This window comes from Squalius cephalus, assembly GCF_949319135.1.
Source record: "Squalius cephalus genome assembly, chromosome: 12".
Classification (NCBI taxonomy): Eukaryota; Metazoa; Chordata; class Actinopteri; order Cypriniformes; family Leuciscidae; genus Squalius; species Squalius cephalus.
In genome coordinates this window covers 33,889,058-33,961,146 of record NC_137133.1, presented here as the reverse complement: position 1 = coordinate 33,961,146, position 72,089 = coordinate 33,889,058, and the positions used below count along the sequence as shown (strand labels likewise).

General features: G+C 37.0%; 3 protein-coding genes across 3 annotated transcripts in view; 1 reads left to right on the top strand and 2 right to left on the bottom strand.

Annotated features, from left to right (window-relative positions):
• Positions 1-12,372: 12,372 nt before the first annotated feature.
• Positions 12,373-32,849, bottom strand: lin28b (lin-28 homolog B (C. elegans)). The gene is made up of 4 exons (XM_079889413.1): positions 32,585-32,849; positions 31,738-31,913; positions 19,929-20,116; positions 12,373-15,591 (listed from the first exon to the last, which is right to left on the bottom strand). Exons 1-4 carry the CDS (start codon positions 32,592-32,594, stop codon positions 15,318-15,320), a joined length of 648 nt encoding a protein of 215 aa, XP_079745539.1. The 5' UTR covers positions 32,595-32,849; the 3' UTR covers positions 12,373-15,317.
• Positions 32,850-44,453: 11,604 nt separating this feature from the next.
• rab10 (RAB10, member RAS oncogene family) lies at positions 44,454-61,970 on the bottom strand. The gene is made up of 6 exons (XM_079887968.1): positions 61,366-61,970; positions 50,412-50,472; positions 49,250-49,388; positions 48,138-48,227; positions 47,616-47,717; positions 44,454-45,234 (listed from the first exon to the last, which is right to left on the bottom strand). Exons 1-6 carry the CDS (start codon positions 61,490-61,492, stop codon positions 45,148-45,150), a joined length of 606 nt encoding a protein of 201 aa, XP_079744094.1. The 5' UTR covers positions 61,493-61,970; the 3' UTR covers positions 44,454-45,147.
• Positions 61,971-66,699: 4,729 nt separating this feature from the next.
• The window catches only part of kif3ca (kinesin family member 3Ca), a 19,953-nt gene continuing 14,563 nt past the window's right edge, over positions 66,700-72,089 (top strand). The window contains exon 1 of the mRNA XM_079888530.1: positions 66,700-68,440. Coding sequence (XP_079744656.1) covers positions 67,013-68,440 — 1,428 coding nt within the window. The 5' untranslated portion in view covers positions 66,700-67,012. The remainder of the gene's footprint in view (positions 68,441-72,089) is intronic.

The window sequence follows — 72,089 nt, the reverse complement described above, 5'->3', positions numbered from 1 at the left end:
GGTCAGCTTTTATATGTCTAATGTGACACAAGTCTTTTTTTAAGACTCTGCAAGTACGCATTAAATTGATCAAAAGTGACCATTTATAATGTTACAAAAGATTCCTGTTTCAAATAAATGCTTTTTTTCTTACTTTCTATTCATCAAATAATCCTGGAGGGAAAAAAAGCATCACAGTTTCCATAAAAATATGAAGGAGCGGAACTGTTTTCAACATTGATAATAATAGTAAATGTTCCTTGATTTTACAGTTTTGCCATTTTTTGTGAGTGTAGTGTACTGTAACATGCTTTTCATTTACAGGTTTCTTTGACCTTTTGCAGCTGGACTATTGCATTTTTACAGTATGCAAGTGCTGACTATACAGACTATATCAATACTATACAATATTTAATACAATACTACTTGCAGTACATAGAGTATACAATATTTTCATTTTACTAAGTTGGTAAGTAACGAACTTACTAAAAGTACTGATTGATCTGTAATGTTCATGGGCCTGTCCATATACCCACACTTGCTGTCTTTGCTCTTGACCACTTATCTACTTGCATGACGTATTTTCTGTGTTTGGCCCAAGTGTTCAAGTGGGCGTGAAGACCACAAGTGTGTGTAGAACTTTTGATTACCCGATGGGAAACACTTGTAGTGTTGCAAAAATCAAGTGTTTACAGAGCTTTCTTTACAGTAAGGACTACCCGATCAGGCCAGTGCTGCATCACAAAAGTTTATCATTTGCACATGTTTTTAAGCCTCTTAAAAGCCTCTATGTTTTTAAGAAACTCAGATTTATTCACACAGAATTACATCAAAAACTGCCGGTCTTGGCGAGTATCCTGGAAAACAGTCTGTTACATCTTAAGTGAACATAAACAGTTGAGAAATATAACGCATGTGTAACAGTATATTGGATCTGTGCTGCTCTTAAAGTGACAGCAGCCTAATAAACTTACTGCTCTCTTTTTATTTTAATGTTAATTAAACAACAGTGGACAAAGAAAAAAAATCACTTTCTGCTCTTGACTGAATAACTTTTGTAACTTTAATAAGGACTAATCTATATTTAATTTAAACAGTGAAGACTATGCAGTGTTATTTTACATTTGATTATTCATTTTCTCTACCTGAAAATTACTGTTAGACTTACCAGAAAAACATGAAAAGCACTGTTAGTTTTATTTTTATGTTTGTTCTATTGTATTTGTGCTATTGCTCGTAATTTGATTGTTTTATTTCTTATTTTATGACTGAGAGTTTACTTGTCTTTAACAATATTTGAAATTGATGAGTTAGGCTAGTAGTTTTTGGTGTCACAACCTTATTTATTAAGGTTATGGGTCAAAAACAATGAAGTCAATAGAAAAGGCCTATTTTTATTCATTTTTTGTGGTGCAGGGGCCAGTAGAAAAAAAATCCCTAACATTGTGGGTTGCAAATTATATGTAATATCTAATTAATTTTTCCTCAACCTCGACATCTCGCAATTTTGGGGCAAGTGAGTTCCCGAACATGATGCATGATGGGATACGCTTAGCTCCAAAGCGGTATTCGAGATAGTGTGTGTTTGTGTTTAGGGCACTTTAAGACATGGGACAGTCTTGTGTTCTTACTTCCTGTCGCGTACACGTGTTCACAAGTGTGTGTGTTTGGACAAGCCCAATGACTGGCTGTGTTTATGATCTGAAAGCATTGTTTGATTTTGAGTACAGGTGAAGGTTTTGATTTTTCCAGAAGAGTAAGGGGATTTGTGAATGTAGTTTGTGTTTAATGTTGTGAGAAAAAGGGTGAAGGTTTCAGGAAATGTGTCTTAGCAATTGTGAAAAACATATTAAAATAGAAATCAGTTGTTTTAAATTGTAATAATCATATTTCACAATATTACTGTTTTTATTGTATTTTTTTAATCAAATAAATACAGCCTCGGTGAGCACAAGAGACTTCCTAAAACAATTTTTTTTTTTATATTACCAACCTCACATTTTTGAACAGTATGTGTATGTTAAGTATAAGTATGTGTGCATAATACTAGTTTATTTATTCATCAGTTCATCCTTTGAAAATGTCCCCAAAGGAAGATTTGATCACATATAGCTCATTTTTGAGGACAGTTTTGTTTTTCAAAGGACTGCTAAGCACACAAACACACTAATGCTCAAAGCTGCCTCTCTGACATCATTTATTCTAACAATAACTGACAAGAAGAATTAATATCTCATCATAACATGACTCTAACATTAATAATCCATCAGTAGTCAGTGAATAATCCAGTCGTGCAGGAGCTGAAATTGAAAATCTCTCAGGATCTCCTCTGGCTAATATTTACAAGCTCTGACGGCAAGAGGAAAAACATCCCTGATTTATGAAAACTTAAGTCAGTGTCAAAGCCAAATTTGTAAAAGTTGTATCATTCAAAATATTTCTGTACGGAGGCTTAATAACCAAGCTTGTCTAACTGTTTAATAATAAAACAGTAAATTCCAAACTATGAAAAATGTTCTGCTAATAAAAAAGCCATAAATCTCTAAAGGCAAAAGCACAGGAAATTGTGTCACTTTTTCTCAGCGAGGCCTCGTTGAGCTTTTAAAGTGGAACGGCTGCCCGTCTTATGGAGAACTAATAAACTTTTTTCAGACGATCACCCTGGATCATGGGATCACAGGAAGTCAAATGAACTGCAATATTACACAGGAAAGACAAACAAGACGGTGCTGATGGCAAGACTGCAGTATTATGAGAGTTTGTAGGATCCCAATTCACATATATCTAATACGCAGGCTAATGATGGTGAAAATAAATACTAAATATGGTTTAAAAAGTACCAACTTGAGCATTAAGACAGTGTGGTGTAATTGGGACATAATATAACATTATACAAGTTTCTCTTGATATGGCAGACCGCTTTTACATGTTGACTCATTTACATTTATGCATTTGACAGACACGTTTATCAAAAGCAATTTATAGTGTGCTTGAACGATACATTTTAAGCTTATGTGCAAAAAATAAATAAAACCTGTGACTTTACTAAAGCTGGTTGAGCTACAGGAACACAATAAAACCATAACAATGCATTATGATTAACATTCAACATTCCTGTGGTTGCACTGGCTCTGCAAACCTTAAAAAGTCAAAGGTGAATACTCACAAACTACCTCTTCTGTAGCACAAGGGATTGTGGGCAATATTAGTGCAAACAGCATGAGAGAAAATTCACTGGAAAGTGTAAGCTATATACATTCGAGTGCTCAGATTTGTGATGCACTGATGCTAATTTTTATTAAGGATAATTAATTTTATTTATAATTTAGAAGCGATTGTGTGAACTGGGATGCAGCCATATTCCGACTTGACTCCAGGGTTCAGAGGTTGGGCATTTCTCGGTTTGCGCCATAGTCGGCACTGACATCTAGTGGTGGAGAAGAGCAGCTCGAGCTGTGCAGGCCAAAGGTCTGAGACCACACTGAATATCGGTTTACACCTGGTAATAAACAAAGTATTAAGATTTTGGAACAAAATGCTACATTAAGAAGAAATCGTTCAGATTAATTTCTAGGGGACTGATGAAATATAAATCATTGATCATGTGACTCTTTGTACAGACACACTGAAGCTCAAGATGCTCTTTGGAACAAAATCATGAATCATCAGGTTTTGTTCTTGTCAGCTCCAGTGTTGCTGCATTCATACAAAACAGAGTCACCACAAATGGTTTATTACATTTTTTTCACTCAAATTGTAATGCTTATAATCAGGGCAAAAAAATGTTTTTAAATATATTTTTTTTAATTAAAAAAACAACACAAAATTGATAAACCTTTAATTAAAAAACAGAAAATATAAACTAAAATCTAAATAATATTAACAAAAACTATTAAAGATATATCTATTACCAAAATAACACTGCTTAATATACATATATATATATGTATATGTGTGTGTGTGTGCTATATTATTGGCTATATACAGTATATACACACATACATATGTTATGGATTTGACAGCACTAATATGTATATAGTGCTGCCAAATTAATTGTGATTAATCGCATTTAAAATAAAAGTTTAGACATGTGTGTGTGTGTGAATATAGGCTATATATATATGTGTGTGTGTGTGTATAAACTTTTATTTTAGATTAAATGAATTGCGATTAATCAATTTGACAGCACTATATATAGCACTAATATATATGTATATTAAATACATGCAAAATAGAAGCGTTTTCCTTGCAATCTCAGACTTTCGGACACAAAAGGAGACGTTTAGTGAAATGTCCAAGCTGCTCTCCTCCAGATAATGCAAGTGAATTACGATCTGGGCTTTAATGTACGGTCGTAATAAAAGATAACAGACTGTACATTTTTTGGAGGAAACTGTTTCGCTGTTACGCTTTCAGAGTGAACATTTTTCTTTCTGACACCTTGCCCAGTATTGTAAGATGACTTTATCAGTGTGAATGATTTTCCTCCATGCAGAGAGAGTCAGGAGACAGACATCTTTCATGTGCATTTCAGGAGCACATATATTCAGCGTCTGAATCTGTGTGTGTGTGTGTGTTCCAGGTAAAGAGTGTTTCTCAGGTGAGATGTGCTCTGCTTAACTTTCCCTGCAGTTGTGTTCCCTCGGCCGCCCGCGGCTCATCCCGCTAAAGAGAGTAATTTGGCTTATCTTATCACGTAGACCTCACAGCTGCCTTTTGATTCCTCTCCCTCCTTCTCCTCTTTTCTCTTTTTTTGGGCTCTTCTCTTTTTCTCATTTAGTCCAACAAAGATTGTCCTCGGAGATTGACCTTGCGTTTGCCCGCGGGCCGAAGCCCTCATGCTAGTAACTAGATAACACACTCTATCAGCGAGAGTGAAATCGTTGGGAGAACACACTGCTGATAGTAGCATCAATCCAGGCCTGACACCGCCCGGGTCAACCATTTATCTCCCATAATGCCCCGGGCCATGCACTCGCCATCTTGCTTTGCTACATCCTTTTTTTAATAACCTTGGCCACGTTGCGTTTCCACATTGCTCTTCCTTTCTAATCTGCTATAAAGTCTGTGTGTGTGTGTGTGTGTGTGTGTGTGTGTGTGTTTGATTTGCACAGGAGTTGTGAAGGTGAACGAATTTACTCGGATATCTCTGATTTCTGTCTCCGGTGATTTGTAAAACACACACACACACACACACACACACACACACACACACACACACACACACACACACACACACACACACACACACACACACACACACACACACACACACACACACACACACACACACACACCGGTGATTTGTAAAACACACACACACACACACACACACACACACACACACACACACACACACACACACACACACACACACACACACACACTTCTGCTGTTTTTACATCAAACTAATTAGAATTATCAAACTAACCCAAACCCTATCCCTATACAGTGTGTGTATATATATATATACATACAATCACCTAAAGGATTATTAGGAACACCTGTTCAATTTCTCATTAATGCAATTATCTAATCAACCAATCACATGGCAGTTGCTTCAATGCATTTAGGGGTGTGGTCCTGGTCAAGACAATCTCCTGAACTCCAAACTGAATGTCAGAATGGGAAAGAAAGGTGATTTAAGCAATTTTGAGCGTGGCATGGTTGTTGGTGCCAGACGGGCCGGTCTGAGTATTTCACAATCTGCTCGGTTACTGGGATTTTCACGCACAACCATTTCTAGGGTTTACAAAGAATGGTGTGAAAAGGGAAAAACATCCAGTATGCGGCAGTCCTGTGGGCGAAAATGCCTTGTTGATGCTAGAGGTCAGAGGAGAATGGGCCGACTGATTCAAGCTGATAGAAGAGCAACTTTGACTGAAATAACCACTCGTTACAACCGAGGTATGCAGCAAAGCATTTGTGAAGCCACAACACGCACAACCTTGAGGCGGATGGGCTACAACTGCAGAAGACCCCACCGGGTACCACTCATCTCCACTACAAATAGGAAAAAGAGGCTACAATTTGCACGAGCTCACCAAAATTGGACAGTTGAAGACTGGAAAAATGTTGCCTGGTCTGATGAGTCTCGATTTCTGTTTAGACATTCAGATGGTAGAGTCAGAATTTGGCGTAAACAGAATGAGAACATGGATCCATCATGCCTTGTTACCATTGTGCAGGCTGGTGGTGGTGGTGTAATGGTGTGGGGGATGTTTTCTTGGCACACTTTAGGCCCCTTAGTGCCAATTGGGCATCGTTTAAATGCCACGGCCTACCTGAGCATTGTTTCTGACCATGTCCATCCCTTTATGACCACCATGTACCCATCCTCTGATGGCTACTTCCAGCAGGATAATGCACCATGTCACAAAGCTCGAATCATTTCAAATTGGTTTCTTGAACATGACAATGAGTTCACTGTACTAAAATGGCCCCCACAGTCACCAGATCTCAACCCAATAGAGCATCTTTGGGATGTGGTGGAACGGGAGCTTCGTGCCCTGGATGTGCATCCCAAATCTCCATCAACTGCAAGATGCTATCCTATCAATATGGGCCAACATTTCTAAAGAATGCTTTCAGCACCTTGTTGAATCAATGCCACGTAGAATTAAGGCAGTTCTGAAGGCGAAAGGGGGTCAAACACAGTATTAGTATGGTGTTCCTAATAATCCTTTAGGTGAGTGTATATATATAGTGAGATTTTGTAATATTTTTGACAAAAAGTATTTTATGCTCATCAAGGCTGCATTTATTCGATCAAAAATACAGTAATATCATTAATATTGGGAAATATTATTACAATTTAAAATAACTGTTTTCTATTTGAATAAATTTTAAATATAATTTATTCCTGTGATCAAGCTGAATTTTCAGCATCATTACTCCAGTCTTCAGAGTCAACATGATCCTTCAGAAATCATTCTAATATGCATTCTAAAATTGTTATGCTTTTTTTCTGGATTCTTTGATTAATAGAAAGTTCAAAAGAACAGCATTTATTTGAAATATAAATCTTTTGTAACATTATAAATGTCTTTACTGTTTGATCAATTCAATGTGTCCTTGTTATTGTCTGAAATACATATATATATATATATCATAAAAATAGGTTTTGTCAAATTGAATGGACAAAGTTTTGATGCGGGTGCAAAAACAGCATCGATTCTTTTCATATTTCAAGTGTAAGATTAAAAAAACTATGAGGCTTCAAGATTTTACTGCTAAGATCTATCTATCTATCTGTCGGTCTGTTCATCTATCTATCTATTTATGTCTATCTATCTATCTATCTATCTATCTATCTGTCTGTCTCTCTGTCTGTTGATCTATCTATCTATCTCTCTGTCTGTTGATCTATCTATCTATCTATCTGCCTCTCTGTCTGTTGATCTATTTATCTATCTGACTGTCTGTTCATCTAGCCTATCTATCTATCTATCTATCTATCTATCTATCTATCTATCTATCTATCTATCTATCTATCTATCTATCTATCTATCTATCTATCTATCTATCTATCTATCTGTATATGTGTGTGTGTGTGTGTGTGTGTGTGTGTGTGTGTGTGTGTGTGTGTGTGTGTCTGTCTGTCTGTCTGTCTGTTCATCTATCTATCTATACACTTTTAATAACTATTCAAATCTCTTTAGTCATACCCTTGATTCACCTCCAAGTAATCATAACATTACGAAAAGCGATGACATGATACTGAATGACTGTTAATACAAATGGATTATTGTAATTGTCTCGCTGTCTGTCATTCGCTGGTGATTGAATTCTGACATCTCATTGGCCAAGAGAAATAACCCCAATAGTCTGTTAGCGTGAGTGTCTGTAACAGAGCTTTTGATTGGCTGTTAGGATAACAGACACTCCATCACTGTCTGTCGTTGCTATAGTGAGGAGCTCAGACTCAGAGTGGTGGAGGATGAACGCTGGAGGGAGAGAGGGAGAGAAAGAAGAGAAGAGGTTAAATGGTGTCTCATCAATCTTAATGAAATGCAATTATTTCTACCCGTATTAATCATTTTTGCGAGTTTGCTGCTGGCCACTTCGGTTAGCCATCCATCTCTCTCTCGCTCGTTCTGTCTTTCTCCGGATAATTCTGTTTCTTCTGCTGCAGTTGTTTGTTTACTTGGGGTCGTTTTTAACTTGTGCAGTCCTATCAGTTCCCATTAATTTGGTGTGTGTGTGTGTGTGTGTGTGTGTGTGTGTGTGTGTGTGTGTGTGTGTGTGTGTGTGTGTGTAGTTAAATTGATGGGAAGTTGTGTTTGTGAGTGAGTGAGTGTGTGTGTGAGAGAGAGAGCAACGATCATGACATTCATTTTGGATTTATGTCTATGTCTAATATGTTGCTTGTGTATGTAACGATGTTTATGTTAGAATGTCGCTGAAGATCATAATATACAAAGTTTATCCCTTCTTTCTTTTCTCTAGTCAAGTAAAACCCGCCGAAGTTCTGACAGAATTCCTCGTGAACGCGCAGTACGGCTGATTGTATAGCGACCTCTGCTGACAGAGTAAAGTAAGTACAATCGATTGGATTAAACAATTACTCTTAAACTATTAATAATTTATTAATCCCTTCTGAATATTTTAGTATAAAAATAAGCATTTAATGCGAGTTTAAGGGATACTATACTTATAAAATATATATAGCCATCAGGGAGATTTTTTTTTAAAGAAATGTATATTTTGTTCAGCAATTACACATTCATTTGATTAATAGTGACAGTAAAGATATTTAGAATGGTACAAAAGATTTATATTTCAAATAAATGCTGTTCTTTTTAACTTTCTATTATTTAAAAAAAATTATATACAGTAAAGGTCAAAAGGTTGGAAACATTTTTAATGTTATTGAAATAAATATTTTATGCTCATCAAGACTGCATTTATTAGATAAAAAAATACAGTAATATTGTGAAATATTATTACAATTTAAAATAATGTTTTTCTATTTTAATATACTTTAAAATATAATTTATTTTTGTGATGCAAAGCTGAATTTATCACTTAAGATCTACTTAAGGTTTTTTTATAACCTATATACATCCTACTTTTTTCAGGATTCTTTGATGAATAAAAAGTTTAAAAAAGAGAGCATTTATTTAAAATAGAAATATTTGTAACAATATATACCATGGTTCAAAAGTTTGGGGTCAGAATTTTTTTTTTTCTGAAAGAAATTAATACTTTTCTTCAGCAAGGATGTGTTAAATTGATAAAAAGTGATAGTAAAGATTTATATTGTTAGAAAATATTTATATTTTGAGTAAATGCTGTTCTTTTGAACTTTTTATTCATCAATGAATCCTGAAAAGAGTATCACAGGTTCCAAAAAATATTAAGCAGCACAACTGTTTCCAACATTGATAACAATGAGTATCAAATCATCATATTAGAATGATTTCTGAAGGATCATGTGACACTGAAGACTGGAGTAATGATGCTCTTTCACAGTAATTAATTACATTAAATCATATATCTGTTACCCATTCTGACAGCCTTCATTTTTTTATTTGAACTTTTCAACATGTTTATTGACTAAAAAAATAGCACCCAAGAAAAGAAAAATCTCACAAATCAAAAGTTAAAACTGTATTTAGACAACTCACATTCAATATAATTTGAGCCTGATAAACATTTTATGAAGGTTAATCATCTATTTTCACTGATATATGACGACTTCGATTGAGAACTTGTAACTTTTATTTTTCATAATAGGTTTAATATCAATCAAGTAGAACAGTTAAACATACTCAAAAGTCCTAAATTCACAGACAAAAAGGCAAAATGCATATAAACGTGGTTACAATGAGTGATATGTTCTTCAAATAATATCATAAGAGGCAATCAGTGCTTCGATGAAGTTAAAAACAGAAATGACCGCCGATCTGAATACACTTCGACAGCAGAACTGAGAAATGCACTGGGACTTAAAAGCATGACATTGTTAAAATGAGGGTTAATATACCAAAGAGCCGTACTCTGATTTACGTCAACGTTTAAATACACAGGGCATCAAATAATCCCACAGATATAAAAATCTCTGAGAGACACAGTTATTTAAAGTTCAGCAGCCATATGGCAACAGAGGTACTTGTCAAAATAAAAATGTGACTCATAAGAACATGATTTGATTGATTATTAAGACTGCAGTGATTAATTAGGCATTACAATAACAATCAAGACTTGCCAACCAACAGTTGTTATTTTCATTAGTCCTGGGCTTTGGTCAGTTTCATACATTCAGTGCTAAAAGTGAGGCAAAATAAACCGCACAATGATCTGATTTCAAACAGAGAACAAAAAAAATAATAAAAGGTCTGCTCAGAAATCACTTCTATATGATGTCAAACATTCTGGCACTCGTGATGCAAACAGCATTAAATCAGTAGTTATAACATCATATTCCATTTTACATTGCATTTATATATATATATATATATTTAATACTGCTGCCGATGTATTAAAGTCCTTCTCTAGATTTGATGTTAAAAATAAACACAACTGGAATGATATTTATAGCAACTAATGCCCCAAAATAATAGTATACTGTCTGCCTCTCGATTAAAGTCTAGCCATAAAGCAATAAAAATAAAGGCACAAAAGCTAAACAATCTTTGCACTGAGCTGTCATGGAGAACATTACGGAGTCTGTGTTAGATCATGCTGAACCGTTACACATCCAGAAACTGGTTTGCTTGAACAGAGAGTCTCTAGAGTTATTCTAAAACAGAGAGAAATACAACAACAACAACAAAATTCTATGTTCAGATAAAAACAGCCTAGAGTTTAACTGGAGATGAAAAGAGAGAAAAATGAGGTAGACTTCTGTGTAAACACAAAGCAAATTATTACTGAAGGCTAATAAAACAAAACTACAAGGACCTAACACTGTTAATCTTTAGGAAAATAAACGGAACGGAAGAAGTACGACTGTGTGTAACTGAAGGAGGTAGTTCTAACGTACGAGAACACGAGTCGGTGAGTTTGATGAGCAAACAGTCAATAGATTCAGTTAATGGTCAATGCTTCCCTACAGAATAACATCAAATACACTTATTTGGTTCGTTCCCTGAGAGAAGTTCATCCTGAGAAGAATTGTGGGTAGAAATGTACAAAAATACACTGTATAAATCTGTAGTCACTGTATGAGGTTTGGGATCTGAGTCTGTGCTATGTCTGTCATTTGGTCAGTTTCTTTCTCTCAGATTGTTGTTCTAGGTCTGTGCACTTGATTAAATATGATGCGCGCACACACACACACACACATTCATAGGGCTGTTTCACAACATGAGCGTCGAACTTCACGCCATCACACTTCTAATGCCTTCAACCGCAGCCGGTCTTTGGTATAAACATCTATACCAAAACGCACACGGTTAGTTTACGCCCTCCAGTGTGCGACACGCCGTTTGATTTGTCAACACACACTGTGCGATCGTCAGAGCCGACGGCTGGGAACAGTCATGTGAGGCTGCTTTGAATCTTTTACACATTCAGTATCGTCAGAGAGCGTCGTCTTGTCTTTATGGACCTCAAGTGGAGGATGAGCGTCGGTTCAAGCCATAATGTGAGGCGGCACTCGGGTCTGTTTTCAGAAATCTCTGCCTGAGCGCACACACACACACACGTGTTTCACTGCTCATTATGAAGATAAAGAAACTTAGGACTGTTCAAAGCTTCAAATCTATTAAAAACAACGTTTGATTTGTTCCCTGCTGAATCTCACAGAAACAGGTAAAAGTCATATTTTACCCTAAAGTCAAAAGAAAAATTCAGATTTTAAGCATTATTGTCATGAAAATTCAGCACGTTTTCACCCTAAATTGTCACTACTGTAATTGCCTTTTTTTTTATTATTGTCATTCTTCTCAATGATGATTCTTACTGCATTCATAATTCATTGAAAGTCTTTTTTTTTACAGCAAAATTTCAAATTACTGTAATAAAATAATTTTTTAAATCAAACTATTACGGAGTATAAACTCTTCAGAAATGAACTATTATTTCTTAATTATTCTTACATTACAGCAGGGTTCACCAATCTCGGTCCTGGAGGGCCGCTGTCCTGCAGAGTTTAGCTCCAACCCCAATTAAACACACCTGAACCAGCTAATCAAGGTCTCACTAGGCATACTAGAAACTTTCAAACAGGTGTGTTGGAGCTGGTTGGAGCTAAACTCTGTAGGACAGCGGCCCTCCAGGACCGAGATTGGTGAACCCTGCATTACAGTAATGAGAATGAGATTAAATGGCATTAGAATGAAAAGTGCTCAATGGTAAAGAAAATAATGTCTTAAAATGATAAAATAGGATTTAATTTTCTCTAAAAAAAATTATTTTTAATTAATTTCTTTTGATTTTGAGGTAAAATATGTCTCTTTGACATGTCCTTAAACGGTTTCATGAGATTCATTCCCTCCAGATCAGGACAAAATGAGAAATGCTGAGGCGAAACTTTTCCTCATCATCAGCGCATCAGAAGCCAAACGCTGCCGTGGCGCTCTATGAATCCTTTTGTGTTGCTGGAAATCTTTTGTTGGATTTCTAAAGCTCATCAGTATTTAAGGTCCACAGAATGAAAAGGGTCTGAAATTATTGCTGACAGTCACTGGGTCGTTCACTGACATTAAGACATTGCACCGCAAAACCTCCACGGCATGGCATTGTGGGTAAACGATGCTTACTTTGTTCAAGTGCACTTTTGTTCAGTTTTTCATTGTGCAATGGATGATTGTAGCAGATTTGCTCTTGACTTTCAGATCATTCACATCTCCGCCAGCAGCTTTAAATGATGAGATCTGTCTCTCTAAGGCTTCAGTTCATCTACATTCATTAGCTAAATGGGGGGGGGGGGGGGGGGTGTATACTTCGAGTCACGCGTCTGATGCATATGGCACAATTAACTAAAAACACTTTGAAGTGGTCATCTGATTGGTTGAATTCTACAGGATGTCCAGAAGATGTGCGTGTCGTTGTGATGCCAAACCCCCTCATGGATATCCCCTCAATGAGCGCATATCAGGATCAACTAAACGCGGGATTTTATCAAAAGTATGTAAAGTTCGCGGCATAGACTTTTTAGATTACATCCAAGAGTTTAACACACCGGTCTGTTATTGTAGAAACATCGACGTTACATTTTCACGCCCCTAAACATGACGCAGAACAAAACTAACTGCGATTGGTTGCTTTACATGTCAGTCAGACGGCTTCTGGGCGGGCCTTAGCCAATGAAAGCCTCGATGGAGACAGTTTGAAGCTCTGGCTACACGAGACTAGCCTAAACTTGAAATAAACTGTAAACTTGTCCCTCAAATCTGATTGGTTGATTAGAATGTTGATCCAGGATCAGATCCAGGTTGTACTTGGTGAAATCAGTCACCTGCGCTGTACACATGCGAACATGTTTTCACCAAGTACATGTTCCTGGATCATTTATGTCAAGTTTAGGCTTACAACCAGGGTTAGGTGCTTCTACATCACCTATCATTTCTCTCTCTAAACTCAGAGATAAGCTATGGGAAGGGTTTGGACACAATTTTCAGACAGGAATGTTACCAGCAAAATATGTTGATCCAGGAAAATGTCTCACAAGACAATTTATCGTAAATTTCAACATAGTATTGCGATAAACACTGATTTTTCGATTAAATGATTGGAGTACGATTAATTACAAGGAAACACCTACTCACATGTAGCCTAATTTAATGTGTTACTTGCCATTTCTTTGTGATAATTTGTGAATTTTTCTAGCAATTTTGCATGGTAATCCATTAACCATTTATTAGTTGTTTAGTTATCAGTTGTTCCAGAAGAAATGGAGCAACAAACGACCGAATAAAGCAACAATATACGCCCACGCTGATGATCAGTGGCATCAAAGCTTATGTATAGCCTACTTGAATCAAGTGTAGCCTACAGTGGATCATGCACAGCTGTTAGTGATGAGAGCAGAATGATTCAATGACCGTCAAACCACTACAATAATTCACCACTATACACATCCAAGAACAAACCCAAGAACTTTTAAGGCCGCTTATTTTTGGTTCTTTTTCACATGACGTCACAATGGGAAGAGAAAATCAAGCTTTTATGGGTATGACGCAACTTGAACAGTTTTTCTCCCGCCAGAATCTCATGGTTACGGCATTGAAAGCAGCATCTCGTCCTCCACAAGACGATCACTTTCAGTGAGGCCGAGGTGTGTGAGGGATCAAATCAAAACGCCATCATAGAGACTTCATCTACCTACGCGCTCTATATAAATTACACTTCAACATTTAGAGTATTTCAACATATATTAATGCCTTAAATTATCACCGTGAGCCGTGGTACCGCCTGTGATAAAGCAAAAGACCGCTTTCCACTGCAGCTAAACAATGCCAATATGTTTAAATCAGTTAGTTAGTCCTCTCTGACTGAAGTTAATTTAGCTCTTAGTCTTCAATTGTTACAAACTCTGATCTACTGATCTGAGAGCCGCGTATAAACCATCCACCCACAAAAAAAAAAAAAAATGATTTGAAAATGTCCTCACTACCCCATATTAATATTATTGAAAGGATATAGTGAGTGTGACCATATCCACCACCAGCCATAACAGTCCCGGGACCCGTGAATTTTGACATGAACCTGATTGTGTGAAATTCAAAATGCCAGAGAAACATTATGTCTGAATCTGAATCAACAAGAAATCAATCTTGATCACATTTACTTTCTATGTTCTTGATCTTAAAGTGAATGTTTATCTATTATTACACCGGTAACATGATCACTTTTGCTTTTCCTCTGAAACTATTTCAGGCAGTAATATTGTGAAGTATTATTACAATTTAAAACAACTGTTTTCTATTTTTGCAGCGTCATTATAACTCTTCAGTCTTCAGTGTCACATGATCCTTCAGAAATCTTTCTAATATGATGATTTGCTGCTCAGGAAACATTTCTGATTATCATCATATTTTTATGGAAAGCGTGACACACTACCATTCAAAAGTTTCAGAGGAAAGTTATCATGTTATCGTAAAAATAAATAAATGTTCACATTAAGAAAGCGAATCTAAACAGCAGAAAAGTCCCTCCTTAAATTTTTACTCCGGTTTCTCTCACATTATGGAGGTAAAATAGCTTCCAAACTTTTGTTGAGTTTGAGTTGAGCCTTGTAATATTCACTTGAAACACACTCGCTCCAAAACGCACGTCAGTCGCAGAGTTTGTTGTGATTGCTCAGTGAGAACACAGGCATGTACACACACCCCCGTCGGCTGACACCGTAGCTGCACGGGAAGGGAGGGTCTGGTGTGAGGTAGATGATTTCAGTCCCAGCTTTTCCTCCAGCGCTGGGAGTGACTCCCCCGTTGAGATGCTTCCTCCGGGGAGGACGACGAGCCCGACCGGCTCTCCTCTTCCTGGGACTGAGCTGAGGTGGAGGGCCGCTGGGGGTCCTGAGACGTGGAGGGGGACAGCGCCCTCTTGTGGGGACACTGGGCCACCATGTGTGTGACACTCTGACAGTAGTGACACTTCTTTGGCTGGGGTGGAAGGCCACACTCTTTAGCGTGGTGGTCCAGACCTCCACAGTTATAACACCTGCGGAAGGACAAAAAAATTGCTTATTTACATTAAACCATTATACGGATGAAACCACTAAAATGTGCAATCAAATAAAACCGGATTTATATTTTGCGCGATTCAGATATTAGACGGCGCAGCAGGAAAATCAGAGAGACGATGATTAGCAAATTTTCCCCAATCGATCAAAAGTTTGGAATAAATATGATTTTTTTAAATGATTTTTAGTGTCTTATGCTCATCAAGGCTGCATTTATTTGATAAATAATACAATTAAATCTGAACAAAAAAATTATGATATATATATACTGTATATATTTTTTATTTTATTTTTTTTGAGCAGCAAATCAACATATTAGAATGATTTCTGAAGGATCATGTGACAATGAAGATTAGAGTAATGATGCTGAAAATTCAGCTTTGATCACAGGACTAAGTTACCTATTACAATATATTTAAATAGAAAAGAGTTGTTTTAAATTGTAATAGTATTTTAAATTATTTACTGTATTTTTTATCAAAGAAATGCAGCCTAGGTGAGCAGAAGAGACATATTTCCAAAACATTTAAAATCTTAATTATTCCAAACATTTGTAAATAAAAAATACAGCTCTGATAACTAAAAAAAATCATTTTTACAGTTTACATTACATTGAGTTATTGGTTATTGAGATCAGGAATTATATTGTGCAGAGAAAACAGAACCTATTTTTAAGACCATTAAGATGTGCAATGTAACATTATTTAATGATAATTAACCAGATCCAGAATGCAAGCAAAATATCTTGCACCATGTTTGTACTTGCAATAAAGGGAAAAACACCTCATAAAGTAACACATTCAGAATCAGATGCATTATACTAATGAAAATTATGGAGGAAATATTGTTCAGTTATTAAGACGACAATACGCCAAAATCATAATGGTCCTAAAAACAAACTTCTTTACATTATTTCTTATAATTTTTGGATTAAATGTGACCTAGAGGTTTTTGCTGAGATGAACTCAAACCCAGTGTTGGTCACTAGGGGGCAGTACAGGACAAGACGTACTCCAATAACAAAGATCTTTTAGAGGAATACTCCAAAAGTGGCAGTTGCAGGATTTAATAATCAACGTTTTAACATATAGGAGTGATAAATAGTCCCAGCCTAGTAATAAAATGTAAAAGAAAAAAAATGACACATTGTATGATTTGTAGCCACACACACACACACACAAATAATCACAAATATGATAAATAAAAAAATAATTTAAAAAATATTATTTATAATATATATATATTTAAATAGATATGAGGAAATTGATTTACTGTGAGCGTCTAGAATTTAAAAGAAACATTATATGTTACCACAGAGCCTATGGTTGCCAAGGAAATTCCGGTGCATAGAAACAGAGTAGGAAATTACATTACTGTTCTAAATATAGTGAATCAGATCTCAGAGTATCACTAATGTGTGTGTGTGTGTGTGTGTGTGTGTGTGTGTGTGTGTGTGTGTGTGTGAGAGAGAGAGAGTGGCTATATTATTACATGGTTCTCTTCTGAGTGGTCAATCACAATGTTCTGCAGTCATGTATTTTTTTGTATAATGATGCTATTAATATTCATCTGGAGAAAACACCTTAATGGCGGGATAAGACCGTCTAAAGTAAACTATTTTTAATTAATTACAGGTAAAGTAATTATTTTTAAAAAATCCTTAAACTAAAAAATGGAAATTAATACATTACATACAAACCATTGTTTTAGCCAAAATAAATCATAATTATAATAAAACAACTTACCCCAACCTGACATTTATGAAAGGGAGGGTTACATGTTATTTTAAGGTGATGTTACAGTGCAATTACACAAATAAGTAATGATTATTAATTAACTACATGTTCTTATTATAGGGTTATGTTTAGGCTTAGGAGTAATTGCTTGTTATAATACTGTTATGACTATAGTACATGTAATGTGCAACTATCACCCTAAAATAATGTTACCTTCTCATTTAATAGGGTTTTTGATCTAGATGTCTGAAACCAATATACAACAACCACTGTTAGAAAATAAACATGCATTTGGTGTCTTTATAGTTATGTGTGATAATAACTCGTCTCTCTCCTTCATTTCCGAGTCCGTCGCTCCAGTCTCAGCACGGACTGTTTTCAGCCTCTAGGTGGCGCTGTGCTTCAGCAGCAGATAATCATGTCTGTATAGGCAAACACAAACTGGAGGAAACTGATCTGACATCAGCGCTGAACTGCACAAAACTAGAAGTGTGTAAATGATAATTATTAGTGTATGGAAAGCAGTTCCATATTGTTTCTACCCAGACCTGGGCACCTCATACACTCACATTTAAAAACAATAAATATTTGAGGAAAACATAGGCCTAATTTTGCGATCTTAAAGGGTTAATTCACACAAAATTGTAAGTTCTGTCATTAATTACTGACCCTCATGTCATTTAGGTCATCTTCAGAACAAATCCGAGAGCTTTCTGTCCCTCCATTGACAGATACACAACTGACAGTTTGATGCTTAAATAAAATGAATAAAGCACGTATGAGCTTCCGCTGGTTCGGTTGAGCTTCGGTTTATGTTCACTGGTCAATGTGTATATGTGAATAAAAGCCTAAATTCAATCTGTTCATCATATAAAGCGATCGAGTCTCTTCAGAAAATTGACTAAACCGCTCAATTCATTCGGATTAGTTTTACGATCTCTTTATGAACTTTTTGAAGAGTCAAAGTGGTAGTTGCGTAGCTGTCAATGGAGGGACAGAAAACTCAGATTTCATTAAAAAAATCTTCATTTGTGTTCTGAAGATGAACGAAAGTCTTACGGGTTTGGAACGACATGAGGGTGAGTAAATAATGACAGAATTTTCATTTTATCCCTTTAAAAATAAAAGGGAATATGCATTAATTTTTTGCATCGATATCAAAATCTGTAAATCTCAACCGTATCATTTCTTTATAACATCCAAACTCAAATACAAAGAACCATTAAACGGAACAATTACTCTATACTCTTGTATTTAAAGTTAAATTTACACTGTCATTGATAAGTTTTTAATTCAGTTTTTCAATGACTTTATAGAAAAAAATGATGTATCGCTCTCAACAAGATCCCATTATGAGCCAATTTTATGTCCTAATGTACTTCAGTACTTCAAACAGATTTCAAGCACTTTTGAGATTAAAGAGTTTAAGAATATGTTCATATGAATGTGTTAAAGCATCAATTCAGACTTTATCTCATCTTTAATTTCATGTCCACCTGTTCTATATGATAATCCGCTCACCCACACACACGCACGTACATACTTATAAATAGCTTTAACACAACAGACTGAAAGACTTATTCAGTTTGTTTTTGTTTTTTTGGTTTTTTTTGCTTTGATCACCATGGCAACAGGAAGTAGAAGACTGACTCACAATCAATGCGAGTCGTGAACAGAAAAGCATTTGGCGAAACCAAGCTATGACCCATCATCTACATTCAAAATCACATGCTGTAATTCATGTGGCTTTACTAAACATTATTAATACTGTAATTGATTCTTTTATACAGAGAACCATGCATGTGAATAATATTGTGCATTTTAACGTTCAAAAACAGCACGTTTGATGAAAAATGCTTGTTCAAAAAGTTTTTGAATAAATAACCCCATCTTCCTCAGTAATACATCAAGTGTACGACAAACTTGTTTTTATTTTTAAAAAAATGAATCGTACAAGCAGTAATTATATAATTCCCCAGCTCTATTTTATATGTTCACTTATAATTTTACTATTATTGTCTAATTTTCATATATATATTTTGAATGATAAAACATTTCAAATAAATAAATTAAATCAAATCAAACTGGTTTAAAGTGTTTGCTTGATCAGTTCCTTTTGTGGCTAAACAATTTATTTTCCTTTTTGTAGCATTATAAATAAACCTTTGCAAATACAACAATTAACAAAAGAAGTAAATTAAACGAGATTAGCATTCAATGACGAACAATAACTTAAGTTTCAGAAAGAAAACATCAAGAGATATAATTAAAATATGAGAACATGCAGGTACATTTTTTTTACATGTTTAGTTTTTTTTTTTACAAGTTTAAATCAGCTAATATTTTAAAACTTCCAACAACTAGTATTTCTAAACCGTAGATTGGGATTTGCACTACTATGGCAGCTGCTAAAGACAATAAATGAATTAATAAATTTGTCCTCAAGATACCTTTTAGTGTAGACCCCACAGCTGAACCCTGAGGCATTTCATTTATGCAGAAACGACACAGCACAAAGTGAATTGTGGATAACTGAAAACATATTAAACTACATATCCCATCATGCTCAGCGGACTCACCGGTCTCCCTTTGGTTTGCGCTTGAGGGGCGGGGCCTTCCCTTTGGGGCGTCGGTCACTGCCCGAGCATGGGCCCCCGCCGGGCCCCGTGACCCTGAGCGACTCCAGACCTTTACTCGACCTCTTGAAGGTGAACTCAACCTGCTCGCCCTCCCGTAGGCTCCTGAAGCCCTCCATCACCAGCTTACTCTAAACACACACACACACACACTTCTGATTTAATACACATTCAAACCTACTTATATAGTCTATATCATCTAAATATAAATATCAAACAGATCAGTCAAATCTACAGAGATATCCATAAACATTTCATGTAGTATAATAATTTATCAGGGACAGAAAAGAGAGATTTTCCAAGTACTAGAAGAAAAAAAAAAGAAAAGAAAAAAAACAGCTACAGATCTGTCAATATCCACTTAACCTGCATTACGAAAGCTATGTTTAAAAACACATTTCATTACTTTTCTAGCATAAAATTCACAATTTTATGAGACGTAATTGCTAAAATCAAAACCAGATTTTGCTTATTTAAATGTGTATACTGTATCGTATGATCAATAAGTCGACAACATATGATTTTACATTTCTTAGTCTTTAACTAAAGCAAAATAATTTAAGCAATTACAACTTTTTTATTAGTTATAAGAGATTTGACTCAATCTGAAGGCAGCAACTGAACTTTAGATTTCAAGTTGAAATAGATTGAAACTTTTTACAGTGAAAACTGAGTGACTTTGTAAATGTCAGAATATTACAAATATTAAAGAATAGCAAATAACTTAATGCAATAAAAGAAATGTTTGGTTTAATTACACCAAATATTAGTGTAACTGTCTTTACAATAACTGCTAACAGACTTAACTTTTTTATTCGATTTTATTAAATGTTAAAGTTAAAAAAAACCCGAAAGATTCTTTAATAAAAGGACAATTAAAAAAAAATCTAAATAAAAAGCACCATATGATCCCTGTGATATATTCTTTACATATTAATATAATATCATAGAGCAGGAGAGCCTGAGCTGTCATACATGCAAATACTCGTAACATAAAAATAATGTGTATGACTTAGTGTTTTACAGTAAAATACAATTTCAACAAGTGTGATACAAATTAGAAATCCTCTACACAAATCCAAGAAAAACACCATCCAGACATTTAATCATTTCATTATTTAGCAGATGCTTTTATCCAAAAGAGGAACATCAAATCAGTTTATCACACAAGAGCTTGTACAATATTCACACAGTGTGTTTATTAGTTTGTTCAAATCCTTCAATTAATGTGATTTTTTTGGCATTATAAATGCAAAGTGAAGACCCTAAAAAAGAAATGATAGGAAATTATAACAGCAATACAAGCCTGTTAATCTGAAACTGAAATGTTATTTCTTACGAATAAAATCACCACAAAACCTGTACATCATTCAGCAGTTTAGCATTGATTCGAACAACTTTGGCTGTTTTATCACACAGAGCTGATTTAATGTTCAAGTACAATACAATTAATACTGCAAAAAATACTGAAAATATATCTATAGGTTTAGGCATTTGCTTGTTTAAGACGCACACAGATCAGTCTAAACCAAACAAACAGGACTATTTAAGTCATGCTAATTTAAGTAATATGATTGTGATTTCACAGCTGATTATTTCGATGCTGCTGCAACAGAAAACCGTCTCAAGATATTGTTGCGGTACATGATCATATGATTTCCATTTCAATTATTCATTAAATTGAAACAGCAGCAACGCAATGCATGAATCAAATGCGAGAGGGAAAGCACATCTTCTCATCTATAGTGAGATCATTAACAAGCAAGTCAATAGATCAACACAGAACAAATGAATCTACTTATGCTCACATATCTGATAGCAATTTTTTGGAAAGATAAATCCCTACAGGGTTGATGAATGACATTTCCAGAAATACACACTGTCTTCAGCTCAACATTTGTTTTTGTGTAGTATCAGCTCTCACTTATTCAACTCTCACTTCTCTATTAGCATGATTCAATGAAGAACCTTCAACATCCATGGAAATCTTTACATTCCGCAAAAGGTTCTTTATAGTGGAATAGGTTCTTTAGATTCTTAAAATGTTCTTCACAATAAGAACAAAAAATGGTTCTTTTAAGAACTGTTCACTAAAAGATTCTTCCCTTTTGGATCCTTTATTTATGGAACAGAAACCCTTTAGTTTTTGTCACGGCATCACATTAAATACAGCCGTGTGGGAGGAAAATAATGCATTTAATTGACATAATGAGCACAAAAGCCTTCTGATTTAACACTTACGACGGGGAGAAATTAAAAATCCATGAATGCGAATAGAGAACGCAAACATAATCGAAACGCCAGCAGCAAAACCCTTCCCACACACATATATTAGATATTTTCTGTGGAAATATCATAGGCTATAAATAGGTTTAAAAAAAAAAAACACCCCACTCAAGACACATATAGCATATACAATTTAATCCGTAGTGTGAGAATTAAAGTGTTTTCAATGCATGAATATTAGAATTTTTTAATTTTGGTTTTATTAAAACGCTTCCAACTAGTGCTCTGTTCTGAGATGCGATTAAACCGGCATTGAAGAGTGAAGACCAGGTTGAGCAATGAGTATTTCATATTTATGCTCTTATTTCCAGGTCAAAGTTCAGAGGGAAGCTCTGCGGTCAGGAAGAGGTGCTTCGTGTTACTGATGATTCATCCCAAAATAGCAGAATTAAGGTACGTAATGAGTGAGCACAGGAGAAGACGTGTGTCATATTACTGAAAAACACGAGAGACGGAAGACAGAAAGCAAGAGAGAGAAACACAGAGAGCGCCACCAAAGGGCCGGACGTATTCCACATCACCCCTCCTCCACATGTTTTCATCCTTCACGGTGACCTCTGACCTCTGCCCAACCCCCTTCAAACATGCACACACACACACACACCGGCATCCCGTTTCCCTGCGTTAAATTAACAACACACTTCTGCACTGACTACAAGACGTACACGCAGTATTTGATCTGCTGACACACACTACATCACTCTACACACACCCCTGATAGCAGCCGGATATGAGCTCAGTGTGTGTGTGTGTGTGTGAGGAGCTCTTAACATTGTGTGTAAAGTGCACACGGTCAAGTTGCGTCGGATAGAAATACAATTCATTTTACATTCTAGAAATGACTGACTTTGAGGATGATTATGTTGATTTTAAATGTGTGTGAATTTAGAATGAAATAGGAACAAAACATTTAAAAAGAACAAAGCAATTTAATCAAAGATGATTTAAATACTGACAATGATTTATGTTTGTCTCCATTTAAATTATGAATTAACTTGGATATACACAGAAAATTAAAAGATTCATTTAAAACTACAGTTTAGGGGGAAAAACTAACAAATTCTGGTTATCAAATTTTGTTTTGCTCCTTTGTGTTCATTAGTTATAATAAAACATTCTGAAAAACATTTGGATTACTTACAAAAAGGTCTTATTTGTTAGTTAACATGCATTACCCAACATGAACTAACAATGAGCAATATATTTTTACAGCATTTATTAACCTTTGTTAATGTTAGTTAATAAAAATGTTCATGTTAGTTTGCAGTGCATTAACTAATGTTAACAGATTTTGATCTTAAAAATATTAGTAAATGTTGAGATTAACTAAGATTAATAAATGCTGTAGAAGTATGGTTCATTCTTAGTTCATGTTAAATTATGTAGTTAACTAATGTTAACAAATGAAACCTTATTGTAAAGTATTACCAGCATTTTTTACTTATTGTCTATTATTAAAAGTTTGCTTATTTTTTGGAAAAACAAACATAAACCACCCTCTAAAAAAGAGAAAAAGAGGTAATAGATTTTGGTTTACATTGCCCTTTTTTATCAGTCCGAACCGTTTGACTTTAGATTTTAAACAATTCTAAACTGAACACACTAAACTAACACATTTTCATTCAGCATTTGTGCTCTTGGCATAATTTCTTATAAAAGCCACTAACAAGAAACTTCAATTATTGTGTTTGTGATTTTAATTAGGTAGATGTGTCTAATGAGACTACAAATACAGTCCTAAAATTAAATTAACAAAATAATAAAATGCAGAGCATTTTAAAATTTCATGCAAGAACCAATACAACCACTGAGAGCCAGGCATCAATAAAAGATATATTAATAAAATATTTAATTGCATTAAAGAATGTTTTCCAAAAAAATATTAAACAACATAATACATAAAAAAAAAAAAAAGTAATTATAATGGTATTAAAAAAAATGGTAATAGATGTCGGTACTACACAGCTATGACTAAACTCAAGTGAGCAATTGTTTGTCAGATCGCAGCTGGCTCCACCCACACACTCACTCCTTATATGGGCAGAGCTGAAGGAGGAAGTCATGTGACCTCCTGCTTCTGTTGAGATGGCGAAATGAAGGACTGAACAAATGGAGAATAAAAGTACAGGAAGCAGAAGAAACTGAGCACTGGAAGAAAAGAAAACAAAAACCAGATAAAGAGAGAGTGAAAAAAAATATGGAGAAGACAAAAAAAATAATGCTCAAGTAAAAGCAGAGTCTGTTAAATTTTAGATGAAAACTGAATCTTTAAAAGTAAAACCTAATGATATAAAATTAGAGGATAAAATGACAGCAGCAGCTGAGAGAGAATTTAAGGCTGATAATGAACATGTTCTTCTGGGTCTTTCCTGTTATGCAATACATTTGCATGTCCCCATGTGTTTAACATACTAGATAAGATATTAAAATCAGTATAAAGATATTATCTTTTTAAAGGATAAAAATCGTATTAGTTTGTTTCCTTTTTGTCGCAACAAAAAAAAATTAAATTAATTAATTCATATACATATATATTATATTTTTATTAATATTAAATCTAGAGTAAACTGAATTTTAAATAAACCTTAGTTTAAGCAGATATTTTTGCAGCGGGTTATAAAAACATTAAAACTAATTAAAAAAAAATACCAGCTGTTCTTTACTTTATCAAATCAAAGTGTTTTGATAAAACAAGACTATTGTTTTAATTAGTTTATAATTTAATACTTTTTCCTGAGTTCTCAATTTCACTTTCCATCCTGTTAATCTTTAGTAAAATCCATCTATCTTACAAAACCAGGAAGTGACATCATTTTGAGAGAGAAAACAGCAGCACACATGCCAGTGAGCATTAGCAAGGTTGTGATCGGGATTAATTGGTTTGTATCAAAATAAAACTTTCCGTTCTGTTTGAAGAAATTACAGTATAATTCTTTTAAAAAATTCAAAAGAATATTATGAGAATAATATATTCAAAATGAACACCAAGTTGACACATTGATGTACACAAACTGTTACATCATCTCAAGCAATGGCTACTCTATTTACATCCCGTTCATTTCCTTGCTATTGTGTAAATCAAGCTATAATTTATTGCATAAAATCCTTTCTGACTGTTAAACACTTCCTTAAATGAAAACACAAGCATATTGAGCCAAAACATTATGACCAGTCACAGGTGAAGTGAATATCATTGATCATCTCCTAACAAGGCTACAGAGGTGGACGAAGTACACAACTTCCTTACTTGAGTGAAAGTATAGATACTACTGGTCAAATATTACTCCGTTACAAGTAAAAGTTGTAAAGACCTATTTTTACTTAAGTAAAAGTACAGAAGTACTCGTTTTAAAAAATACTTAAGTATCAAAAGTAAAAAGTAAATGTCAATGCATTGTTTTATTATTGTTGCATTGTTGTATGTAATACTTAAAGTACCGTATGCCTCTGAATCTGTGCCTGCCTACCCTCATATCAATATCACATTTATTTCTAGAACACAGTTCCAGTAGTGGGATTGAATATGAGATTGAATAAGTGCACTCAATAACGTCCACAATGGTTTCAGACACCCAAATGGCTGTTCCCTCAAATATTGCCCTATTTAAAGTTGTTTGGCTTTTAGTGTGAATATGTTAGCCTTACTGTTATCTATAAGCTAGTGTGCACCAAAACAATGACAAAATTTGCATTTAGAAGACCAAACCCAACGTTGAAAATGAAAATCAGGTTGATGTCAGAATCCAATGTCAGATTGACGTTGATCTCCAACATTGGACAGACGTTGTATTGTGGTTAAAAAAGAAAATAGGGTTGACGTCAGAAACCAACATCAGTCGGGCTCGGACGTCAACCCGACTTTCATTTCCAACCAAAATGCAACCCCTGCAACCAAAATCATCCACTGACTGATGTTACTTTCAAGGACCATGACAGAATTGTAGTGGAGTAAAAAGTACGATATTTGTCTTTCAAATGTAGTGAAGTTAAAGTAAAAAGTTTCCAGAAAAAATAATACTCAAGTAAAGTACAGATACTCAAAAAGTGTACTTAAGTACAGTACTCAAGTAAATTTACTTTGTTACTGTCCACCTCTGGCTACATGTTAAGATCTAACAGAAGGTCTATGAGGCACAAATCTCACAAAATTTTAATGATGGTTATGGGAGGAATGTGTCACAACACACAGTGCATCTGCTGCGTATGGAGAGCAATCAGAGATCTATGATGACCCGTCCACCGTTGAAAGCGCCTATAGGGCACATGAGCCTCGAAACATGAGCTTGGAGCAGCAGTGGAAGAGGGTCGCTTGGTCCGATGAGTCCCGTTTTCTTTAACATCACATGTAAAAGAACGTGTTCACGTGCGACGTTTACCTAAGGGTAATGATGCACCAGGATGGACTGCGGGACGACGATAAGCTGGTGGAGGGAGTGTGTGACGCTCTGGTCAATGTTCTGCTGGGAAACCCTCCTGTGGACGTTTATTTGACACACGTCACCTTCCTAAACACTGTTGCAGACCAGATACACCCCTTCATGACAACGGTGTTCCCTGGTGGAAGCACAGTCACTCTGCACACATTGTTCAGGAATGGTTTGAGGAACATGATGAAGAGTTCAAGGTGTTCCTCTGGCCTCCAAATTCTCCAGATCTCAACAGTTGAACATCTGTGGATGTGCCGGACCAACAAGTTCAGTCCACGGCGGCTCCACCTCAAACTACGGGACATGAAAGATCTGCTGACGTCTCGGTGCCAGAGACCACAGGACACCTTCAGCCTCTTGTAGAGTTCATGCCTGGGCGGGACGGGGCTGTTTTAGCAGCACATGGAGGACCAACAGCAGGTGGTCATAATGTTTTGACTCATCGTTGTACATGCACAAAAAATATATATAATTGCATTATTAATAATCCTTGTATTTCACAATTTCACAGCAGTCTTGTCAACAGATAATTATTATTTTTTCATTTTCATTTATCGTGTAAAATAAGTGTTAATTTTAGCAATTTTGCAGACATCTCGTGAGTCGTGTGCCCATCATATAACTCATTGTGCACACTAGATATCAGAGGCAGCATCAGCGCTTGAGAAACTCAGATCTGTCATGCACAGAATGAAGAGAGGAACATGTATGTTAAAGGAGGAGCCAGAAATCTGCAGCAGTGAGAGGTGGAGTCTGGAGGAGAGGTTAATCTCACTAGGGGCCCAGAGAAACCTCACAACACACACACACACACACACACACACACACACACACACACACAACTAGCTATGTAAATAAGGGCATACCACAGACCCTAACCCTAAAAGTAATCATTTAGCATTTGTGAAATTAAAATATATATATCTATCAATTTTACATATAAATAATTTTTCCAGTTAAGGACGTCCCTATAGGGAGGTTTTATCAGTTGTATCTCCCTTCTAGAGGAATCCCTTCTATTCCCACAAACATCTCTTAAAAATAAAGGTTACAATAAAGAACCATTTTTAAAAATCTAAAGAATCTTTTGTGCAATTGAAAGGTTCCGTGGATGTTAGAGGTTCTTCATGGAGCCATTGATGCCAGTAAAGAACCTTTATTTTTAAGAGTGTTTATCAAAGTGAACCCTACATGAGCAACATATAAATCCATCACTGCACAAACTAACATGATCAAGTCACACACCGCGACAAACAGCAACATGCATTCGTGCAGGAAGACTGGCACAAGCACACAATGCACACGCACAAACACTGCAGGAGGTGCAGCATTCGGAAAAATCAAACACAAAGCTCCTAATGAAACACACACACACACACACACACACACACACTGCAGTGCGTTGATTCGGAGTGTGAGGGCCGGACGAAGCCACGCCTCCTTTCCCTTTTTTGTCTTTAACGAAATTCCTCTTTTAAAGAATGTTGGAGGACCCCAACCCCCACCACACACACACACACACACACATATACGCACACTGAAATCCTCTTTACACATACAAACAAAATCACATTCAGACATGCGTTGTCTTTTCCTCCAATTCACACCCTCACTTCTGTCCTGGATTGACAAAAAAAGCTCATGGATTTGTAGAAGATTTGAAACACAGGGGGACTGTGTGTGTGTGTGTATGTGTGTCATTGACTACAGGATACTACTGTATTGATGTAATAGTTGAATTATGAGAGACTGGGTGCTATTATAACATTTTCCTTCATAACTACAAATCTACCTGCCATCTTTTGGTATAAGAAACATGTATATCTACCACAAGTAAAGTCTAATTAATACACACGCACTGAGAAAAACTGCCTTATCAGATTCAATACAAGGAGTCAAAGTGTTGCAATTGATATTGCAAAATAATGATATTAACATACTACACTGAAAACAAAAATTGGTGTAAAAACAATTTTCACTCCAAAATTGCTAAAACACTAAATTAAACATAAAATTTTGAAGACTTCAAAAATTTGTTTTTAAAAACAGTGGTCAAGTTTAGGGTCCAATTCTCACTATTTATTTAGAAATAGTATTTTGTTGTAAAACACTCCAGTAATCTGCTTCATTTACAACTTTTAAAAAAAAAACATTACTTCCTTCATATGATACTAATAATTTTAGTTGTCATAAAAAGAAAAGCCAAAAGTCTAGGAGAAACTATAATAATTTTTAAATAAGAAAAATGTGATTTAATAAAATATTTAAATCAGCTGTTAAGTCAGTAAGAGTTTTCAGCTGAATACTAATACAATTATGCTCTGCTCTTTACATATTAAAAAAAAATCAGTCTGTCACCATCCATTTCCATAGCTACTTTTACAAATCACAACCTCAGAGCAATAATAAAATCTTAGATTGTAGCTCAGTTTAATCAACAAGAGATAAATATACAAAATAATGTTTAAATACAAAGTAAAATAACTAAAAGCAATTTATCTCAATTATTTTTTTATGAAAATCTCTCTTAAAGGAAAAAAAAGCACCAAATTGTCTGAGTTTGAGCATGTGATGTAGGTCGTAGGTTCGATTCCCAGGGTTGTATGAACTCATAAAGAAAAAAATGTGGATAAAAGCTTCTGCCAGATGCATAAATGTAATGTGTTAATCCACATAATTCTGGCTTGTTTGTAACAAATTGTCCTGGTCTCCTCAAGAAACAGCAGATTCTGTTTCTGTCCAGAATATCAGACACACACAGATGGAATAATCAGCTGTACACACTCTTCTTATCACAAACACAATGCACAACGGCTGCACATGCTAAACAACACACACCCTGCACAGCTTTTTCAATTCCTCTGTAGCATGAACGCACATGTTTCATGCATTCAGACACAAAGGAAGAACACAAACAACCCTCCGCACAGCAGCCAAATGCAAATCTTTATCAGAGACGTTATGGATTACATCCGCCTGTGCCATTGGTCTGTCTAACACGAAGAAATGAGCGCAAACTCATTCGCCATCATCAAATTGTTCTATGCGTACATCGCCATAATATTATACACCCTGAGCTCTAGAACTGCATGTTTGCTGGTTTCAGGATTTTCACACAGAGTAAAAAGAAACAGGATCGACTGCACACTATTGTACACCGTTTCAAAAATGTCACAAAAGGAAATAAAACCACACAGCTCTTCCAGATGACAGACACGGCTCTAATCAATACGCTTTCACACGTTTGGGGAGGAAAAAGCAGCCTTCATTTTCCAAATGCATTCAATACAATTGTTTACTTCATGCTTATCAGAAGAACCGTTTTATCAGGAGTACAAAATGTTCTTACAATAACTACTCGAATGAATACAAGGCAGGAAATGTTCCTTGCTTATGAGTTGGTGTTACAGCACAGATTTCACATCAAGATTTACCACAAAGATATAGTTATAGTTAGTAACTAGTGCATTTATCGTGCATGTCAACTGGCAGTTCGGTGAACAATCTGTTGAATTTGTAAATCAGACATTGATATTTCTTTGATTTCAACCAGTTTATTTATATATTTATTTATATGTTGCCCTATGTATACTTATCTTACGCTCAAAAGCACACATAACATTCTGACTGTGTCCCTGGTTAATGTTTATGTTTGTCTTTTTTGAGAACTGCATTTCCCAGAATGCACTCAGGTTTAGGGGCTACTAGCACAAGAGGTTCATGCTTTAGCTCATGCTCAAAAAATATCATGTCCACACAAGATTTCAGATAAAATGTCAATTTAAATAAATTAAATGTACCTAAAAAAGAAAATTGTAAATAACACTTCAAAACTCCATTTCAAATAATTTAGTCAATTTTTAACAGAACAAATCTTTCTCTCTGTTATCGAATTCCACAGATTTACCCAAGTCAACATGCAACAATATAATTCAACAAAATTCTAGGCAATGATGTGTCCATAAAAACACTAATCACAAAATGAATGCAGAAAGCAACATATATTTTACTTCAAAGTGGTTCAGCAATTGTAATTAGGTTAAACACATAATAAAAATTATTAAAACTTAATTTCTTTAAATAAAAATTGCTTTAAAAGACAGACAGACAGATAGATAGATGGATAGATCATTATGCACACTAGCTGTTATGTTATTGAATGTCAGATTTTAAAGGATTATGCAGACGTGTTTTGTAACAATGCAAATGTTCAGTCACATGAATCATTTTAACATCTCATTAACATCCAGCAGTATACATAACACTGTTCGACAATATTATCAGCAGCAACAGATAATAAGAACACAATGCATCAGAAAGCAGCACAAATCAGCAAAACTGACAGCAGAACAACGGTGCAGTGAATTCGGAAGGAACCTCTTGTTCTCTCTGCTTTTGTTCTTATAATCTGCATATGCTGTTTTGAGGTGCCATAGAAAGCTTGGAAAATGATGAAAGGAGATAAGTTCCGGTTTAGTATATATGTCCGTATTGATTTAGCTCTGAATGTCCATGAGAAGAGGACGAAATGTTGTGTAAAGGGGGCTGTACTACACCCATGTAAACACGAGAGCACATGATGTTCAGTACAACAGTCCAGCACACCGAAATAGCTTGCCATTCTTCAAAAGTCTGATTGTGAAAGCAGTCTGATCGTCGTGTGCTACATGTGACAGATTTTCCGACATGTTGGCAGGTTTATCTGTGAGCATGAGGCGAATGTTGTGCGTGTACATAGCCTACCCTCTCTCTTTTCTCTTCCTAATGAAATCTTAAGGTTCCTTTAAGACGTGCATCGCACATTCCTCAGTGTTTACTACTAATACGGCGTTCGTGTGATTATATCAATGGAGGTGATCCAGAGTAATGATGTGTTTGTGGCGTGAGTAGTGCAGCTCTTAAAGTGACAGGAGATGAAAACGCAAGCGTGTGTTTACTGCTTTCCTCGAACACATCTGCTGATGTCAATGAGTTGCGACAGATAACGTGAAAAAAAGAGCCAAAAGAACGAGTGAAACCAAGATGTTGCATGGACTTACTTGGTGAACGAACACGTCTAGTGGAGGGTCCACTGGCTTCCCCTCGCTGCTGGTCATCGATATAAATCCAAAGCCCATGCGGACATTAAACCACTTGCAGTAACCCGAGCCAGCCAGAATCTGCGGCGGAGTCCTAGTGGTGTCCGACCCGCCACCGCCACCTCTGCGCGGCCCTCCTGTGCGGTCAAGGAAGAAAAGCCCATAGTGATGTACGCCCGTGTACGTTAATGAGATCAAGCCTATACTTTGTTCTCGTTGTACACATTGACCGTGGGTCTGCGTGGGCAGCGTTTCTGAGGGAAATCCCCAACTATAGCCTACTACACAACAACACGCTTTCTAAGCACCAATGTGTCTCACTTGTCTACAACCAGGGCCGTAATCACCATAGACGCCCTCTCTCTTCTATCAATCAATATATGAGGTTTTCAGTGACAGACTCTTATACATTTTCTCACCCCCCTAACCTTGTGTATTTCGTTACATCCTAGTCTACAACCATCTAAAACCCACCCTCTGGAAAACTGGAGAAAGTCAATGAAAAGTAGAGCTACACTTCAGATTGGATGGCGTAGTGCATTGCGAATGCTCAGTGTGCCTGGTTGATAGCTACAGCTACTATGTAACTTCTTGTAGTCGTGCATCTAATGCATGTGAACCGTCTGGCGTGGGGCAGGTGTGCACACGTTACCCGCCCCCCCCCCCCCCCCCTCACTACCACTGGCGCAAACGGCTCTTCATCACGCGTACAAACAACGTAAACAAAGCGCGGCGGTGCGCGTGGAATAATACGAGTTCCCATCTGAACGTAAAAATATATAATTAAAAAAGCAAAAAGCATCGTAACCTTCGGCCATGTTTCCCCGCGGACCCTCCGTTCCAAAGTTCCAGCGAAATCGTTTCCTCCGTGAAATGGGGTGATGCGCGTCACCGTCGATCCGACATCCCGATTTCCAGCGGGCACAAATTTAGCGCGCATGATACGGCGTGCGTCTCCTTTTTGGATATTTTGTCATGTCTCTTTTAACATCTCCTATCCTCACTCTCTCTCTCTCTCTCTCTCTCTCTCTCTTTCCCTCCCTCGCACATTCGCTCTCACTCTCTCTCTCTCTCTCCCGCTCTCCGTTTCTCATTCGCTCGCTCGCAGCGCTGCACACGTGACTCCTCCGTGAGCCCGGGAGAGGGAGCGGACTCGGAACCGGGCTGGACTTCAGCTCTACTGCTGCGTCACGTAAATACATCTCCGTTTGAACAGGTTCAGTTTTTTAACACGTGTTAAAACGTCTAAAATCTTCTTTTTGTATGTTCTGAAAGTCATTGGCGGGGCCATAAAAAGTCCAGCATTTTTGGGATTTTTTTTTTTTCTTTCTTTCTTTTCATTTATATGTAACAGTTGTAATGATGCGTTATGTAACAAAATTTCAACCGCTGGTAACATGCATTATACTTATAGTCTTATGCAAGTAAATACTTGTATGACACTTCAATATAATGTTCTCGCTTGGTATAGCGAAATGCAAACCGTTTTCCAGAATTTATCTTTTTAGAAAAGGTTGTATTTTTCAAGAGGTTTACTGTTTCATTAAACAGTAGACTAATAATCGCCGTATTTTATAAAGTTGTTGAAATTAAAGTTATAACTTGATGTTGGCCTAATAGCTTACCTAATAAGACGAAAACGTTTCATCTACATGCATTACCTATGTGTCCTTTAAAATTAGCATAAAAAGGAGATTTTCTTTTTCTTCTGCTGCTGCTGATGTATATAATTTTCCAAAACACTCCTTATTATATTTGGGATAAATGATATATCGCTAACTGTCGTTTGTGGAAGCGCATTGCAGTTTGCATTTGTTGTTTTGCTGCAGTACAAACGTCAATGAGACTGAATCACAATAAGAAGAGATTTATTGACCAAGTGCTCACACACACACACAAACACACACACATGGGGATTTGTGTCTGGTTTACGTGAGCTTTGAGCACTTACAAATAGGTCTATGTACATGTGGATTAATTACAACAGTAAACGTATAGGCAGAACAAACATAAAGACGTATACAACGTATTTACATCAGTACATAGGCCTACATCAGTATATTTAGCCTAAAAGCTGCATTATTTGTTAATTCATGAAAAGGCAACATTGATCCAAAATAACCAGCATCACAGTATTTATTGCTTATTTATTTATTATTTATTGTATTAATTGCTCTGCTAATACAAACATATATGAATTCAAAATAAAACCCATATAGGCTATGTTCTAAAAAATAAAATATGGAAAGGATAAAATACAAGCTTTCATGTCATATATTCTTTCTGTTACTGTGCTTATTGAGTTCTTTTGAATTGTATCTGGGTGGTCAGTTCACAAAAAAAAAAAAAAAAAAGGAACCAAATGTGCACCAAACCAACAAGTTGAAATGCAAGAATTAATAGGAAAAAAGTTCACCTGACAACTGAAATAATTTTCTCCTGTTATAAAAACTGAGTGTTTTCGTTTCTTTAAGATATTCGTTCAGTAAATGTTTCTGACAACCTCGTGATCAAACCTGATAGCTTGGCTGAGGATGTTTTTCTGTCTTTTGAGTCAGAGGAAAAACACGTTGGAGGAGTGAATCAACATCTACCCCCACCGCTTCTGTGCCCCGCCCATTCTCCCCCACCCCCCACCCATCTCTGCCGACCACCCTCCGGAATTCACCCCTGCCCCCAATCCCCCCACCCCCTGCAGCAGTGTGTGTGTGTGCGTGTGTGTATGTGTGTGTGTGTGTGTGTGTGTGTGTGTGTGTGTGTGTGGATGGTGGTCGTGCCATTACGGCGCAGGTCACGGATCTGGTCACCGGTGTCAGATGTTATGGAGTTTCTCATTTCCTGCACGAGGGTTTCCCATCCACCATTCATAAAACAGCCCCGCGAGTGCCGGGAAACACGTCCCACGAGGTCACGGACACACCCTACATGTCCCCGTTTGATCCCGTTAAACCATCGAATAGGTTCTCCAGCACTGCCTAAATAAAGATCTTAGCTACTCAGTTTATCGCTTATTGGAAACGCAACCGGAACGCATGACTGTGAGAATAATATAAAGCAACAGCACTGATCAGATATTGATCTGTGGTTAAAAAAAATTACGCATTTGATTTTAGAGTTGAAATAAAACAGGTAAATCAGCAGCAGGTTTAGTTCTGGTGAATATTTCATGTAGGCTAACCGATTATTGATTTTGACCTGTTGAGTTTAATGCTTAACAGAATCACATCAGTTTAACATCTTCCCTAAAATCTACATGTAACAGATAACAGTTATGAACGCGTTGGTTTAATTTTAAGCTCTCATTAAATCAATGACAGAACATTTATGTAGCCTAATTCAAAATATATTTAAACGTGAAATAAAACACACATTAAAGCAAAAAATTGCTCAACATTTAAATTTCAAGTGTTCAGTTATAACTCTTAAAAATAAAGGTTCTTTATTGACACTGATGGTTCCATAACCTTTAACATCCATGGAATCTTTAGTTCCTCAAAATGTTCTTTATAGTGGAAAAAGGTTCTTTAGATTATTCAAATACTCTTCACAAGAAAAAAATAGGTCTTTTAAGAACTGATCACTGAAAGGTTCTTTGTGGAACCCAAAATGGTTCTTCTAAGGTGGGAAGAAAAAAAACCCTTTTGGAACATTTATTTCTATAAGTGTAGTTCATATGACACGTTTAAAGTTTAACTTTTTAGAACATACCAACCACCAAAGAAATTAAATCATTGACATGTGAAATTATTATCAAGACTATGCAAATGGTGCTATTGAAATGCAAAATGGTTTACCAATTGACATTTTCATTCAAATGCACAACATTTAAAAGAAAACATACTGAACAAAAGCATCCTGAAAACACTCATTGGGTCTTGAAATGTGTCGTTTACTTAGACTTCCCAACAGAACGTGAACATATTTGTTTAATTAACTTTAAAGTAATTCAATTGAAATATTTTTTTTTAAACATTGAATCAGACAAGATCCCAGTTTCACCCATCAGTATAATCTGCGTTTGCAACAGAAGCTTTCCAGAGACGCTTTGTGCAGTATAACAAACTGATTGGAGGGTTTCTTGGATGTATTGAGCAGTTGTGATCCGCCATCCCTTCACCTCACCCGTTCACCCACCCCCACCAGCCGAACCCCCGAGCAAACGCATACTTGTCAATAGAGTTCACAAGAGTTTATTCGGCTTTTCTCTTTCCTTTTGGTTGCATTCGTTCAATTCCTCCATCTCTCCGAAATTATCTACCGAAGCCAACACAAACCCGACAGTTTTAGAAGCAATGAAACCGACTCAGAACTAATCAGAGGTAAATATCGAGTGCATAAAGAAGAGATTTGAAATGCTTCATTCTCAGTTTTACACGTGAAGGCTGCTGCTACATCATTGTTCTTACAAAGAGCAATACAATGTGCTTTCATTAGAAGGTAAGGGCTTCATACATTATATCCTTAAAACAGACATTTTAAAACCAGACACAAACGAGTTTTATAATAAGGGGTTGGTTAAATAAGAGATCTTAAATTAAAGAGATTTTCCACAACACGCAGTTTCCAGAAGGTTAATTGTCACAGTTCATTCTCAGTGTAAAATAGTCGTCTTTATCGTGATTTTGGGGCATTTTGTCACACGCAAAAAGACTTGAGACAGGGAGATGAGCAGTTATTTCTATTACATTTCAGATGTTGTTTTATAGGCCTATTTTTCGTTTCCCTTAAATTGCTAAAACGTTTTAAAATGTTATTGGATTTCAGATGTGTTCCGATTAGGCAGATTTGTCAGATCTGCCTAATTTCTGTTTAAAAACGATGTTTACATGCTTTTCTTAACAAAATTCTTACACTTTTTTTTTGTAAGACAAAAAATGTGTCTGTATATGATTTAAATAGCCTACATGAAAATGACTCGTCAAACAAAACTGGAAGCTTGTATTTATTAATTTATGTTAGTTTATTAGGCTATTATTTTATCATGGTCAATCTTTAAAAAAAATATATGAATGAACTGGCTGCATGCGTTATCTTTGTTTCAAAATAGCTAATAGTAAGCAACATATAACGCACTTAAAATATATTCTATGCACTCTAAGCATTTTAATAGCTCGCATCAGCATTCCCTGTGCAAATATACCATCTAACGCGGGTTATGTTGGCGGCTGATTCAGCCATTACGTCACAATTAAATCATGACGTCGAACGGAAGTATGAACAGAGCATTCGGGAGAATTATTTTCCTCAGCGTCTGTCTTTGAGTCGCTCACTGCTTATAAAACTGCACGAACGACGCGACGACTTGTTTAACTAGTTTAATCACTTGTTATGATCATATTAGGCTATATGATTGTGACATAATAAAGGTCCACGAGCTCTCATATCATTCAAACGGTTGATCTGCTTCTATAGGCTTAGCCTACCTAAAGTTCATGCGCTCACAAAGGATATTATTGTTAGCTGTTATGTTCGTATTTATTTATTTATAGTCTACACACTATATCTCACTCACCTGAAATAGAGTACACGGCCATGTTGTATGAACTCCGTGTCTGACCCTGTGGATGAGTCAAAATAGTGCAATGATTATTTTTGATTAATATCTAAATTCTTCTGTTAGATGTTTTAGGCTAATGCACCGACCGAGGTTGGTTTCTGTTTTGTTTGGGCTGCTGGTGGCTCGTTCGTTTATAACGAATAGAGGAATTTTCCAGCATGAATATTTTATCGAGCCTGTGAAATTTAAGAGGAGTTTAAATCGCTCCTTAAATACAAACCGCGAATAATGTGCAGGGAAATCTCCTTTGAAGCGCACAAACACGCGCTTTAATTTTAGATACACGGAGTTGTCCAAATAACCTACATTTAATGACAATGCCTATTTAAGTATTAATATTATTTACGCGCGTGTTTTATTGTGATGCTTTTAAGTTAAAGTCAACAGTGTAGGCTACATAGAAATATGAAATTCTATGCAGGCATAGGCCTACCTGTATAAGCTATATGATGTGAAGAGATCTTTACGTTTCAGATCCAGAATGGTGTGTGGATAATGAAACGAAACTTCTCAGAAAACTCCAGACAATCTTTGGAAAGTTCATTAGCGTCCAAATATCTTGTCAAATTCGGCAAACACCTGTTGAAAAAAACAAAACAAAAAAACAGAGTCATCCCTGCTCTTTTGATATAATATAATCATAATAGTAAATAAATTCTTGAATAAAATTATGACATTAAAATTGTAATTCTTGTGTTTTATAAACAACATTGAATAGTTAGGTTTGTTTAAACTGGTGAAGTCAACTAACCAACCTGTATTCTAATTAAATAAAACTTAAACCACAAACCTCCATTCATTTTTCCCTTATGCTTTTACAGAGAGGATATATAGGCTAGAGATGATTCATGATTGAATGAGGGGTTCTAATTGGCAGCCATTTTGTGTAATCACTTTTAAAGGCCCACTGAAGTGCCTAGACACACTCAGAATTATTCAATGTGTTGACATATTTTCCACTGAAACAGGGAAATAGGGCGGGACATATCGATTAACTCCTCCCCCTTTTTTAAATAGCCAATAGCATTTAATTTACATCACAGCTCGACCAGAGCCGTTGAGCTCGGTAAAGCCGCAGTTTCCTCCTTATCTCCTCCATATCGCTTTAAAATGTAGAATTCTGTGCAGAATTCAAATGGGTCCGATAGGTTTTGTGGCTTGTGCTGACTCCTGCATTTGATCCGCTCTGTGTATCCTGTCTCTGGACCAGAGCTATAACAGACTTCATTAGCCCTGATAGAAAGCATAGCCTATTTACACTGAATTGAATGGTTGAATTGTTCCCTATATCCCCTATATAGTGTACTATGTGCCATTCACCATGTAGGAAATAGTAAATGTGTGAACATTGAACAAGTGATTTCAGCTTCACCTACACTATTTATATTGTAGGGGGCGGGACAATTCAGATTCTAGACAGCATTTGATTGGACAGAAAATCTGACAAGAAGCTGAAGTGCAGAGTGATGTCATCAAAATCATTGATCCATATAAGCAGATGTGAGAGACTAAGTTTTGAATGCTTATTTCTTCTAAATGCGAATTTTGTCATTGTTTTTGGAGCACATAGCTTATAAGGCTAAAAGCCCAAAAACGTTTTCAAATTTTGATTTCATCGTGACTTTAAATTCAAGACAAAATTCAGGAAATTAACAAAACTAAAGGAGATACTTATCTTTTAAGTGGGGGGAAAAATCGACATTACTAGCCTGTGTGTCTTCTTATGAGGCCAAATAAAAACACACATCAAACTGGCAGTTTAATTTGCTTCAAGGTTCCAGTGAGTAGGAAGAATGTAGTTCCGGCAGCGCCACCTGGCGGCCAATCAGCGTAATGCCGTCAGTGTGGGAGACGTTCTGCAGTTTATAACGGGATGGATGAGGTTGAGCTACAGGTGATGCTGGCATATAATTAAAATGTTTTCAGAATTAGAAGTACCCAGAAGTATCCTCCTGAGACCAGGAACAGACTTCTGTCCTCTGACACTATATTTTAGTGAATTTCTCGGACACCACACATGTCACAGGTTTCACCATGACAACAACTTCTCCTTGGTCTTTATGACTGGCATTAATTTAGTGATCAAATGTAGCATTAAGGAAATGTGATTGATTAGGCTATCATTTAAATCTGACTAATTTTCAAATTGTTTGCCATAAATAAACATCTTAGTAAAATGTTATGGTTTAATCAAAATATGACTTTCTGTTACCAAACAGTGCATTTTTATACTTGTCCACTGTAGTGGAAAAAACATGTGGGAAATAGGGAAATAAATAATATATCAATATTCATATGAAATATTAGATATTATTGTGAAAATGTTGCCAATTATTACTCTAATTATTACACTTCTTTTTTCATTACATGTTGCCCCAATACATTAATTTGCAAATAAGATACATTGTATTGAATTGGACATTTATGGCCATTTTACCAACATTTTGCAAAAAATGTAAAATGGTATATCAATTAATTCCTTTATATCTTTCATAATATAGTTGAGAATCATCTTTACAAAGTTTGGTCTAAAAAAAATCCTGAAACCTAAAAAATGTATTGGTGAATGTTCACCACATTTTTTGTCTGCAGTGGACATAGCATAACATGAATAAAATATATTTTTGTCAAAATTTTTCTGGGTCTCAGGAGGATATAATTTAGCAAACTGTAAAGTATGAAACTGTTAAGTGGGCAGTTCAAAATAAGTTTGTATAAATGTGAAGTTGATGACTAATGAATAAAATCTTGCCAGTAGTGAGTGACACAATGTCTTGGTTTTGATTATTATTATTATTTTTCTTCTGTTGAAATTGTCCATTACGGCCTTCCATGGGATTCTATAACACTCAAACAAACTCTACCGTAAATCCAAGATTCAGATAATGAGACATAAAACCTGGGAATGTTTGTGTTTTGAATACAAGGACATCATGATCGGTCACCTATTGATTTTACAGGCATGCAGTTTCATCATGCGCCGACATGCGCACTCTTACCTTTCATCCGCCAGGAACACGGGTGTGTGTGTGTGTGAGTGTTTATTATTCCGCAGATGTGTGTGTTGATGATGTCTGGGTGATGGGTGATGGGTGACGGTGGAGATCTCCCGGTTCTGCTCAGCATCATCTCCGCATCCTCCATAGACACCGCGCGACTGACGCTAGCAGACATGCGCAGACTCTACATCAAACTTTACGGTTGCTTCAAAAACAAAACCATTTGTTTTTATTGCTAGATTGACTAGAGTAGTGTTCTAGATCGATATAGGCGAATCTATTTCATCTAGCCTATCTAATAGGCTTGTGTTCACTCAAATATTTAAACACGGATGTTTGTGATTTGTACTTTTTATGTGACGTGTAGCCTAACATAAACCCAATGCTGTTTCCTCTTTGAGTTGACGGTAATCAATATTATCAGCAGTCATTATTGCGGGAAAATGGGGGAGGAAAATGTATCGCTCCATCTACTGGTTATAATGAGGTCGTGCAGCAATTTGAGCATGTCAGAGTCGTTTAAACTGGACAAATAGCCTGCAAATAAAATCATACTAGGCTACATGATGTGCGTCGACACTATGTGTTCAAATAAACGAGACAAGATTTATTCGTTTTTATGAAACCACCAACCAATATGAAGACCATATAATTTATTTTATTTTTAATTTCTCTCACTTTTGCTGTCCTGGCAATCAATGTTTTGTTTAGTAGCTAATATTGTTTGCATTCATAGTTGTTTTTAAAACGATGATTATTTGTAATCTATGTTTATAAACAGGGTGTTTTTATAGAGCTTAATTCTTGAGGCTATAGCAATACAATCTTATTAAATTCATTCATTGTATTCCTTAAGTAGCCTATACGTATTATTTATTATATAATAGCCAACCTATATTAAGTTAATTAGGCCTATTATCGTTATTGTATACAATAGGCTAATATTAAATAGGCCTACTATTAGGATACTGATTTCAATATAGCCTAACAGTGATAACTCAAATATGTAGCTAAATCCTTGCATTTTTTTAGGGGAATACCACAGGCCCTATAACAACAAGGTTTTAAGTCCAGTTTCACCAATTCTTGTTCTCTCTACGGTTTTGTTTGTTTCACTGCTATACTGTGATTTTTCAGTGTTTTTCATAAATGTCAGGTTGGGGAAAGTTGTCACATGTGTAGGCTATTGGGCAGGTCGTCACGTGTTTCTGTTGTAATTTTACAACAACAAAAAAACAAGTTATATATATATATATATATATATATATATATATATATATATATATATATATATATATATATATACAATATCCGCTGGCCAAATGTTACCTTTTGCCTTTTTGTATTTTAAATGCTTTTCTCCGTCATAACAGTTTCACCGTTTGAATTTTGCTGCAAAAGTTCCAATTATGACGTATACTGAGGAACTTGATACAACAGATCAACGAACAGTTCTAAAAAAAAAAAAAAAAGACAACCGAAAAAGAAAAAAAAAAATCAACGAACGGTTCTCGCTTATGCTATTTGTGACTTGCATTTTATAATGCATTGATTTGTAAGTTATTAAGTCACCAATTTAATTAAAAATGACAACGATTGTTTAAGCTTTATTGCATTTGAAATATAGATAGGCTATATATAGCCTTAATATATATATATAGGATATATTGTTATATATATATTGTTTGTTTTTTGTTGTTTTTTTGTGGATTTGTACCACATCGAATATTTTTTTATAACCTATCTGTATCATCATGTATTTTGTACAGCCTATTTTTGGAAGGTCATTTATTAATGCTATTTCTATTCCAAACAATAAAGGAAATTGGTTTCATCAAGTCTTTCATTCTTCAGTCCAGCCTCTTCCTCTAAAAGCTTTTATGAACTTATTTTATGCAGTATCGACTATTTCACCTGTCCATAGACCCATGCTGTTATTCAATTATTGATGAAAATGAATTCAGTTGATGCTGAAGGCTGCTGTCAGCTATATTCACTTCAAGCATATAAACACCCTCTTTATGCAGTCAGTCCTCATCTTCATGTCTGAATATCTGGACAAACATGACGATTTTATTTTCTGTGCTGCCATCGTGTGGTCTACAAAACTACCGCAAATAAACACAAGGTTAATTGATATCGTTTAGCGGGCAATTATGCTATTCATATATTATTTGCTTTTGAATGCATTATCATATAGGCTACCTAACAATATATAATCTTTAAACATGATTTTAGTTTTATATCAGTCACAATGAGATTCATTCATGTGCTAGATGAGATAAAATAGCTTCAAATTCACATTCGCAGCGCAACAAAAACATTGAACGAGCGAAGCCGATAAATGCGCTACACAGATGAACGAGAACATATGTTCAACGATCTATTTTTAATTATATATAGGCCTATATACTTTCCGAGAAAATAAAAATATTGTCGAGCTGAGCATAACAGAAGAAAAAGCTTCCATTAAGCTACCTGTCTGTCATCTTAATTCATAACTTTCATACTTTTATGATAGGACCTAAACAGTTCACACGCGCGAGCGGAGTTATTTAAAATACTTTCATTAACATGAACGAAGAATGAACAATACTTCTACAGCATTTATTAATCTTAGTTGATGTTAAATTCAACATTTATTAAAACCTATTACATTATTAAAATCAGAAGTTGTATTTGTTAACAGTAATGCACTGTGAACTAACATGAACATACAATGACCAGTTGTATTTTTATTAACTAACATTACCAAAGATTGATAAAAAAATCAATTATTGCTCGTTGTTAGTTTGTTAATGGCCTACATTAACTACTGTTAACAAGTGAGACCTATTGTAAAGTGTTACCAAATGGTAGGCTAATAGTCGATCGTTTGACAATTTTACAATTTTTTAAATTAGAAAGATGTGACTGTCTTTCTTTGTGGTTTATAAACGGACCATAGAGCTTGTTTTTACAATAAAACACTGTTGAAACATTAGGTGACGCGCAAAAGGAAATATAAACGGCATTATAGAAGTATTACAGAATTTATAGAAGCTTTAAGTAATATACAAAGTCTTAAGACTACTAGACTAATTTTTTTATTATTTTTTTATTTCCCACCCCCCAAAATATGTTTTTGAGCAGATGTGTAATCACACCACCAGCCACCAGGAGGAGACAGAAATACACTGCAAATGAAAGATTTTGACAGTATCTGGTCTAAGATCTCTTCTGATTAGAAGTTGAACAGCAGGAAATCTTTGACCAAGTTTTCTCTTTATCATATTACTACTACATTATTTCCTTCTGAAAAGTTTTTTTTTTATTCTAAAAACTTGTGCACCATCAGAATTTAAAGGGTTAGTTCACCTAAAAATGAAAATGATCCCATTATTTACTCACCCTCAAGCCATTCTGGGTGTGTATGACTTTCTTCTTTCAGCCGAACACAATCAGAGTTATATTAAAAAATATCCTGGCTCTTCCCATGTTTATAATGACATTGAATGGTTTTTGAAGCCTATTGAAGCCAAAAAAGCTCATCCATCCATCATAAAAGTAATCCATTTGACTCCAGTGGGTTAATAAAGGCTTTCTGAAGTGAAGCGATGCATTTTTATAAGAAAAATATCCATATTTAAAGCTTCATAAACTTTAATCACTGGCTTCCGGAATATGTTGGAATGTTTTAACTTCACAAACCATATTGATCAGTGGTCTTATTCATCTCACAGTAACTAAAACACACACACACTCGCCATTACAAACCCTCCATGCTTGAATAAACGGGACCAACATGTAACTTAAACAAGCTTGTTTTTAATGGATCTGCAAAATCGTTTGAATTTCCAAAGAGAACGCTCCCCTCCCTGACACGTATCTGGACTAGAAGAGATACTTCCTGTGAATTACAAACATGGCAAAACTTACAAAAGACCCCAAAAAACCCAAAGAAACCAGCATGCAGGAGAGAATGAGTAACTGAGTGAGGGGGGGGGGGGGGGAAACAACAAAACAAAACAAAAATACATTGAGGAGATTCATAAACAAGTCATTCTGAAAAATAAAGAACAAACTAAACTTAAAAAACAAAAAAAAACAAAAAAATGTATAATGCCATTCTCTTCTGAGCAAAATGGTTGAATCCAGATGGTTCCACTCGGGCGTGTGTTGTGTGGGGTTGAGTTAGCAGGTCAAGCAGAGAGGAGAGGACCAGTGTTTGTGTGTGTGTGTGTGTATATGTGTATGTGTATGTTACAGAAAAGTGGTGTTTAAATGTGTTTGAGGGGGAATGAGCTCTAAGGCTCTACATTAAGGCACCGGACGAAAGAAATCAAATCAAAAAAACAAACAAACAAAAAAAACATCTAGAGAAGATCTCTCACACTAACACACAACACTAACCCCAAAACACTGGACAAAAGTCTTCATCTAGGATGTCATACTGCACGCTACGCCGCTCCTCTGTGCCGATGGACAGCGTCTCCAGGTCCACTGACGCTCTTTATGTAGTGGTGAATGCGAGTTTTTCGTTTAAATTCATTTCATTCTTTCTTTCTTTAATCTTTAAAATAAGTACGAAGAAACATGAAATGACTCTTTACTTTTTTTCAGAAATAAAATGATGTCAGCAAGCAGTCGTGAGTTTGAGAAACGTTAGAGATGTGTTTTACAGAGAATCCCATTAGAAGGACAGAACAGAAGAGTGTTAGACAGAAATGAGGGATAAGTGAAAGAGAGAGAGAGAGAGAAAAAGAGGGATATAGAAGAACGTGTGTGTGTGTGTGTGTGTGTGTTGGTGTAAAGTGTGTGAGTAACTGTGTCTGTTCAACTGCAGCACTTGGTCTTCCATCCTGTGACTCCGCCTCCAGTGCTGATGTCCACGTTTTCACTGTTGGGCTCTTTTACGGGCGTCTGCAAAAAAAACACAAAATAGATTTTAAAAAAGAGATTTTGCTCATGTAAACCTCACACTTTGAGCTTTGGTGCCAACTCAAGTTTGTTTTGATCATTTCGGCTTTGTTTGGTTGGTTTCCAGCACCAAACTCACACCACTGGTTGAGTCACTGTCGCAGTCCGGCTGATCAGGATGTTCAAACAAACAGAGCGATGTTTTGATGGTGCCACAATCTTTATACTTTTCACTGGAATCAACCTATTAATGGTTTACACTTGTAATCAAAATTATTCAATCCCCATTGCAAATCAGGATTATTGGAAAAATGTACAGACTTTCAGCTGTTTGCACGGAACAAATCAAACATAAGTAATTCAAATAACTCAACACAACAAATGTTTCAAGTTGTTTCCCCAAATTCAACTGAAAATGCAACTTTTAATGACTTCTGCAGTCTCAAAATTATTCAACCCCCTGAATAGAATCCCTCACAACAGCACAAATCTGCAAAAGTAGGTGTTATCTCAAGCACACCTAATGCAACTAATCAAGGGCTTCATTAGTTGCACCAGGTGTGCTTGAGCTAGAACACATGAAATATCAGAACTGGCTAGGTTTGTTGAGTGTCACGTTTGACAGCATGTTAGAAATATGGCTAAGTCAAAAGAGAGATCCAAAAAAGTTAAAGGTGCAGCATGTGATCTGGGAAATGCTAACATTAACCTGTCAGCATATAGTTCCACCCTCCCTGCAAATCGCAGTCCAAAGCCACACCTCCTCCAAAACACATGAAGGCACACACACAGCTGCTCTTGGCAAAGCTTCACAAGTTAAAATGTAACTCTCGCCAAAATGCAACCTAGTGTCTTTTTGTTAATTTACCCGAGGCGAACGTTTAAAAGCATAATTAGAATGGAAACGCCACTTTTAAGTTTGACCGTATTTTCGTTTTCAGTCAAATTGCCTTTTGAATGGGAGTGCTTGGGGCACTTCTATGATAGCATCAAAATCACTATTTTTAAACAAAAGTTTGCCTCGGGTAGATTAACAAAAAGACCCTAGGTTGCATTTTGGTGAGAGTCATGTCTCAAAGCACGCAACATTACAAAATAATGAACGTAAACAACTTAGAGAGCTTGTATTCATTGCTGTGTTGATACTGTTGACAGGGAAACGCACAATTCCACTAACTAAGAGCTGGCTGTCGTCAAAGACATACACAAATTCATCAGCGTCTCAAATCAACAGAAACAGAACTGGGGTGGGGAATCTTTAGTGATTCAATTTGGATTCAGGGAATCACAATGCAATTTATTCAGTGAGGTGATGTGGCTCATCTTGTTGAATTATGATTCTGAACACACAGACTCGTTTCTGCTCTAAAATAAAAGTATCTGGATGAGTAAACACCAGCTGAATACACGAGAGAGGTCAGCTGCTGTAACTGTGAATTTATGAGTCAAACAACATCAGTGCAGTGTTTAGCATTGCAGGGATAGTTCACCCAAAACTGAAAATTATATCAGAATTTTCTAAATCTCAACCCATCCTAGGTGTATAGGACTTTCTTCTTTCAGCCGAACACAGTCGGAGCTATATTAAAAAATATCCTGGCTCTTCCAAGCTTTATAATGGGAGTGAATGGTAACTGAGATTTTGAAGCCCAAAAAAAGTGCATCCATCCATCATAAAAATAATCCATATGTATCATGTGGGTTAATAAAGGCCTTCTGAAGTTAAGCGATGCATTTTTGTAAGAAAAATATCCATATTTATAACTTAAACTATAATTATTGGCTTCCAGTAACGGCCGTACATGAGTCGAGTTCCAGCTGAAGAGTGACCTCTAACCCGATTCAGTGATGAACGCGAAAGCACAGAGGAGAGAGCAAAACAAAAGACCGCTCATGAATTAGAAGTCTAAAACGAGAATTATCTGAGAAGCTTGAGTTTGTTGCCCAGCCCTATTTGTTTTAAACGCGAGAGGCGTTTACTCTCACCTAAGATTACGCCACACCAAAGTCATACGTCAGGTCAGAGGTCACTCTCCCACTGGAACTAGACTCGCGTACAGGCGTTACCGGAAGCCAGTGATTATAGTTATGAAGTTATAAACCGCTTCGCTTCAGAAGGCCTTTATTAACCCACTGGAGCCGTATGGATTACTTATGATGGATGGATGCCCTTTTGTTGGGTTTTAAAAAAAAAAACTCACATTATAAACCTGGGAAGAGCCACAAAATTTTTTATACAACTCAGATTGTGTCATATACACTTAGAATGGCTTGAGAGTGAGTAAATTATGGGATCATTTTCATTTTTGGGGTGAACTAACCCTTTAAATGCATTAAGCTCAATCATACCGATTGTGATATCAGTCAGCGATTCCAGAACTCACCTTTCTGAGAATGTCTTCTGCTAACGTGAGGAACGCCTTCTCGATGTTGATGTTGGCTTTTGCACTTGTCTCGAAGAAGCGTATTCCGTGTTCTCTGGCGATCTAAGGATCAGCACAAGAACAGTTAATAGTGGTCGACTGATATATTGCCAAGGCTGATATTTGCCCTTTTTTTAAATATATAATTGGCATCGGCTGACAAAGTTTTTCTGTTTGGCTAATGAATGGGACTTTTATTTTGAAAGCACGGAGAACACCAGCGCCTGAGCTCCCATTCTCCGTCTTTATTAATTTACGCTCTGTCGAATAAATTACAGAATCAAGAAGTTGCAGATTTATTTTTTAACAAGTTCAAATCATTTTTTATTTCATATTAATTTCTAATATTATGTAAATAATAAATGTATATAAATATAAATTTAATTTCAGTAATTGTTATGTATGCTTTTTTACTATCTTTAACCTTGTTAATCAAAAACTAATGGACAAATTGACCATCCTGACCCATCCATAGTCTCTCACCTGTTCCCCCTTGGCTTTTGGTACGATACGTTTGTCCTCCATGTCACACTTGTTGCCTAGCAGCATCCTCTCCACATCCTCGTTAGCATGCTGCAACAAACATACACACATTTGAGACGATTCATTCTTATACTATCCTTACAAATAGTGACATTTAGACTGACCGTCCAAATTAAAGTGGCTTTGGAAGTCTTTGAAAAAAACAGTACTGAGGAACTTAGTTTTGTAACAGTGGTGCAAGTGACTTGATGATATGAACAACACGCCACCAAACAACACAACCACATCCCTAATGGAGTCTCGTTATATGAATTCTCTTGAAATTGCTGATTGTTGGGAAATTCTGCATGAATCACACTGAAATTCAAAAAGTCAGCAGTTTCACTACATAGCTACATATCTTTAAGTTGGTGTTTTTACAGGACTGGAACTTCAAAAGTCCTACACCAGCGGTTCTCAACTCAAAACTGGGTCGCAGGTCTGTTCTATTTATAATAATAAAATAATAAATAGCAACTAACCATATGATCATGCATAATCAGACTAGTAAAATAAAAGGGCTTGACTTTTAAATGCTAGAAGAACGCACTTGGTCAAAAGATGTGTCTCCAACCAAATTTGGGCACAAATCCATGTCTCAAAAATCAAAAACAAAACTATGCAAGGTAAAAGAAAACTCCATTCAGTGTGATTTCACTTGACCAGAACGTGTTTTGTGCAGTCAATTACTGGCCAACATTTTCCTATCCATGTCATGTTAATACCTTAACAATAACCCTGGCTCAACTAAAATTAAAATACTCAAACATCAAAATAAAATCTCAAAATATTACCAAAAACTATAATATATATGGTACTAATATATCAATGATGCTAAAATAACACTGCATTAAGCTTTTGCAGTTCACATTGCTAATAAACTTTCATTTTAAGCACACTTTTGTTGACTATTTTATGTCAAACGTAAAATCTGGGTCTCAAGTAAATTTCTCAACGCAACATCGCAACATTTTCCATTCAAACACACAATCCTATTGAAACATCACTTCCTGAATGACTGTCTTTTCTGATGTTGTCAGAGGGTTGCAGTAATGTTGTGTGGAGAGACTGACCTCGTCAATGTTTCTGAGCCATTTGCTGATGTTTTCGAAGCTCTTGGCGTTGGTGATGTCATATACGAGCATGATTCCCATGGCCCCTCTGTAGTAAGAGGTAGTGATGGTGTGAAACCGTTCCTGTCCCGCTGTATCCCTGCACAAACACAATCAAACACGTCAGTCCAGCCCAGGCATCGAATGGATCATAAAACACACAGGATCCAAATTAAACTTCGGTTGGCCATAGCTGGTGACCATAGTGGACCAGCTGTTAAGCAGCACCGACTAATTCCACCTCAGCAACTGTTGCCGTCCGTTATACTTGCTGGTCAAACGCTTGTCTTTCAATATGTTACAAGGCAATTTCACAGAATTTATTCAAAATGGAAAACAGTGCTGGGACGATAAGCATAAGAACTGACTAGGGATGCTAACGATTAATCGATGATCAATTAATTGTTGATAATTGAATTGATAAAAGTGTATCGATTTGTGTGTGCGGCTCATGCGCAAAACGTGCAGCAACAATGGAATTATTTATGTGCTTTTACCTTTTATATCTGCAGTAAACTGTGTTATGGTGACGCCTACATCGCTGCACTACCTGACTCTTTTAGCCGTTTTACTAGGAAGCCCAACGTCATAACAGAATGGTAACACATTCCAGGTCACAAGCCACCGAAATGAAACCATGAAGAACAACATTTTTCCAGTAGATCAGTCTCTGAATTGCATGCTAGCAAGTCTCTTCATGCTTGAATGAAGTTTTCATTTTGTATCCTGCATATAAACTAGAACTGAACAATATATAAAATTGATAATATAGTTGATGTAATATATATAGTTGATGTTGGTATTATATAGTTGACATTACCAAATTGAGATAAGAATTGGTGATATTTAAATATTATTTGTTAGTCTAAACTGATGTAAAATTAAATAGTCAGATTTGTGACATTGCTTTTTATGTAATGCTACAGTAAAACACTGCTGTTCACGTTTAGAAACCATTTTCTCCCAGAAAAATGTGAAACTTTTGGATGGTTATATCATTTTCAGTTATTCAAAATGTAAATATAATTTAAATATTAACTTAAAGCATTTACATATCACATTATCTATTTGTATAATGTGTGTTATGAATATGAAACCATGTTAGCACACACTGAGAACTTACCATATCTGTAGCTTTATCTTCTTTCCTTGCAATTCAACTGTTTTGATCTTAAAATCGATTCCTAAAGAGACAGAACAGAAAGAGGAATTTAAGAAAGACACTTAAAAGAAACTGCATTCCAAACCCCGATTTATTTCTGTAATCTAGGGTAAAACACAATATTCAATGAGAAAATGTAGTATGACAGGACTGAATTTTATTCATTTGAAATTGATTGGATCCACCTAGGCTTTTCATATTAGAGTTGAGTCAGATTTTGCAGTGTATTGTGGGGGATTTGCTCTCCTCCTGAACCTCCAGCATGTTCTAGGAGGCATTTTGACCAGAATGTTGAGGCTGAAGCGCAAGAGCTTCTTCACATATCCCAATAGTGGCGCTACTTTTTCCAAGTAGAATGTTATTTGCTATAATCACTGCAAGCTTTAGCACATTAACTGGCTTAGTTAAAACGACTGTGAACAGTTTAGAAAGTTTGCCTTATCTACAACAATGACTACATTAAAGGTGCTGTATGTAATGTTTTTGACTGTACTAAAGCACAAAAATTCCATAGTATGTTTGCAGAGATTTAGGAAACATGCTAAGTTCACAAACTTGTTTCTTCATAAAGCAATGCTACAGCTCATTATTAATAATATCGCTGCGTGATCAAATTTGACGTTTAAATTTGATACTTTTGATACTTAAATTTTCCCTAGGTTTTTGCAAATTCCTTTTTTTAATAAAAGTCAATTTTATCTGCATCTCAATTCAAGCTCAGTGCTTTACTGTCAAATTTCCAACAAACAAGTAATATTATTAGCAACTGTACTTATTAATGCAAAACAATAGTAATTTTGTGTTTAAAAATCCCACTAGCGCTACCAAATCAGGTGCTTGCGCCACCATCTGTGGAACTTAGTGGCACCGGTTTTACTATACGGACTCAGAAAACAGTAATTTATTAATAAATAATTAAAATGTCTCCTTGCGATTTTTTCAACACATTCATCATCATTACTTTTGCCGGTGCTTTGCGGCAAGCTTTATGAGTGGCCTATATTAGGCCTATAGGGCTCTTTATGGTTTAGTTCCAATACTGAATTTTCATCATTCAGTGTAAAAGTGTGGGATGTGTAGGCAATAGCATACATTAATTTGTTGTAAAATCATCAAAAATCATGACTTGTGAAAATTTGCCTCTAAGGGCTTTAGCGTGGGAGAAGCTTTTTCAAATGAGAAACAAGACTGAGCACTCAGAAAAGCATCAAGAAAACGCTACACTATCTATAGCAATAGCCTATCGATGGGGCATTTCTACCATGTTCCTAAATTTAAAAGTATTTTAATTTAATTAAATTTAAATTAAATTTTAATTAAATTTAAATTTAAAAGTTTTATGCAGCTCAGAGTAGCATCACAGTGTTTGCTCATGAGTAGAGAGATCTCTACCGTTCAGAGAGAACACTAGCAGCGTGTGTTGATGAGACTAGCACGGACTAACACGGGCACGCAGACAGAATGGAAAGGTTCATCTGTGAAACTGCTGAGAGAGTTTAATGGCCCAATTGCACAGTAAAAGCATTCAGACAAATTCACACTGGAAAATGACCTGAACAGATCGCTGGTAGCTACTTTGTCCTTGCCACACACACACACACACAAAACTGATGTTTGCAGAGAAACTTGGATTAGTAAGCAACTCCCACAATACCCTGGCAACCATAAGCAATGTGCAAAAAAAAAAAACTTAGCAACGACTTAAAATCACCTAAAACACCTTAGTAATGGCATAGTAACAATCTAAATCACTCAAAACACTTTAGCAACCGCACTGTAACAACCCTCCTCAGCAACTGCATAGCAACAACCTAATCCACTCAAAACACTATAGAAATGGCATACTAATGAACTAATCCAATTAAAATACCATAGCGTCTACATAGCAACATCGTAAATTAGGGGACGCACCGGTTGCCGTTTTTTCTTTTTCTTTGTTTGAGCAGATTTCTTTGTTGTTTATTTGCTCTATTACAGTACCCTGGAAATCCAGAGTTCTCACGAGAGCACAAATTGAATTTGCTCAGCGAGTTTACTCTGGCGTTGAGTAATGATGCTCATTAAATATGCCCTTGTATCCGAGCTGCACCAATCAGATCGTGTTATCTGATATAGGCGGGCCAGAGGCGAGCTAAACAGCTGACGACAACGCTGCGACATCGAAGTCATTAGTAAACATTGCAAGATGGCTATGGATGAACACCAGTTGTTTGAAACGGCTTTGGCCGCTACAATGAACGAGTTAGACTTGCCTTTTTATCTAAAAGAGGAACAGAAGACGCCGCTCGAATCGTTCCTTTGCAAGAAGGCCGTTTTTGCTATTTTTCCGACCGGATACGGCGAGAGTCTAATCTACCAGTTAGCTCCGCTGGTAGCTAAGGGTATGGGGCTTGTTGTGATTGGTCGTAGAGTTATCCAATTGCGTGCAGTGAGATTTTCAAATGCATGCTTGGTGCCGCCCCTCGAGCTGGCCGATTTTCATTAGTTGACGCCAGACCATTAATCTTTCAGATTTAGGTCTGGATTTCCAGGCTACTATTACAGGCCAAACTGGCATTAAAAAATACTGGTAACCACTGGAAATTATCGGCGAAACAGCTATTTTCGGTTCTGGGCTAAAATGCTTTTTGGAGGGCCGAAATCAGTGATGGAAACAGACATTTGATTAGCGCTTCTACGATGGCATGTTTTGACTGTGTTCAGCATCTATTTCGCGCACACTGTGGATAAGCTACAACAGTTAAACGTGTCACTAGCACTGAATAGACAATATTAACTTCCTGATTTTAATCGGTAATGATATGGTTTCTTAAATCTAAAATCTTTTAGTCGGTGCCGTTTTCTGTTGATGCGTAGCGTGAATAAAACTTAACTAAACATTTGTAACACGCCTGCAATCCAATAATCGCAAAAAGCTTTTTGCTGTGTTACTGTTAATATGAAGCAAAGTCTCAACTTTAAAATTCTTTCGATTTTATTGAGAATTTCAAACAATATATATCAATAAAATCTCTTTAATATGGCAAATGGCTGTAGTGCCTCAGTTCAAGCGCTTGTGAAGTTGAACTGATCATCTCATCTCCTCTTTACTACTTGTTACAGCAAGAAATAAACACGGGTGAACACCGGAAGGTGTGTCGAAAGATACATCACAACTTATCCAAAATGAATCCTGTCTCATGCAATCACTCAATCAGTGTTTCAACCAAGGAAAGACGTCAAAACGGCTTGTATGTTAAAGGGTTACTTCAGGATTTAGCATTAAGCTTTGTATTAGTAGAAAACCTGTAGTATTTTCGAATTACCATGCTTTCCACCCTCATATCCCCCTGAGACAAGAGATTTATGTATTTTTTGTCTGGAAAAAATCCTCCGATGACGCAAAAATCGTCATTTTGCGTCATCGGAGGATTTTCTGGACAGAGGCTAAAGACTACAGCCAGTAGATGGCGTTGTTCCGCATGTTTTCAGCGCGCCCATACAGGGTGGGATCTCACTCACAGAATGTACACAGTGTCACTGTCAGCCTCTTTCTTTGGAAGCTAAGCTAGCAGGCTCTTGTTCTGTGGAGAAAGCTGAATAGTAGGAGAAAGCTGAGTAAGTAACCATCCTCCTTTTCCCGGACTTGTCCGGCGGGCGAGATCGTTCAAAATGTCCGGGATTCAGCTTTTGCTTTCTGCGGTCGCCATTCATTGTTTACATGCACACCTTTCAATCTAACTGAATTCATTCCGATTGGTGAATGTGAATGTAGTGTTTACATGAACGCTAAACAAGTGATCGGTTGATGTGCGTTTTACCATTGCTAAGAAAAATTCCCGCTCCTCCGTGAGAGATGCGAGACCCGGCGCGTCTCAGTAATGACGCCACCGGCCTCGCGCCGTTCTCCCGCGGCCGTCAGCCTCGTCCTGCTCGCCACAGTAAGCATGATGAATGGCCACTGTAGAACGCAAAAGCCGAATCCCGGACATTTTGTACGATCTCTAAATCCCTCGCAAACTCATCACGTAGGCTAGCTTTGTTGTTTACAACTGCGCACTCTTACCGGTAGGCGTGGCCTCCTAAGGCAGCGAAGCAAGTGCATTCTGGGAGTTGTTGTCTTTCATCCACATAAGCCAAAAATACATTTTCTGGCTTTTCTCAGTCTAGAAAGCTCCAAATTCAAAAATTTCTTCACATTTCTTCTACTTAAATGACCTATTTTAAATACACATTCATCTTCCCAGAGGTGAAGTATGCCTTTAAGGTTACATTTCAAGAAAGCTATTCAATGTCCATAAACTCTAGAGAAGATCATTTAGCTAAATATGTGCACTGTATTCCACATTCATTGTATTTTTACTTAACCTGTTAGTGATGTCTTCATTATTTAATGTATGTTTGGATAAATCTATCAGGAAAACAAGTTATTACAGTTTATTGCCATTTAAATGTTTACATTTCAGCAACAAATGGAGTAAAAACAATTCTGTTATTAAAAGTTAGATATAAAACTGCCTTATGTGCAGTTTAAATGTTTGTACAACTCAGCTTTAGCTATTTGAGTGTTAATAATTATTTGATTATTAGTTTATTTGTTTGCCGTTTACTGCCAAGTGTACATCCTGAATTTTCAGCTTCAGCCCAGAGTTTTCATTTCGGTGCATCCCTAAAACACACACTGTACCTGCACACGCAAAAAAAAACCTGACGAAGTGAATGAAAAAGCAAATTCACACTCTGACAGTAGGTGGCGCTTATGGAACAGCAGCGATATATCATTTCCTTGGTTAATGCTGTACCAAAGTAGCCTGATGTCGTCATACTCAGATTCTAGTCAGAATGAGTCTGATATACTGCTCCATTGGGCTGTGATTAAGGGACGTGTTTCAACCGAACCAGGAAAGAAAATGCCTCTGCACTCAACTGGATAGACCTACAAGTACAACCAATCAGAGCAACGGAGAAACCACAATGACCACAGGGTTTCTTTGCGCCCCATCTTCTTGCCGACCTTTGGGGCCAGCTGATAAATTAAACTTTTGCCGAATCCCGTAGGAAGGACAGCAAAAACATCTTTCCGATTGACAAATGCCTTGATCGTGGTTCTCTGTTCCTCTTTTAAAATTAATGCGCTGTCGATATCTTCTATAACAGACGCGATGGCGGCATCTTTGTTGTAAACGAATTCAACACAAGCGCTCTTTGGTGACGTGGATGAATACGTTACTGTTGATCATCAGTCCATCATCGTATAAAGCCCGCCCTGACAATTTGATTGGTCCGAACAGCTCTGGTTCGAGCATAGTTGCTCCTCAACGGATCAAGTCCGGACCGAACTTCCCGACCTCAAATGTGGTGGGGTGGGGGCTACGTTCGGCTGGCATCCAGGCTACTTTAATAGGCATTATACAGAGGTAAGAGGAAACGAAAATGCCATCGAAACTTTTCTGAAGACAGTCAGTCAGTTCCTTCCAATTCAATTTATAGTTTTCTTCTAATATTTTGAGCATCACAAACAATTCCCTGCTGATGCATCTGTGCTCTCCTCTCTTCTTTGAGTCTGTCTTTAGCGTGTCCCGTCTAGCCAGTGTTTACAGAAATTATTGTAAAGCAGTTTGAGTGCACATCCGGAACTAAGAACGGCCAATCTAAAACAAAAGAAACGGCAAGTTGCCAATCGTGTGTTTGGAGCAAAAACCGCCCGGTTCTGATTTAGAACCAGTCGACCAGGGCATCTCTAACCTAAGTCACTCAAAATACTTCAGCAATGGCATACAACAATCGAGTCCACTCAAAACAAATTAGAAATGGCATAGTAACAACCTAAATCACTTAAATACATCCAAACGATCATTAAAATGATGACAAAACAGCCTAACACATCAGCAACTGCATTGTAAAGGCACTAACCATTTTGTCACCAAATAGTCTAAACAGGATTTGGAGTGTTTTAATGTTCTAACAAGGAGTGTAAGGGTACACAAAAATGATGGTTCGGGACATACCTTGGTTTTGAGGTCGCAACTCGGTAAGTTTTTGGAACAGCTCTATTTGTAAACAAGAACATCTTTCTAACATTCACACAAGCATAAACCTGTAAGATGCAAGTTACGTGTTGAGGAAAACATGTCTCAAATGCATCCAGCAGCATTCGTATCTGATATGAGGGCATGCCGTTTTTAAACTGTATGCTTATGAGTAACTTTGAAGCGCTTAATATAAAGTACGTGTCATGTTTAGAACAACTTGGATCATAAGCTACTTTTCCCACAGCTGCACACTTGGTTTCCTCCGTATTTTTCAAATAGGTTTGCAACATCAAAGTACATCGATATCTGATTCCGCACACAGAAGTTCCACGCATATTAAAATAACCGCATTCATTCAGTATACAGGCAAGCCGAAACGAAAGACCCGTAACAAAAATTCTGTATGAATGTGTGTACCGTTACACCCCAAGTTCTAGCATGCAGAAAGACTGACCAGCATATTTAGCAGTAATGCTTAACAGAACTCAAACCACACACACACAGCTGCACTATGGGTGGGAGCTGCTTTATGAAATGATACACAAATGAGCAGCCAAAGACTGAGTCATTCTCATACAATACACATAAACCACCACAGAGAACGGAGTTAGAAAGAGAATAAAGAGTGAAAGCTCTGATGACCATGAGATGTAAAAACACGACACACACTCATAGTTTAACTTCTGGAAACATGTCAAAGTCACACTCAGTGTCTAGTATTTCAACCTTTTAAGAGCAGAAAGTTTGAGCCACGCTAATGCTAAACACGGCCTTAAAGGAAGCATTCACAAAATGTGACAAATTTACTTCTCCTCCACATCTTTAAAAACCTGCATGCTCATGAATGAGGACTAGGAGCTTTAAAAATGACAAAAAGTACTGTAAACGTAGTAAAAAAAAAAAAAAAAAATATTATTCTGCCCTACATCAACAAAGGAAAATAAAACACAGGTTTAAAGTGACGTAAGGGTGAGTAAACTGTTTGAGAAGAAGTCTGGTTTATACTGGCTAGTACAGCACCAAATGTGAGGCTGGTTTAAATAAACTTGGGTTATACGAGTTCTGAACACAAAGGACATGGAAGGGTTCCTGACAGGCAGCCAATCAGACCCCTTCCCATGAGCCTCTGCAGCTGTGGGGCCCCTCAGGGGTCAAGACTGAAGCTCCGCCCAACTGAGCCAAGATCCTGTCAATCAAAGAAAAAGAATGCACTACTGCCAGTCAGAAAGGGGAAAAGTGAGAAAAAGCTAAGTTTTTATGCATTTAGAAGTTTATATGATAATAAATAATGAGTTTAATAGTGCAAATGTGGTTAAGATTTGTGTTCGTGTGTGACCGTGTAAGGTGATCTTTCTCTTGGCAGGGAGTTTCCGGCGAGTATTTTAAGGCCCTGAACTACAACAGAAAGAAAGAGAGAGATGGACTTAAAGTCAACATGAAATGACATTCATAACCTATATTATTATTAAGTGACAGGATATTTAAAAAGGGAAAATATGAAAGGTGAGACTTTAGTTTATCCATCAGGAATGAAAGTTTGTAGTCAAATGAAGGACAACCTTCCTGAAACAAATCTGTCATTGGTCAAAACTTAAAGGGTCAGTTCACCTAAAAAGTCATTTTATTATCAATTGTGGAATAAAATATCAATGTTTTTATGTAAATAAAAGTCTGTCTTTTATTTAGCTGTCAATGGAGGGACAGAAAGCTCTCAGATTTCATCAAAAATATCTTCATTTGTGTTCCGAAGATGAACGAAAATCTTACGGGTTTGAAACGACATGAGGGTGAGTAATTAATGACAGAATTTTCAAATAAAATAAAATAGCCTAGTTGCAAGTTGTTACTTTTTTTTAAAATAGATTGCAAAAACTACATGTAGTTGGAATAACATGGAGAATAATACCAGGAACAGGCATTTAAGAAAAAGTCAATAGGGATTTTAAAAAAGCAACCAAAAGAAACAGAAGAGAAAACAGAAAGAAAGAACTGGAGTAGAAGAGAAATACAAGTGTGAATGTGGATTCACTGATCTGATCACGTCAACCACAGTTTCCTGGCATTTCAGAACATCAACCTCGTGCTGACAGTTTACATGTGCCACCTGATCACACACACTTGCTGATGGCAACAGGAAGCCACAGGTTTGATCATGTGGTCACCTGACACACCGTGAACAGTCATGTGACTCACAGTAAAGAGATAAAAACACCATTGTAAAGGTCACACACACACCGTTGCCCTTCCTGAAACCAGCTCAATATTTGTTTTCAAACCTAATCATGATCATATCCAGGATTTTATCAGTCCAAACCAAAGACAGTAACTTTATTCAACTTCTATATTACAGTCATGCGTCACTAAAAACAAGCAGATTGTTCCACAGATTAAACGGTTTTACATTAACCAATACTGAATGGCCCATGTGATGTCATATGTTTACAAAATGTAAAGTCATTTAAGAGGAAGCATAAGTTATGAGCTACATTTCAGATCAAAGACTTTTTCTTTGGAATTAGTATAACAAGCCCCAATGAATCACTCACAATAGCCTGGAAGAACCAGAAAACCTTTATTATATAAGCAAACCAAGCCAATTTGAATTTCTTTTTTTAAACTTAATTTTTTTATTCTTTTCCTTTTAGGAACAAGCTTGAACATGCATCACATAAATTGGTTGTACAGGCCAACATACTAGAACACTTAAACATTATCAAAAACCAAGCAAATATAGTGGATCACAAGTGGACGAGGGAGACACATATCAGTTTACACCTGGTGTCTCTTTTGTCCACTTTCAATCACTTCTGTCCTGATTTCTTCAGGCGGAGGGTCTATGGGCTGGTAAATGTATGGACTTTTCAGATGTTTTGATCTAATGGACATCAGATCAGCTTTAGTTTCTGCTCTGACAGCCACAGACCAGCCGAACGCTGTGAGTGTGTGTTAGAAATCAGTGGTGAGAGAACATTGAGCTTGGAACGTTTTTCATCTTCAAACCAAACTTGGGTCTCCAGCTAAAGTTAAATCCCGTCTGGCAAGAGCTCTTCCCATAATGTTCCCACATTAGATCAGTAGGCGGAGAGTAGACGGTCTTTTGTGGCTGATTGAACACATTCGACCACATGAGCGTTTACACTACAAAAGCAATCCGGTCGAATGTGTTTTCATCTTCCTCTGGAAGTGGTCGAGCTCAAAACGTTTTAAACCCTGTTTACACCTGTATTATTTAGTGTCGTCCACTTGTGATCCGATCGACCAAAACGCATCTTAATACCAGGTGTAAACAGACCATATATAACAAATACTCTCCAAAAATATTAGGCCTATATAAAGAAAATAGTGACCTAAATATAATTGAATTATAATATTAAATAAAAATTATAATATCTACAACATAGAATATGAAATTCAATTTTGATTTCATGTTGACAAAGCTTAAGGTGAGTAACATCTAACAGTTACAAGATTTAAGCTTTTCTTCAGCCAAAACTCTTTAAAATCAGACAAAATGTCAGTGAGAGAGAGCATATAGTATCAGTTCTTTAAGATAAACGGACAGGGCCGGCTGTGTCTAAATTTGCCCCGTGAACTGGTGTGACACTGAGATCTCCTGTTACCCCCAGAGAAATGACCCTGCCGTCCGTAAACTGAGTTCAAGAGCATCTGCCGTATGACATTCTCATGTAGTTCCTGTGATCTAACAGGTACAGCCAGCTTCTCTTTTTAAAGTGAACTTTTTGCATTTACCTTCCAGGGATCTGAACACAGAGGAAGAGTGAGGATAGAAAGTCTGTTATATCGCAACAATGGCGTCCAAACATCTGCAGCAATATAGACAAGCTGTCCATCTTGCATTTACATGTTAAATGATGATTGACAGGTGACAGATGATGAATTTTACAGCTAAACGACTTTACACTCAAATACAACAAATCAAATTTTAACGTGGCCCTTTTAGGATGCTTGCAAAAAGTACCACGGTATTACTATGGATTCTAAACACAGTCCACTCGAAATATACCTTGGAAAACCCCTGGCATAACAATACTGTAATAATTCAGTACAGTGATACAATGACATTTTCAAAGTACTTTTTTTAAGAGAGGGTTGAAAGATTGCAACTCTCACACCTGGCCATAACCCAAAAACTACAATAAACATGCACAAAGACTAGCAAAAACCCATCTCAAGTGTGCCTTTCCCATGATATCATACTGAAACGACTGGTTTAGCATAGAGAACACAGTTTGGCAACCACTCTATTGGCATAAATGCGCATGCGCAGTAGCGCAGCAGATGACGCCACATTACTGAACTGTTTATGCTTTTTTGTTTTTTTTTATAACTTATGATCGATTATTTCAACAAACTGACAGGGTAAACGCACTAGTGGCACAGTAAATATGTTTTGTACTGGTATGTTAACAGGTTTAACACTTAGGAGTGATGGATTTTTGGGGTTACTGCATGTAACAGGCCGCTTGAACATTTAACCTAAGCAATGCACGATGTATAGATCTCATCTGGACTAAATATTAACTAGGCTACATATTAAACATCGAAAAAACATTCACTTAAATCCTCTGGCATCAAATTGCTATTTGTCAATCAACTCGCACGGTGGCGCGAACTTTAGCCAAATAACCTCAACAATAACAATGATCCAAAAAACAGGACGGCGTTTAAATAGACAACCAGAACAAGCTTCACAACTCTACAACATGATTCTGAATCAACTGAGGTGATTCACTCAGCTGATATGAATCAGTTAGCCGGCTGGCTAGCATGCTAAAGCCCAGAATCAAGGCCTAGTCGCCATGTATACACACATCTAACCGCATTTCTCACCTAAAACAAGGACTAAAACCCTTAGACCGGGTAGATTCGTGTGTGTGTCTCACCTATAGTGGAGATAAAGGTGGTGTTGAAGGCGTCATCGGAGAATCGGAACAGCACGCAGGTCTTTCCCACCCCAGAATCACCAATCAAAAGCAGTTTAAAGAGCAGATCATATGTCTTCTTCGCCATCTGAGCTATTATAAACACACACTGATGAGAAGCGAATAGAAACTAAGTGTGTGTTAAATGGAAAGTGTGTGTCTGTTATCCGAAAACACACGCCGGACAGTCTCTTCGCAGCTGAATTGCGTTGATTTCCTCTGTAGACTCTTTTTATATTCCTAAGGATGTATTTAAGATGCGTGTTTCCTCTCAAAGCGTGGTGTTTGCTATTTTTAATGTCTCAGTATTTCTTTCTCTCACACACTGTCGGGACAAAATGGCTCCTCCGCCCGACTTTCTTTCTTCAAACTACACCAGCGATCTGATTTAAATGAAAGCTATTCCGCTTCATCCCAGCGATGCCGAACCGCGTAGATCTCGTTTGACAGCCGGTTCCGTTACGACAGTCCTTACCGGGTCCGTTAGTGGAGTTTAGAAGAGGACAAACACATAGACGACCGACCAACCGCCGTCGCCTTCGAATGGAGCCTCCACGGCGACACCCTAGATTTCAGAGCCACGCCTCTCTTCCCGCCCCTACGTCAGCGTCTGGCTTTCTGATTGGCCGACCGCGCCGTTTTTCAAATCTATCTCGGACGCTGATTGGACGGAGCACAAAGCGTCCGGATACATTGACGTAGCTTTTCGGGGAGGGCGAATGCAGCTGGCGCACAGGCGCAGCCCAGAACCTGGCCCGTAAACGACACTCCGTGGCCCGACAGCTAGTTTCCGTCCCGGACCGTCGTTGCGGGGTGTGATTGTGTCACCGTGACGAATCCAGATGTTTAGTCAAACACGGTGACGTCAGTCCGGGCGTGCCCCTTTTAGAACATTTCCAAATGACAATGAATATAAGTTATCTGCTGACAGTGCTGAAACGTGGTACTTCATTGCGATACCATGGTACTTGTGCAAAACCATGCTGATCATGCACTCATTTTCTTTGTATATTTTTTTACGTTTTAGGCTTCATTTATTCATTTTGCAGACGCTTTTATCCAAGGTGAACAAAATTTATTTATTGATTGTTTTTATTTTCTTCCTTATTGACGGTGTAAGTTTGTGTAATTGTATGTTTGTGGTGTTTTTACGTATTATTTGTCGTTTTAACTATGCCATGTGATCCTATGTTCTTTTCTCCGTACCCACGGACTACAAATGAAATGTCGCTCTCTGTTGTCCCTCATAAACTATTAAATACATGAATACAATTTGTATATAGCAAACATTTCCAGGGTTTACTGCCAATGTAATAAAGCATTTTTATCATCATGTGCTCACGGGGGGGGGGGGGGGGGGGGTTGGGGGCATCAAATACAGCATTTTACATTAGTATGTATGCCATGTCATGTGATACTGTAAACATGGTAGAGACATGGTAGTTACATTACTGTAACTCAACCTTCATCTGTAAAGGTCCACTACTGTATAGACTCAGTCAAATTGTATAGAGTGAAATCATTTACTGTATTGCCAGCAAACTCTGTTAGCACATAACCTCATGGCTGTGCTTCATCACACCTTTTGATAACACACTGGATAGATACTATTACAAACATTATGGATTCAATTACTTCTAATGTGGCATAGCCTGTATTACTGTAATTATTTCAGCAACAACGGTGATTTGAAGCATGTATCTTGCATTGTTTGCTGTTGGATGAACTGATTGTTAAAAGAACTAAATTGAAAGAAGATCATACTCTTCTTTATGATTAAACCAAATGTTCTCATTACATATTACAATAATCTTGTTTGAAACAATGATTACGTGGACTGAAATGTGTATAACTGTAATGAAAGCATGAGATCAGGTTTTGAAAGAATGACTAGCTGTGTTACAAGTGTGATCAGTTTGGATTTTTGTACTAAGAGTTTTGGAAATGTACATCTTACTTGTGAAAATAGTACCAAAGCGAATAAAAAAACCTTTTGTTTGTGTGAAGAACATTTATAAAAAAAAAAAGAGAGAATCTTTTTTTCACTGTAGTGGAATATTAAGATTCCATAATGTTAAAGGTTCTTCATGGAACCATATACGGTGAAGCTCGAAAAATTTGAATATCGTGCAAAAGTTCATTTATTTCAGTAATTCAACTTAAAAGGTTAAACTAATATACTATATAGACTCATTACACGCAAAGTGAGATATTTCAAACCTTTATTTGTTAAAATTTTGATGATAATGGCTTACAGCTTATGAAAATCAATATTTCTGAGATTTTGAATTGGGGTTTCATAAGCTGTAAGACATAATCTTCAAAATGATAAAAAAATAAAGGCTTGAAATATCTCACTTTGCATGTAATGAGTCTATATAGTACATTAATTTCACAATTTTACTGAAATAAATGAACTTTTAGACGATATTCAAATTTTTCGCGTTTCTCCTGTAGTGAAGACCTTTTATTTTTAAGAGTGTAAAGTAGCATGATGCCAACTGTATCCTAAATGAAGAGAATAAATCCAAATGCCCCTTTTAAACTGTTTTCATGTGGGGAAAAGAGCACAGACTGTAAGCTGGAATGAGTCGTGCTCTCGTGTCCTGTGAGGTTTGAAGAATCTGGCTATTGGGCAACATTTCCCCCATAATGCAGCTGGAAACATGAAGAAACCTGCTGAGACTCAGAACTGCTGGAGGTTTCATTTTCCTTCAAATCTGTCAGTGAGTCACTCTCCCTTTTCCTGTTTCCAAACTGTCCCGCTCCACACCGCATGAATCTGGAATATTACAGGAATTTCTTTTTGCTCAGATGTTTCTGTGTTTGTTTGATTTTATTTGCCACATGTGTGTTTTTAAATAGCCTAGTTCTTTCAGTTTCTCGTCTCCCAGGATTCCTCACCTCATTTGACCGGGTTTAAGTAGTCTGACAGTCTAGTGAACACACACTGACAGTCAGCAGAGGCGTAGATGAGGGCTGTAAGTCAATCTGCTGCTATGTGAGTCACAGTGGAGTTAAACATCTGGTTCTGTTAAATACACCGGATGTCATTCAGAGTTTGAGTCACAGCCATTGTGTCAATGTGCATGGCGATAGAATCTCTTTAACATGTTCATTTTACATAACATTTAATCATGCAGATACATTTTGTAATTTTTAAAAATATATTTTTACATATATATACAGAATATTGCAGTGCGTTACAAATGTGACAGTTACAGAATATATTATACTAAAATTCTTTCCTTGAATACATACATGTTATTGTCTAAAAGTTTTAAGGTAAAGTAAATATGTTGAATCATCATGAATTTTGGCCTCTTATACAGCTAAAAGCATCATCTTGAGAGGAGGCATCATCACAGGCCCCGCTATCAGCTATTTCTTCATGGATTGATTTCATCCAAGATGTTTCACTAAGTGCTTTGGCTTCCCTCTGATAGATTACATGCTTAAAACCTTTGAAACCCAAGAGCTGGTCTGATCAGTGTCAGACACTCAGGCTAATATTAGTGCTCGAAGCATCCTCTGTATGGGTCTCTTGACTCTTGATAAACATAAAATAATTTATCACAGTACAAATGAATTTGAAAAAGATACGAATATTTAAATGTGGAGCCTCTTGTGGTAGAAAAATAAAAAACTATATATATATATATGACAAATTCACTAGATGGCGCCATTGATGCACAAACAAGACCACGATAGAAGGAATCTGATTTTATACAGTTTTTAAGGACATTTTTCTCAATCTTAAGGTCACTTTTTCAAAACTCACAGTTCTTCTAACCAACTTCCAGCTTGGCACAGCAGTTAATTTCACATTCAAAATGCTCTAAAACTACCAAAACCTCAATTCATGCCTCAAATCAAGTCATTATGCCAACGCAAGGGGTTTCACCCAACAAACACACTTGTCACTCATAAAACAACAGCCTAAAAACATTAACAACGTTATACAACTTGCATTATACAATGTTTTCTTTTGTAACGTTTCTTTACAAAACAAGAATGAGCTATCTGCTAAAGCTGCATCTAATCATTTTGATAGTATTTCATTTTTTATATATATATATATTCAGAATATATTTCAGTGTTGCATTAGAAGCGAATTGCTGTCTTATTCAATTTTGTATTATGTTAGGTTTTGAACTTAAGTTAAACAGTTTTGAAAAGAGTTTACGCAAATTGTTCTGAGTTTTGCTGGTGTTTGTTGGAGTGAGAAAATATTTTTTGAACTTTTTGTGCCAAAGCAATGATAAATGATCCACAGTTGAGCTCACATTGACTGATACTGTGATTACTGTGTGAAGAGTTTTGAAATAAATATAAATAAATCATGCTAAGTTGTTTTTTGAAAGTGTAATAATGAAGAAAGTGTTCTATGATGGCTAGGTTTATGGAAAGTCCAAATAAAACATTAAAATGTGTGTGTGTGTGTGTGTGTGTGTGTGTGTGTGTGTGTGTGTGTGTGTGTGTGTGTGTGTGTGTGTGTGTGTGTGTGTGTGTTAGTGTTGCCATGTTCACCCTTTATAAATGTTTTTGCCCATGTTTTTCATGAGGAGGTTTTCAGTTTATATTCCCTTTGGGGTGTATAATATTGTTTTAATTTACATTTATTTTATATTCATTGTTTATTAATTCTTATCATGTTAAATCTACTAGGTGTTAATAAAACTGGTCTCCAGTGCTTTAGTTCTTTTTAGTGAATCAAACTGAATTCAGCCTGTGGTTTTGTTGTAATCAGTGGCATTAATGAATGAATTAGCTAATTAAGTTAAATGGGTTTTTTTTTATTGTTCATTATGTTTTAAATAGATATAGGTGTTTAGTGGTTAGAGCCAATTACTGGATTGATTCGAATTTATGCATTTAAGTCATTAAAACGAGTGTAAACACAAGAATTTTACTGAATTTATATCTGTTGAAATCTAAATTTTTCTTATTATTTGTTAACAGAATGCTGAGGGAAGTAATTTCTAAAATAACTGCATGTATTACAGTAAAATCTCATAGAGTTTAGTCTAATAGAATTGGAACATCTATAAGGAACCACTACAACTCAGAATCCTAGTAACAATTTTCACTTATAAAATTTTCGAATCTCAAGTTTCTGTAACAATTCCTGAAAATTCCCATCCCTTTATTCAGATTGCTTGGTTCTCATGCGAGATCTGGCAACCATGATGTGTGTGTGTGTGTGTGTGTGTGTGTGTGTGTGTGTGTGTGTGTGTGTGTGTGTGTGTGTGTGTGTGTGTGTGTGTGTGTGTGTGTGTGTTTGGGCAGGGCTGCAGTGAAGCGCAGCTGATGTGAATGATTCTCTGCCAGACGCGCGCTTATATTTTGGATCTTGTGTTTTCAGTGGAAATCGGTGAGGTATTTCGAGCTTATGATTTCATCCATACGTGTTCATGACGGAAGCGCGTTTATCTTTTATTCATTTGTGGAGACCGCAGAGATTTGCGCCGTGACTGACATTATGCGCTCGGAAACCGGAGGATGCTGATGCTGACAACATTCCCATCTTCCACCGCCGTCCTTCTGGTTTAACGGGAATTACTGCGCTCATTCATTTGTGATCCACTCATCTCAGACGGGAGTCAATATGTCCATGAAGTCAAAGACCGGCGAGGCGGTGAAGGTGGTGGTTCGGTGTCGCCCGATCAACCGTAAAGAAGAATCGACGGGTTATGAGAATATCGTGCAGATGGACGTGAAACTGGGCCAGGTGGCCCTGCGGAACCACAAGGCGGGTCCGGGAGAGCTTCTCAAGACCTTCACGTTTGATGCGGTTTACGACGCGTGCTCCAAACAGAGCGACCTGTACGACGAGACGGTCCGGCCGCTCATCGACTCGGTTCTGCGCGGCTTTAACGGCACCATCTTCGCGTACGGGCAGACGGGAACCGGGAAAACGTACACCATGCAAGGCCAGTGGCTGGACCCCGAGCGCCGCGGCATCATCCCGAACTCGTTCGAGCACATCTTCACGCACATCTCGCGCTCTCAGAACCAGCAGTACCTGGTCCGGGCCTCGTATTTGGAGATCTACCAGGAGGAGATCCGTGACCTGCTCACCAAAGACCACAGCAAGAAGCTGGAGCTTAAGGAGAGCGCAGACTCAGGGGTCTACATCAAAGATCTGTCCTCCTTCGTCACCAAGAACGTGAAGGAGATCGAGCACGTGATGAATGTGGGGAACCAGACCAGATCGGTGGGCTTCACCAACATGAACGAGCACAGCTCGAGGTCGCACGCCATCTTCATCATCACGGTGGAGTGCAGCCAGCTCGGGCCTGATGGACAGAACCACATCCGCGTGGGAAAACTCAACCTGGTGGACCTGGCGGGCAGTGAGCGACAGACCAAGACGGGCGTCCAGGGCGAGCGTCTGAAGGAGGCCACCAAGATCAACCTGTCCCTCTCCGCCCTGGGGAACGTCATCTCTGCGCTGGTGGACGGGAGAAGTTCTCACGTGCCCTACCGCGACTCCAAACTCACCCGGTTGCTGCAGGACTCACTCGGGGGTAACGCGAAGACCATCATGGTGGCCACGCTGGGACCGGCCTCCTACAATTACGAGGAGACCCTGACCACCCTGCGTTACGCCAACCGAGCCAAGAACATCAAGAACAAGCCTCGCGTCAACGAAGACCCCAAAGACGCGCTCCTGAGGGAATTCCAGGAGGAGATCGCCCGGCTGAAAGCACAGCTGGATAAACGCGGTATGCTCACCAAGAGGAAGAGGAGGAGCAGGAGGCTGAGGAAGATTGGAGAAGGCGGAGAGGAAGAGGGAGAAGAGGACGATGATGTTGAAGATGATGATGATGATGATGAGGAAAGTGTGGAGAAGGAGGCGCAGGACTACATGAAGGAGCAGCAGGAGAAGCTGGAGAGGGAGAAGGAGGCTATCAGAGATGATCACACTCTGGTGGCGGAGGACAAACTGAGACTCCTGGAGGAGAAAGAGAAGATGATGAGACATCTGAAGAAGGAGCAGGAGGCCACTGAACTCCTCACAGCCAAGTTCAAGGTCAGTATGCTTGAAGATTGTGTGTGTTCGTGATCACTAAATGTGTTGTCTTTATAATCGTGTCAAGTTCCACTGATGTGTGTGTATAGAATGAGTTTAAGTTGCATATTACAAGAAAAGTTATAGATGATATACATTCAAACATTCAAGTAATGTTTACTTAGTTTGTACTTTGTAACTTAGTAGTTACTTACTTAGTATCCGTAATCATTACGCTTTTTCTCGATTGCATGAATGAACACACAGTTCATGAAACAATTTTTTAAGAATTTCAAAAGCTTTAAGTAAGGTTAATTTTCAATATCTGTAAAGAGATCTCGCAGTAGAGGAAAAGCACTAGAAAAGAAAAAGTTCAAATACCAAAGAATTGAATATGAACTTGGTATGCAATACAGTATACTATCAATTACAATACAGTACATTACAAAAAAAAAAATCAGCATCCTCGACCATATTGCATTACAATATTGGTGACCATATTTGCCATACTATGGTATAACAGTTTTTAGTCTCCTGACAAGACTTTCTCGACCTCTTCTAGGCCGTCTCTCAGTTCTGCCAAACTTACAAATGTAAGAAGTACTTGGCTAAAAAATCCATTTGACAATTGCAAGTTTAAGGTTGTAAAAGATGTTCTACATTATTTACTGTATAAAGAATAGTGAAAGTTCTCTCATCTAAAGTAATGCTGTAATTATACTGTATGTGTGAGTCGTATAAAACCCTGTAGGCCAGCTTTCCTCATGGTTATTCCATGCTCAAGAACATGGTCAACTATAATGCATTGTATTTCATCAGGAACTAATGTCCTTTGACCCTGCACCCTTCATTTTTATTTCCCCCTTCTCTTCCTCTCCCACCACTAGGATTCATTTTCCAAAGCCCACAATCACCCGTGGCTCTAATTATATTATCCTGAGATTCTGATTGATGTCTCATCAGTTTTTATGTTTACACATGGATAAATGTGTGCTATTTGAGTTCACAGTGGAACTCTTGGAGGTAATTATATTGTGTACTTGTGTTTTCTGAATGAGAAAAGGGTTAAACCTGTGCAAAATGAGTTTTGCAGGAAATATTGAGAAAACTGGAATGTGTTTGAAAACAGGCGAAATGTGTTAAACGTTCTGAAAAGCCTGTCTTCGTTACGAGAACTGAATGATTTGGGAAAATTGGGCCAACTAAATCAGTTATAGTGTGTTTGTAATCAAGAAAAACTGTAATATTGACACACTGATAGATAGATGGATAGATGGATGGATGGATGGATGGATGGATGGACAGAAAGATAGACGGATAGATGGATAGATGGACAGAAAGACAGTTAGATAGATAAATGAACAGATGGATAGATAGATAGATGGATAGACAGATAGATGGATAGATAGATAGATAGATGGATGGATAGATAGATGGATAGATGGATAGATAGATAGATAGATAGATAGATAGATAGATAGATAGATAGATAGATAGATAGATAGATAGATAGATAGATAGATGGATAGATAGATGGGCAGAAAGACAGATGGATGGATGGATGGATGGATGGACAGAAAGATAGACAGATAGATGGATAGATGGACAGAAAGACAGTTAGATAGATAAATGAACAGAGATAGATGGATGGATAGATAGATAGATAGATAGATAGATAGATAGATAGATAGATAGATAGATAGATAGATAGATAGATAGATGGACAGAAAGATAGATGGACAGATAGATAGATGGACAGATAGATAGATAGATGGATGGATGGACAGAAAGATAGATGGACAGATAGATAGATAGATGGATGGATGGACAGAAAGATAGATGGACAGATAGATAGATAGATAGATAGATAGATGGATGGATAGATAGATAGATAGATAGATAGATAGATAGATAGATAGATAGATAGATAGATAGATAGATAGATAGATAGATAGATGGATGGATGGATGGATGGATGGACAGAAAGATAGACAGATAGATGGATAGATGGACAGAAAGACAGTTAGATAGATAAATGAACAGAGATAGATAGATAGATAGATGGATAGATTGATAGATGGATAGATAGATGGGCAGAAAGACAGTTGGATGGATGGACGGATGGATTGACGGATGGATAGATGGACAGAAAGATGGATGGATGGATGGATAGATAGATAGATAGATAGATAGATAGATAGATAGATAGATAGATAGATAGATAGATAGATAGATAGATAGATAGATAGATAGATAGATAGATAAATGAACAGAGAGATGAATAAAATGAACAAAATAAAAAATAATACAAAAAGAGCAATATGGACAATTATGAACAATTCAGCACTGCAAATGGGGGCCATTGAAAACTTCATTTTTGTCCGTTGTGTTTTGGCTTCATCTTCCTTGTAAAAAGTCAGAATCAGGGCAGATGAGTCTGTCACAGTCGTGCTGTCATCGATCAAACCACAGCCCTGAATCAAAGACAGGTCAGCAAACACTGTGTGTGTCAGAGAACAGAATCCATGTGATCACATCAGAGCGTAACCATGACGACAGAGAGAATTCCTCCACTCTCATGCGTTTCACACACACGTTTGTTGATCTGAGGATGACAATGCTGTGCATATCATTTTATATCTCGGCTTAGATTTGTTCCCCCATTGATCTTGTCAAGTTAAAGAAAAGTGCATTTAATAACAGGTTAAAGGCCCTCAGCTGTGTGTGTCTGCGGTCACAGACGGCCAAACGGCTTCACAGATGATGGTGGACGATGTCCTGCTGCGGTCAACCAATCACGTGCGCTTGTTTTTCTCGGCCATCATTAAGCCAATCAAACGACAGTACAGTAGCCAGGCAGAGTCTCTTTGGTGTAAAATCATTGATTACAGTCAATACAGTCAGTCAGTCATGCTAGTAGAGGTCTAATACCCATCAACGGTGGGTGTGTGTGTGTGTGCGCACACGCGTGTTTGTGTATGTATGTATTTGTGTGTGTATGTATGAGTGCTTGTGTGTGCGCCTATGTGTATGTATGTATTTGTGTGTGTGTGTGTGTGTGTGTGTGTGTGTGGTCCTGGTAAACCCAACATTACTGGGACATTTTTCATCCACATGAGGAAAACAGCTTATAAATCATATTAAATTATATTTTTTGATCATGTAAAAATGCAGAAAGTTTTCTGTGAGGGCCGTGTTTAGGGTTAGCGGATAGAATATACAGTTTGCAAAGTATAAAAATCATTATGTCTAGAAATCCGCCATAAAACACGAAAATCCAGTTCAGTTCAATAACTGTGTAAAGTTCATCCATTATGAAACAAGTTCTATTCAGCCACGAGCAGCTCTTCTGAAGACAACACTGTGCTATCCGAAACAGTCATGTGATCCGATTCAGCTTGTGATGACTGAATGCATGACATCACGTCTTCACATGGCCTTGTGCATTATTGTGAGAGTGTGTCAAAGAGCTGGGTGCTTATATTGTTCAGCTCTTTATTCTCATATCAGAGGTGTTTGCTGAAGTCGTGGCCAGATGCAGGATGAGGTTTCAGATTGAAAGGGGGTTCAGGTTTATAAATAGCCATCATTATTGGTGGGTCATTTCCTGACAGGTGATGACTCATCACGACCTCATCCTGTTCTCTGGGCTGTTAGCCAATCACATTAC

Bases quoted from the DNA above. Each gene is read 5' to 3' on its own strand.
- rab10 (XM_079887968.1), bottom strand. From the start codon at position 61,492: ATGGCGAAGAAGACATATGATCTGCTCTTTAAACTGCTTTTGATTGGT. The intron at 49,389-50,411 runs GTAAGTTCTCAG...GTGTTTGTGCAG, and splicing joins AAGATAAAGCTACAGATATG to GGATACAGCGGGACAGGAAC. The intron at 48,228-49,249 runs GTCAGTCTCTCC...TGTTTGTTGCAG, and splicing joins GGCTCAGAAACATTGACGAG to CATGCTAACGAGGATGTGGA.
- lin28b (XM_079889413.1), bottom strand. The intron at 20,117-31,737 runs GTAAGTCCATGC...GTGTGTGTTTAG, and splicing joins TAGACGTGTTCGTTCACCAA to AGTAAGCTGGTGATGGAGGG. The intron at 15,592-19,928 runs GTGAGTCCGCTG...GTCCTTCCGCAG, and splicing joins CGCAAACCAAAGGGAGACCG to GTGTTATAACTGTGGAGGTC.